Source organism: Diceros bicornis, chromosome 35 (assembly GCF_020826845.1).
Source record: "Diceros bicornis minor isolate mBicDic1 chromosome 35, mDicBic1.mat.cur, whole genome shotgun sequence".
Taxonomy (NCBI): Eukaryota; Metazoa; Chordata; class Mammalia; order Perissodactyla; family Rhinocerotidae; genus Diceros; species Diceros bicornis.
Window position 1 is genome coordinate 31,586,559 of NC_080774.1, and position 63,238 is coordinate 31,649,796.

Consider the following 63,238-nt stretch of genomic DNA (forward strand, 5'->3'; position numbering starts at 1 on the left):
GCAGGGGACCAGCAGAGGCACAGACAATTTGTGGGACCACGAGGGAGGGAGGGAGGGAATGAGTAAATGAAGGAGGGAATAAGGGAGGGAGGGAGTGAAAGAGAGAGGGAATGAATGAGAGAATGACTGAGAGAAGGGATGAAGCGGGAGGGAATGAATGAGGGAGGGAGGGAGGGAAGTAGAGAGGGAATGAATGTGTGACGGAGAGTGAGCGAAGGAGGGAATGAGGAAGGGACTGAGGGAAGGAAGAAGGAAACAGATTTACAGGGCGCGACCCTCGCCAAAAGGCATTCCTTCACTTAGTCACTCATTCATTCGTTCAGCCCCGGCAGGTGCCAGGAGCTGTGCCAGGTGCGGAAACGCACCACCACCCGGACAACGACGGCCTTTCTCCGCTGAACCAAGGCGGGAGCCACCCCCGCGGAAGGCGGTAACGTGCGGCGTCCCTCCTCCCCAGTCGGGCTCAGCGCCCCCCGCCCGGTGCCCCCCGGCCTCCGTCCACGCCCACCTGGCGCCTGCGCGGCGCGGCCACGTGATGCGCCGAGGCCCCGCCCCACGCCCGCGCGCCCCGCCCCCGCCTCCCGCGAGTGCGGCCTCGGCTTGCTGCGGCTCCAGGTGAGCTGCGAGGCGCGGGCTGGGCGGGGCGGCAGGGAGCTCGAGCGGCGGGCGGGGGCGGCCGCGGCGCCCCGGCGAGCAGCGCGGGGGTCGCGGGGGCGGGCGCAGGCCGGAGGCGCGGGGGCGGCGGCCGGAGGCGAGCCCGGGGCCTGACGTGGCGGGCGGGACCCCCGGGCGCGGCCAGGCTGGCATCTGGCGCTCGCCAAGGTCCCCAGCCTCCCCGCCGCTGCGGGCCCCGCCGGTCTCCTGGCCCCCGAGCCGGCCCTGTCGCCCGCGGTGTGTCCGAGCGCGGCCTTCCTGCCGCGACCACCGGCGCTGCGCGGCGGGTCCTGCAACAGGCTGGCGGGGCGGGGCTGCTGCCACCTGGCGTGACCTTGGACCTCGGCCTGCGAGCCTCAGTTTCCTCAGCCGCGCGCCCGGGCCGAGGGAGCGCAGCCTCGGCAGCTCGCGCGGTTTCCTGAGAGAAGACGGAGGTCGCGCCGTGAGCGCAAAATCTCTGGGTCCCCAAGCGTCGGCCGCCACTTATGACTGTTTCCAGTCCTGGGCAGGCGGGAGCCGCGGGGCCGCCACCACCTCTGCCCCCGGCCCCTCCCGGCGCCCCTCTCGGGCCGGGCCCCTGTCGGGCCGGGCCTGGGCCGCAGGTTCGCCGCGCCAAGATGCTCCGACTCTGCTTTCTGGGAGACTCATTCCAGAGTGCCTCCGAGTGGGCACCCGTGTGAAGGCTCCCCTCTTTGGAAGTTAGGACCCACTCCCGCCCCTCCTCTTCCCGAGCTGCCCCCTGTTCCTTTGTTGCAGACCTTGCTTCATGCTGCCAAGGATTGGGGTTCGTTGAGAGTAGACACTGTTTGTTTTGGGGCCTTAGAGTGGACCAAGGGTGCCTATTCAGTAAATGGTGTTGAGTTGAAAATGTTCAAAAATGCTTTTGACTCCATGAGTTCATAAAAATTAATATTATCTCCTCAGTTTGTACCTACTTGAGACATAAAACTTCCTTCCTGCTCCCCTCAAGCTTTGAACAGCATGGTGTGGAGGGGCCTTGTTTGTGATGACAAGAACCGGGAATGTTATGGGTCCATAGGGAATTAAATCGAGGGAAGGGCTTCATGATAGAGTAACCCCTGTAAAATGAGTAAGAGGGTGAAGGTGTCACGGAGTGAGCTCCTAAGAACATTTTTTGTTTCAGAAAAACAGGCATGGGAAAGGAATCACCGACTTAGTGTTTTATTTTTTGAAATTTGTCAATGACTGAAATGTAGTTACACTGTGAAATGCTGCTTTTCGTCTAAGTCAGCAAAGATTAAAAAGAAACACTATTGGTGAGCTAGACAGTGGTTGGAATCAGGTTCTCATATTTTGCTGGTGAGAGAATAAATTGATAAAAACTCTGTTGAGGGCGATTTGGCAATATCTGTTAAAATGACAAATATACATTAAAATTAAAATGATCCAGCAGTTCTGTATCTAGGAAATTTTCCTCAGATAACTGCTGCTTTTATGACACATCTAGATGATTTTCAGTGCAAAACTATTGGCGATAGCAAACAATTGGAGGAAACCCAGATGTCTCTCTGAAAAGGATTGGTTAAATAAAATAGGGTTTCCATACAATGGACTGTGGGAGGGATATGAAATTATCATATGCAAAAGCTAATAAAAGAGGGGAAATGTAGATTTACAGATTTGCCTGTGAATCCATAGCTGCCACCCTGAAGGACATATGCGCAAGTAGAATACTAGTAGTTTCCTCTGGGAGAGGATCTGGTTGGGGCATAAGTGGGAAGGAAATTTAAGTTTCTTAATATACCTTTCTGTGCCTTTTGAATTTGAATCACGTGAATGTATTACATATTCAGAAATAAGTTTAGAATTTTATTATTAAATATTTCACATTGACAAAAAAGTACAGAAAATAACATACCACCTTCTCTTATCAGATCCTAATGTTTTGTCTTACTTGATTTGTGTGTGTGTGTGTGTGTGTGTGTGTGTGTGTGTGTGTGAGAGAAAGATTAGCCCTGAGCTAACATCCGTTGCCAATGCTCCTCTTTTTGCTGAGGAAAATTGGCCCTGGGCTAACATCTGTGCCCATCTTCCTCTACTTTATATGAGGGGTCGCCACAGCATGGCTTGACAAGTGGTGCGTTGGACAAGTTGTGCCAAAGCAGAGCGTGTGAACTTAACTGCTATGCCACGGGGCCAGCCCCTTGATTTTTTTTTTTTTAAAGAAATAAAACATTCCATTTTTCCTTCCTGGAGATAATCATGACCCTGAATTCCTATAATGTGTCTATACTATTTTATACATAACACCTGTCTATAAGCAATATTGGACAGTATTGTGTATTTTCAAGCTTTTTGTAAACAAAATTGTACCATATAGTTGGCCTTTGGTATCTTCGGGTTCTGCATCTGCAGATTCAGCCAACCTCAGATCAGAAGGCCTATGGTGGTTGTGTCTGTACTGAACATCTACAGACTTTTTTCTTGTCATTATTCCCTAAGCAATACAGTATAACAACTATTTACGTAGCATTTTATTCTGTTAGGTATTATAAGTAATCTAGAGATGATTTAAAGTGTACGGGATGGTGTGCATAGGTTATATGCAAATACTATGCCATTTTATATAAGAGACTTGAGCGTCCACAGATTTTGGTGTCTGCAGGAGGTCCTGGAACCAATACCTCATGGATGCTGAGGGACGTCTATATATTCTGCAATGTGCTTTTCTTTCTCTGCATGGCTTTGAGATTTCTCCACGTTGATGACCGTGGGTTGAGTTCTAGTTTGCTCATTTCAGCGGTTGTCTAGTGTTGTGTCTAACCACTGTGCTGCAACACCCATTCCCTTGAGGATGGACATTCTGGTCACAGCCAGTGCTTGCTTTATGAACAAGGCTGTGATGTGTGGTCTTGAATGTGTTGCACTCGGAGCTGTGCTCCTTCAGAGTAGAGAATTGGTTCATTTTTCTTCACACCCCCCTCAGGACCTAGCTTAGTTCCTTAAATTGTGCTTGATGAATGTGCTTTGTCTGCCCAAGGAAGTGGTCTTCTCATTGCATTGTACTCTGTACTCACAGTAGGTGTAGCTGCTGTCCATCCCTTCCCAAGAGGACAGAGAGGCTGCTTTCCTCACAGCCGGTGGGGACCCACCAGGGGCCCTGATGTCTGTTGGGGCACCCCCAGAGAAGGAGGCCCTCTTGACTCCATGATTGTCCTGGTGGCTAGGAGGAAGCTCAGGCTTGGAGATGTGAGCTAAGTACCCAGAGTCGGGTGGTTGGCAAGTGGTGCAACCAGCCATGGGGTGTTGAGGTGTGAGTGAGATAAAGCCCCAGCCCTCAAGGAGACAAAATCTCCTTGAGGTAGGTAGATAGGATAGCTTTAGTGGTGGACCACACCTGTCGTGTTCTTGACACAGTGATAGAAGTGATTGAGCTAGACCTTGACCGATACAGGGTTATAAGAGACAGGAAGGCCTGGATGGGAGTCTGAAGGTGTTCAGAGGATGACAGGTGGCTCTTTTGGTGTAAGGGCTACTGACAGGCTACAGGGGAAGGAGCATTTTGTGCCTGATCACGAGGAACCCCAAGCAGGAGGCAGTATGGAGCCAGCACTTGACAGGTGGCACACTCTGGGGCATTTGGGGAGGATGGGGCAGGAGGTAGGAAACCAGTTGGGGTGCCATTGCTGCGGTCTCACCCAGAGTGGTGGCCGTGGAGGAATAATGGGATGACTGTCTTGAGATGGGAGAGGAAAAGGAATCTGAACTAGATGGTCTGATAGGACACGAGGGATAGAAAGGAAAAGAGATCATTGAGACCATGAGGTTTCTGATCTGGAAATGGTAGCTGTACCAGTAGCAGAACTGGACCAGTTGGGAGGGTTGCTGGCTGTATTAGGCATCGAGCTGGAGGAATGCAGGGTAGGCTCTTGGGAAAGAGGGGTGGGCTGGGGCGGGGTGTGTTGGTGAGGGGAAGAGGTCAGAAAATGGGGCTTTGTCGTAGGGCAGAGTTTCCAGACGTGAGAGGTGATCAGCAGGGGGATACGCCTTGGCTCTGGCCGTTTCTGCACAAGCCAGTCCAGGGTGGAGAGGAAAGAGAGCGTGGGTGGGCAGAGGCCAACTGAGGGGGCCAGCACAGAGGAGAGTTGAGCATGTTGGATGGGAAGCAGTGGAGGGTCAAGAGGAAGCAGGTCCTGGTGAAGGAGGAGGAGGTAGTTGGGGGTTGTGCTCCTGAGCCCCAGCAGTGAGGAAAGAGGCCTCTTGGTTTTGGCAAGTTTTAAAGATTTTATTTATGTATTTATTTTTTCCCCCCAAAGCCCCAGTAGATAGTTGTATGTCATAGCTGCACATCCTTCTAGTTGCTGTATGTGGGATGCGGCCTCAGCATGGCCGGAGAAGCGGTGCGTCGGTGCACGCCTGGGATCCAAACCCGGGCCGCCAGCAGCGGAGTGCATGCACTTGACCGCTAAGCCACGGGGCCGGCCCCTGGCAAGTTTTATAGTAGAATATATTTTTCATTTTCTCTTTTAAAGATACAGTAGGGAATTGGAGAAGAAGTAAATTTGGGAAGGGGATAGTGGAGTAACCAGAGGTGGAGAAGGCAAATGTTCATGGTTGTGTGGCAGGTGGCCCCCGGAACCCCACCTGCTAGCTGGCTGTGCTGTGGCCTGGAGAGTGCGAAGCCTGGCCACACTGTGTGGTGCAGGACTGGCCATCCCCTGACTTGGAGCAGCTGACTGTGCTTGGTCAATTCTGGCTGGTTCGGAGTGCGCAGCCAAAGTGTTTGCAGTAGGTTTGTTTTACTGATTGGGTTTCTTAAGCTCCTATTCAAATCAGGTTTTTTTTTTTTTGTAGTATACTGACTCGATTATTAGAAGGTAACCTTGAATTTAAAACACGATGCAGATGATCTCGAATCTGCACTAGGTCTAGTCCAAGTTACTGTGCTTGACTCTCAGAATCTTGGTAAAAGAAGGTAGGCTCTGGGCCCTCCCCTGGGTCTCCTGACCATCACTCAGGCCTGTTGTCGTTTCTGTGCACCCATTCCTCTGTGGGGGAATGCAGTTTTGTTCCTTTTTTTTTTTTTTTGTGAGGAAGATCAGCCCTGAGCTAACATCTGTTGCCAATCCTCCTCTTCTTGCTGAGGAAGATTGGCCCTGAGCCAACATCCGTTCCCATCTTCCTCTACTTTATATGTGGGATGCCTGCCACAGTGTGGCTTGACAAGCGGTGTGTTGGTGTGCACCTGGGATCCGAACCTGTGAACCCCTGCAGCGGGAGCGTGTGCACTTAACCGCTGCGCCACCAGGCCAGCCCTGGGGGAACCCAGTTTTGTTCTTAGTGGGTGAGAGGAGGAGCCCTTGAGCACCTGGTCGGTGCTGGTGCTTTATGTTCATCGTGTCCTAATTTTAGCTTTCCCTGACAAGCTGGGGACATCTGTTTTCCTTTTTTCAGTTGAGAAACCTGAGACTCAAGTTGGTCTGCAGTGAGTCCATGGTGGGGCAGGGGCTCCAACCCAGGTCGATCTGTCTCCAGAACCTTTTTGTTTCACAGTGATGCTGAAGGACATACAATGGGGTGAAGACTCTTGGTGATGAAGGGACATAGGTCATCAGGGAGAAGGCCCCAAGTTTGGACGAGTGGTGGGAGGGGAGAGGGAATTAAGGGGTTTGAGATTACAGAGAAAGCACAGGGAAGCTGGAGCGCAGTGAGCAGAGGTGCCACTGGGAGCAGAGCTGGCCGGTCATGCACAGTGTGGTGTTGCCTGCCTGATGTGGTGTTGCTTCCCTGGCTCATTCCCGTCCCCTCTGTGTTGCCAGCTGACGGCCGCAGTGGTGAGGTCTGGTGTGGTCAGAATGGCAGAGGAGCAGGAGTTCACCCAGCCGTGCAAGTTGCCTGCGCAGCCCTCACACCCACACTGTGCCAACAACACCTACCGGAGCGCGCAGCACTCCCAGGCCCTGCTCCGGGGGCTGCTGGCTCTCCGGGACAGCGGCATCCTCTTTGACGTCGTCCTGGTGGTGGAGGGGAGACACATCGAGGCCCATCGCATCTTGCTGGCCGCGTCCTGCGATTACTTCAGGTGAGTTACGTACACCTGTTCTCGTAAGTAAAATAACACAAGTAATCCTGGCTCCACTAGGGAAACATGCTAGCCAGCCAGAAGCTGCCAGGTCTCCTCCTTGAGCTTCTCCCACCGCTCGTTTGGCAATTTGTTCAACAGGAAGAGAGACAGACGAGGTCTTAGGGTTTGTTTTGTTTGTTTTTCTTTCAGCCTTCCCATCTCTAGGGCACATTATCTTTTTTCTTTTCTTTTTAAGATGATATACTTGGCTTTACTTGTAATATTGCACTTTATAAAATGAATTTTCTGCTATAAGTACAACATCTTGGTATAAAACATTTCATTTTGAAAAATTTCAAATTTGTGGAAAAGTTGAAAGAATAGTATTATGAACACCTGCATACCGATTGTTAACATTTTGCTACATTTGCTGTCTCTCTCTTTATACACACATATCTTTTCTGTGTGTGTGAGGAAGAGTGTCCCTGAGCTAACATCTGTGCCAGTCTTCCTCTATTTTGTATGTGTGATGCCGCCACAGCATGGCTTGATGAGCAGTGTGTAGGTCCAGGTCTGGGATCCGACCCCGGGAACCCTGGACTGCTGAAGTGGAGCGTGCAAACTTAACTACTGTGCTACCGGGCTGGCCCCACACCTTATCTTTTTTTAATACATAATAACACTTTATGCCTTAGTCTTTTACATACACACACACCCCCACCCCCACCCCCCAGTGTTCTTGTAATGCAACCTGGAGGCCCACACGAGCCCTGGTCACTTCTCAGGACCTCTGGTCCCTGTGGGTCTGAAGCTGAGGTCAGGTGATTATGCTATACACATCATCCATGCAGCTATGCTGTGTGCAGTCACCCCTTTTGTGCCCCTTCCCTGGCCATCCACCTTCTGCTGACACCTTCTCATCCCTTGGGTCTCTGCCTCTGACCCTCCCTGTGGGTTCTGTGGTCCCTCTGGGGTTTATCATGGCCTCCTACATGACCCTACCCCAGCACTTGGCACATTGGGAGGAATTGGTGCCACTGCCCCCATTTCACACAGGCGAGATGAGGCTCAGAGTGGGGGCCCCACCGGCAGCCATCAGCCAGGGTGGCACGAGACTCGCAGCCTGAGTTGTTCCATTCCATTTCTGATTCTATTCAATTTTTTTGTCAAGTCTCAGTTGTAGTTCTCATTTTTTGGTTTTAGGAACTAGCGAGCAAAATATTAGTATATTATTTAAGTGCCTCCTGTTCTCCAGAAGGAGTTTATGGAAAGCATGACCCACTGATGCCTTGGAGCAGACATGTCCAGGGACAGCAGCGTCCCTTCAGTTCATGGGTGGTGGGGGTCTAGCCGAGGTCTTTACTAAGCTTCAAGGTAACTTACAGGATGGTGGGTAGGATGGGGTTGCTGAGAACCGCCTGCAGGGAGGACTTGGGGCCTTCCTGGCAGAGGGACAGCCAGCTTAGGGCCCATGTGGGAGGGGCCAACAGGGAGCTCTGGAATCAGTGGGGCCTCTTTGATGCACCCTCGAGCCCCTTCAGGCCAGAGCTCCTCTCTCCATGCAGCCCATCCTGACCGTCAGTGTCATACCGCGCTTCCGAAAGGACAGTTATGGATGCTGCCTTCCCCTAAGTGATGGAAACCTGTGGCTTTCCACACCCTCCAGGAGCGATTCCTATCCCTTTCCACAGCCATCCTCAGGTGGACCTCTCATGGGAGTAGCTCCCCTCTCAGGTGTGGTCACTGTGCATGTTGATACCCCCTTCCATTGGGAGTAGGGGTGGGTGGGGAGTGACAACAACATTAGGACAACCCAGACTCATCTCAGATGGAGGCACACACATACACAGACGCATGAAATGGGTCATTCCCAGACTTTCCCATGTTTATTTTATTATTATTCCTTTCAGTTATTTGATTTAGGTTAAAATGGTAAAGGATCACTTTTTCCCCAATAAGACTGGTGAACATGAGAAAAGTTTATACTGTCTGATGTGAACAAGGATAGAGAGAAGGGCTTTGGAGGGTGGGTTGGCCTGTAGCCTGGGCCCTGCAGTGGATGTTTGGATGTCTGTCCTTTGGGATGTCATGGCAGACACTGAGTGACGTGGTGCAGGGGGTGCTGACGATGACCCTTCTGTTCTTCGAGGGTGCCCAGTGCAACAGGTTATAAGCTGGTGGATTGGTTCCTGATGAGGGAGAGGGTGAGCACCAGGCATTAGGGAGTGGGAAGGTGCAGGACAGTGTGTAACATGAGCCCACTTTGAAGGTCTGGAAGGATGTACGCTGACCTCTCGGAGTTGAGCAAGGGAGATGGGAACCGAAGGCTGACTTTCACCCGTTACTGCAGTGTTTGAGTTATTTTATGAAGAACAGGAAGCACTTTTGCGATGTTAAGTTTTAAGCCACGCATGATACTCTTCACCGCTGGCAGACCTGCCCCAGTGTGTGGTGACTCAGGGTTGAGAATTGCTGCCCCTAAGCTGGGTGTGTTCACTGGTCCCCTGGCACCACGGACTCTGGGAGGTTCCCCTGTCCCAGTCTCCTCTCCCACTGTTTGTCCACCTGTCCTCCTTTGGGGAGCCCTGAGCCAGGTCGACTGTTGTCCTGTTGTGCTCCACGTCTTTCTTGCCTCTGTGCTTTTGCTGTTACTCTCAGCAGTGCTGCCCTTCTCTGCCTTTCCTGCCCTGCAGAGCGTTGTCTTCCTTCCAGGCCCAGCTGAGGTGCTTCCTCCTCTGGGGATCCTTCCCTAGTTGTCTCTCACCTTTTCCCAGCCTCTGGCTCTCAGGCCCAGACCCACCCCACAGAAGGCTGCTGACCCCTTGCACACACACACCCCCCGCCGCAGGAAACCTTCTTTGGTATGCACTCTATGCATGGTTTAGGAATTGACTGGTTACACTGCATCTTAGGTCTTCTTTTTTGGCTTGTGTTAATAACTCCCCACTGCACATCTCTTTTGGCTCCTGTGACCCTGTGCTCCCTTGCTTGCCCTGTATACTTCTCTTGGGCTGGTTCCTGGGCTTCTCCCCGACAGCTGCGTGTCAGAGAGACCCAAGGGCTCTGTCCTGTATATGGCCTCCCTGAGTCATCACATCCCTTCCTTAGTTTTATTTATTTATTTATTTATTTGTGAGGAAGATAGCCCTGAGCTAACATCCATGCCAATCCTCCTCCTTTTTTTTTTCTCCCATTTTTCTCCCCAAAGCCCTAGTAGATAGTTGTATGTCGTAGTTGCACATCCTTCTAGTTACTGTATGTGGGATGCCGCCTCAGCATGGCCGGACAAGCGGTGCATTGGTGTGCGGCCGGGATCCAAACCCGGGCCGCCAGTAGTGGAGCATGTGCACTTAACCACTAAGCCACGGGGCCGGCCCCCTAATTATATTTTTATCCTACTTAGTGTGCATCTTTATACATTTTGCTTTGGAAACATTAAGGTGTTTGGATATGAGGTACTGAGCTAGACCCCATGGGGGATGTGACATCTTATATGGCATGGGTTCAGGTTTCTGCAGTTGAAACCGTCTGAATTCTGAAACACACTTGACCTCAAGGGTTTGGAAGAGGGATTGGTGGCCTAAACAAGCCCACACAGGAAATGTTCCCCCACCTTACATCAGAGACAGCTCATTAGCACCTTGTGACGTCCGGTTGTGACATCCTGGCAGTATAGGTGGTCCTTGTTCTGTGCAGTGTTCTGTGGTGTGCGTGCCCTCCACTTATTTGGTTGGTCTCCTACTGCTGGGTACTTGGTGCACATTTTTGTTTTTTTGAGGAAGATTGGCCCTGTGCTAACATCTGTTGCCAATCTTCTTGTTTTTTTTTCTTTTTTCTCCCCAAACCCCCAGGACATAGTTGTGTATCATAGTTGTAGAGTTGTAGCTCTTCTATGTGGGACGCTGCCTCAGCATGGCTTGATGAGCAGTGAGTAGGTCCATGCCCAGGATCCGAACCAGTGAACCCTGGGCTGCTGAAGTGGAACGTGTGAATTTAACTGCTACGCCTCCAGGCCGGCCCCTCTTTTTTTTTTTAATTGTGATTTTAAAAAACACATAGCATAGGGGCCGGCCCAGTGGTGCAGGCTTTGGTGGCCCCGGGGTTCGCCAGTTCGGATCCCGGATGCACACCGACGCGCCGCTTGTCAAGCCACACTGTGGTGGCGTCCCATATAAAGTAGAGGAAGATGGGCGCGGATGTTAGCCCAGGGCCAATCTTCCTCAGCAAAAAAAGGAGGATTGGCATCAGATGTTGGCTCAGGGCTGGTCTTCCTCACAGGAAAAAGAAAAAAAACAGACACATAGCATAAAATTTGCCATCTTAATCATTTTTAAGTGTTTAGCTCAGTAGTGTTCATCCAATTTCCAGAACATTCTTATCTTGCAAAACTGAAACTCTGTACCCGTTAAACAACAGCTCTCCATTCCCTTCTCCCCCTAGCCCCTGGTAACCACCATTCTACTTTCTGTTTCTGTGATTTGACTACTCTAGGGACCTTTTATAAGTGGAATCATATATTTGTTGTTTTGTGACTGGCTTCTTTCACTTAGCATAATGTATATCTTCAAGGTTCATCCATGTTGTAGCAGGTTTCAGAATTTCTTTTCTTTTTAAGGCTGAACAATATTCTGTTGTATGGATATACCGCATTTTATTTATCCATTCGTCTGTCGCCGGACAGTCGGGTTGTTTCTGCCTCTTGGCTATTGTGAATAGTGCTGCTACGAGCATGGATGTATGAATATCTCTTCGAGACCCTGCTTTCAGTTCTTTTGGATATATACCCAGAAGTGGAATTGCTGGATCATATGGTGATTCTGTATTTAATTTTTGAGAAACCACCATACTGTTTTCCACAGCAGCTGCACCATTTTACATTCCCACTGACAGTGCACAAGGGTTCCCATTTCTCCATATCCTCGCCAACACTTGTTATTTTGTTTTTTTGGTGGTGGCCATCCTAATGGGTATGAGGTGTGAACATCTTTTAAAATTTTTTTCTCCTTTTAAGTTTTTATTTTGACATAATTTCAGAGTTACAGAAACAGTAAGACTATGGTAAAGAATTAAACACCCATTTTTGGTTAAAAACAGCAAAAACAAAAAAGGAGTAGATATATATATATTTTTGGCCTTTTTTTCCCACTCCCTCTAATTTTGAAAGACATCAATCATATGGAAAAGTTGAAGGATAGACATAGTGAGCACCTGTGCCCTTTGCCTGGGTTCATCAGGGATTGACACTTTGCCATATGCACTTCAGAGTAAGTTGCAGATATGACAGTTTTTCTCACAATACTTCAGTGTGCTTCTAAGAATAAGGACCTTCTCTAACACATCTATGATATCATTATAAATCTGAGAAAATTTACAGTCGTTCTATAATTTCATCTGGTATTGAGTCCATATTTACATTTTCATAATTATCTCCAAAACGCCTTACATCTCCTCCCTCCCCGCTCCATTCAGGATCCAGTCAAGGTCCACGCATTGCATGGATCCTTTCTTAAGATGGTAAAGTCTGTCTGAGTCAATCCAAGTGCCCACACCCTGCTCGAGGGGTCAGTGCTCCAGTGTTGCCATCCCCACTGTGGCTGATGTGGTCCTGGAGGTCTTGGGCATGCAATAGCACAGTTCTGGAAAGTCCCAGAGAGCTGGCCAGACCACTCCAAAGAGTGAGTCAAAGTACTGAGGAACATGGGACAGCATGCCGAGGTGCTGCGTGTGGAGTAATATGTCTAGGAGTAAACATAACATATATGTGCCAGGTCTGTGGGGAGGTGACCTGCAAGACCTCCAAAGAGATCCCGAGGCTGGCTTGGCCGACAAGCACACCATGTCCATTACAGAGATGCTGGCTCTCTCTACATCAATCTAGATGTTTAACATGTTCCCAATGAAAATACCAAGAGGGTTTCCTGGGGGGAGTTGCACACACTGATTCTAAAGTCCAGATTTAAAAAAGCAAGCAATGGCCAGGGAAGTGTTGAAAACAAAGGTAATGAAAGGAGACTGGCCTTACCCTATATTAATACATATTACGAAGCTGCAGTAATTGAAACTGTGCTTCTGGTGCATGGAGATGGATAGATGATTGGAAAAGGATATAGGGAGTTTGGACACAGACACCACCCCATCAGGAACTTTCTGTGTGATGAAGATGACATCACAAGTGGGGGAAGGTGATAGCAGGGTTACCATCTGGAAAAACAGAAAGTGGGACCCTTGCTTCACACCTTGTACCAAAATAAATTTCAGGTGGAGCAACAATTTTAACAGTTTAGCAGTTTCTTTTTTTTTTTTTAATTTTTATTTATTTATTTATTTTCCCCAAAGCCCCAGTAGATAGTTGTATGTCATAGCTGCACATCCTTCTAGTTGCTGTATGTGGGACGTGGCCTCAGCATGGCCGGAGAAGCGGTGTGTCAGTGCGCGCCCGGGGTTCCGAACCCCGGGCCGCCAGCAGCAGAGCGCGCGCACTTAACCACTAAGCCATGGGGCCGGCCCTGGAGCAACAATTTTAAATGTGAAAGATTAAACCAAAAAACTAGAGGAAAACATGGGGGAGTGTTTTTCAATGTAATTTCAGAAGGAGAAAGCCTTTCTGTTTGATGCAAAGCTCACAGGCAAAAAAGAAAATGATAAATTTGCATTCAAAACAGAGAAACTTCTGCATGGCAAAAAGCATCATAAAATCAAAAGATTTGAGGTAGAAAAAAGAAATTCAGCTCATCCAAAAAGGGCAGAGTTCTTCAAATTGACAAGACAGAGAGTCTAATAGAAATTAGGCAAAGTGTGTGAACTAGTCAGGAAAGAAAATAGAAGTGACTGTTAAACATTTGACAAGATTATCTGTCCCATTTGTTACAGGGTTTCTCCCTTACAAGGTTGATAGCATGGGGCAATACTATTGAAGTGTAAATCTATATAAACTTTTTGTCCCAGCAGTTCCTTTCATAGGAATTAATCCTGGCAGCACATAAACAAAATGTCGTAGGGGTAAGGCCATCCATTCATTGGGTGAAATGATGGGGGATTAGAAGTAACCCAAGTGTACCCCAGCAGGAGCAGGTAAATCAGTTATGATAGCCTTTCAGGGAGAGCGTCAGCCCTGTGTGTACCAATCAGGAGCTATTTCCAAGGTGTATTGTTAAGTCAAAGCATGATGTGGAATATAAGGTTCATGAACTGCCCCTGGGGATAGCGCTGCCCTGGGGAGGGGGACTGGTAGCTGGGAGCAGAGAAGCGAGGGAAACAGACTTTAACCCTTTTACGTATTTTGTCTTCTACCCAGTATATGTGTCACCTAGTCAAAAAATAAACAAAATGTGGGGGCCGGTGCCGTGGCTTAGCGGTTAAGTGCACACGCTCCGCTACTGGTGGCCCGGGTTCGGATCCTGGGCGCGCACCAACGCACCGCTCCTCCAGCCATGCTGAGGTGGCATCCCACATACAGCAACTAGCAGGATGTGCAACTATGACATGCAACTATCTACTGGGGCTTTGGGGAAAAAAAAAAAGGAGGACTGGCAATAGATGTTAGCTCAGAGCCGGTCTACCTCAGCAAAAGGAGGATGATTAGCATGGATGTTAGCTCAGGGCTGATCTTCCTCACACACACAGAAAAAAATGTAAAGATGGTTATTCTATCATCTCCATGTTGCTGACTGTCATATTTTAGCCCTGATGCCTCTCTTGACCACTGCCTCTCCACTCTGCACACCTAATTCATGTCTCCACTGGGATGCCTCAGGGGTGCCTCACACTGATGGTGCCACAGTGGGACTCTGCTGCCCTCTTTGACCCTGTTTATCCCAAGTCCCCGTCCACCCTGCTGCTGCACCATGACCACAGCCGAGGGCCCTGACTCCTCCCCTGCTTTCCTAGATCCAGTCCATCAGCATGTTTTCTCCACTTGGCCCCAGGGTAGTCTCAACTATAGCTCTCCAGCCACATGGCACTCCCCAGGCCTGCAGAAACCTTCCTGCCTCTTCTCTAGCCTCTCTGCTCTGGCCAGTAAGCACTGAGTCTGAAAAGTCAGTCAGCTCACACCACTCTCCTGAATAAAATTCCCCAACAGCGCCTCGTTATGCTTGGATTTCAATCTGGACTCTACCCTGCCCTGGGGGTAGAAGGACCTGGCCCTGTCTCACCTCCCCGTTCACTTCCTCCTCGCCCTGGCTGCCCTGCGGGCACAAGTTCATGCTTGCCCTGGGACTTGGGTTCCTGTTTCCTCCACCTGGAACACCGTCCGCTAGCTGGTGAGGTGCTGCTCAGCCTCCTCTCAGTTCCTCACAGTGGGTCCTCTCTGCCCCTCATCGCTCTCTACCTGCTCTGCTTTTCCAGCTGGCACTCCTAGATCAGATGCCCTATTGCACTCCTTCCTGGCATTTCCACAATCTGAAATACCTCACTTTTTAATTTTTTGTCATCGTCCTTAGCATTAAACTCTGCGTACGTGGGAATCTTGCTGCTTTACTTCACTGTTGCTCCTTCCGCTCTTTGAATGGTATCTGGCCTTTAGTAGGTGCTCAGTAAATATATGTTGAATGGAATGATTTCTTTCTTGTTTCCATTCATTCATTCATACCATGCTCTGGGCTGCTGCTGTGATCCAGGAAGCCTGCTAGTGGATGCAACAGCAATCAAGCCAGACATGACTCCTGCCTTCAGGGGGCTAATGTGCAACTCCCTGGGGCACATGAAATGGAGACAGGGCAGTTCCTAGGATGGCTGCCCAAACGTGATTGGGAGCTTGTGGGCGCCTTCTGTGAGATGACTCAGTGCTCAGAGCAAGCCAGCATCCCATCCCACAGCGCTGCCGGGTCAGCCCGCTCCCCGCTCCCCGCTCCCGATGCTCTTGCTCTTTGCGGCCTGGGCTGGCCTCCTGACTGGTGTAACTTCACTCTCTCATGTTTTCACTTTGCAGAGGAATGTTTGCTGGGGGATTGAAGGAGATGGAGCAGGAAGAGGTCCTGATCCATGGTGTGTCCTACAATGCCATGTGCCAAATCCTGCATTTCATATACACCTCCGAGCTGGAGCTCAGCCTGAGCAATGTCCAGGAGACGCTGGTCGCTGCCTGCCAGCTTCAGGTGAGGCTCTCCTCATTTGAGCAGGGCAGATTCATACCCGAGTGGAGTTTCCCCAGGTGCCTACCGGGCAGTGGCACGAGGATGGGTCAGGCAGGTGAGGACACCAGGCAGTGAAGGAGAGCACGGGCGGAGCGGAGGCTCTCGGGTGGTGTGTGGCTTAGCCAGCCCTGGCGGCTGAAGCAGAGCTGCTCTAAAGGCCTCCTGGCCCAGGCTCCTGCTCTGCCTTTGCCCTCTGCTCTTTTGCTGGTTCTTTCCCCTCTGCCTGGGTCTCCCTGCTGCTGAAAAGATTCTGCATGTAAATGAGTGGCTGACCCTAGGCCGAGTGTGTCATGTCCTGTGTGTGGGGGCATCTGGCAAAGCTGAACTTCCCCCAGCATCGCCTAGACCTTTTCTGCCCTCCTCTCCACTTGGCCTTGTCGATGTCTTTGAAACTGCTTTCCTTTTTGTCACTGAACTTTGAATACTTGTTTTTCTACGGAATTCAAAAAGTTTCCTGAGGCTTAGATAGTGTAACTTACTTTTTAGAAGACTGTTAACTCTCGGCGGTGTTGGTACAGTCGACACGGGGCTGGGACTGCGCATGGCCTTTGCTCTCAGGAGCTGTCCATTAGGCGGCCAGATCTGGGTCAAGAGACATCTCTTCCCACATTTCCTGAAAGTGAAATGAAATGCCATGCTGAAGCTGAGTTTGTTATCCTGACCTATTTTCCAAGTCAGAGCACGTTTGGGGCAATCAGGAAAAACTCAAGTCATAGGAAAACCAATACTTTCAGAGGGTCTGGAGGCCCCACCCTGTGTGGCAGGGCCTTGGCAGCTCCCTGTGCCCTGTGACTCAGAGTGGCAGGTGGGAGGCCTCGATCCCTGCTTGTTGGGTTGGTTTGAGTGAGGCTCACCTCGCCATACCTGATTGGTAGGTGGAGTTGAGCTAAGGCGGCCTATAGGACTAAGGAATTTCCCCTCCTTTTATTCAGGGATCTCTTCTGTCCCCGCTCTCCTTGTCGTTCTTGCTTTGGGATCCCCTCATCTAGTTCTTGCAACAGTTAACTCCTGTATTCAGCTGCCTCCAGAACCTTTCCACCCAGAGGGCTCACCAGCAGCGTCCGTCTCCTGCGCACCACACACTCCCTCCCCGTTCCCCTGGTTGTGTTTCCTACAACCATTCTGCCAGCGCCCTGGGTGCAGAGCCTCTGTGTCTCCTTGAGCCCTTCCATCTTTGTTCCCTGTGTCCAAGTTTGGACAAGTCGTCCTTGTAAATATTACCCGTAGCTATCTCTGTTCTCTGTTTCCGGGTCTTCACCTTTACCTGGCTTCTGTCTCTCCGTTTTTCCCTCCCAGCTAGTCCCTGCCTTATTCTCTTCCTGGCATCCATCACGCACATCGACACCAAACCATCTTCTCAAACACCACTTTCCCTCTCCCATCTGTCAGCCCAGAGACCTGCTGTAGTCCGCCATCGCTCACGGCAGAGGTTTGGCCAGTGCTCCGAAGCCATTGCCGGGGGCAGCACAGGAGGGGGAGGCTGCACTTCACCTCGAGCAACCCAGCTTTGTTTTGTTTTATTTTTACAAATGAGCTTCTATGCAACGTTGTTTTTTTTTTTTGTGAGGAGATCAGCCCTGAGCTAACATCCGCCAATCCTCCTCTTTTTTTTTTTTTTTTTTGCTGAGGAAGACGGCCCTGGGCTAACATCGGTGCCCATCTTCCTCCACTTTATATGGGACGCCGCCACAGCATGGCCTACCAAGCAGTGCGTCGGTGTGCGCCCGGGATCCGAACCAGCGAACCCCGGGCCGCCGCAGCGGAGCGCGCGCACTTAACCGCTTGCGCCACCGGGCCGGCCCGCAGCGTTGTTTTTAAAGCAAGTTTTACTTGGCATAACAGTTTCAAGTCCATAGGCCCACCAGTGGCCTATGTTCATGTAGCCAGTGACTGTTGGTGGCTTGCCCCCATGTGCTATGCCCTGTATGAGCTCAGGTTCAGACTCTTTGTGGTGTCCTCAGGGACCAGGGTCTGAATCCCAGCAAGACCGTTCCCACTGGGTCACCCCCAGCAAACGAGTTCCCATCCCTGAGCCTCTTGTGGGGCTCCTGCACGGGGTGGGCCTGGTGGGATTCCTCTGTGGGAGTCCGCCTAGCAGAGGACCCGCTGCTCTGATGAGGATGGGAAGGGGAGGGTAACACAGTCCTTGTGCCAGGAGGCTTGGGTTCTTCAGGAGCTGCTTCTCAGGCCCACTGAGGGCTGTTTGCTCTCCCCTTGTACCCAGACCCTGGTCTGCAGTGTCCTGGCCCACGACAAGTTAGAAGTAGTATTTTAGGGAGATGAAGCAAAGCAGAAGTGCCTGCTGAAGAGAAAACAGGTGATCAGTGAAGACTGTCAGGACCTCACAGAGCCCTGTGGGGGCATCTGTCGGGGGCAGACAGGCACGTGGCACTTAGCAGGTTTCCATTCAGCCCTTAGCATATCACCTGGCAAGCACTAAATGTCTTTTGAATCAGAAAAAATAAAAAGGTTTTAAACATATTTAATAAGCTTCAAATGCCAGCAGAATTACTCTGTGTGCACTAGTTAATTTGTTGATGATCCTGGATAAGTGAGGTATTCCCATTTTTAGAGAAATTTGAAATCCTGTTTACCTGAAGAATTGAGCAGTACCTGGGCAGCTTTCCCTAGAGCCCCTCCCTCTGTGTCCTTTCATTCTGCCTTGCTTTGGTTACCTGATCACGGGGTGCTCTTTAACCTTGTGGCCCAACTCTCAGTTCCCACCTAAGCGCCTTCTCTCTCTTGCCTGCCTTCCAACCCACCGGTCTTCTGTGCGGCTGGGAAAGGGAAGGTGCAGGCCACCTGGAAGCCTCCTCACTAACTGGAGTCCCGTAGGCCTCCGCCCAAGCAGGATGGTGTCCAGCTTTTCAAGAACTCTGAATCAGGTTCCCAGGACGGGTGCTGGGGGAGTGTCTGGGAACGCGCTACTGGCGGCTCACAGTGTGTGGGCAGTTCCGGGCCCTGCTCCTGGGGCAGAGGGTGTCTTCCCTGGACCTGCAGCTTTGGCTGGGCCTCCAGTTGTGGGGGTTGTGGCAAGAGAACAGAGCTGGGTGTCTTCTAGAGGGCCCACGGAGGGGCCTCCGAACCAGGGATAGCTGACATTTGTGCTGCTTCCTGCTCCTCTGGATATCCAGTACTTTGATCTGAAAGGCAACTGACATATATCAGGGGTCCATGCTGTGCCAGGTAGTTCCTGTGCACTATCTCATTGTCATTTGTTCCTCCCCACTTTAACTATCCCTGTTTTACGGATGAGGAAACTGAGGCTCAGAGAGGTAAAGAACATGCCACAGACCACTTCCGAGCCAGGATTTAAACCCAGTCAGTCTGCAGTGAGGCCCAGTTGTCTCTAGTTTGTTGTGGGAGAGCAGCCACGCCAGCCTCCAAATCAGGAAAGGGTGGGGTCTCTTGGGGGGCTGAGGGGAAACTACAGCTGACAGCTGCATAAGCCCTGTTGTCTGCCATCATGCTGTCTCCCATGCCCAGACACCGTCCCCAGGCTTGAATGGGTTTTGTTCTCTTCACAGATCCCAGAAATCATCCATTTCTGCTGTGATTTCCTTATGTCCTGGGTGGATGAGGAGAACATCCTTGACGTCTACCGGCTGGCGGAGCTATTTGACTTGAGCCATCTGACTGAGCAGCTGGACACCTACATCCTCAAAAACTTTGTGGCCTTCTCACGGACTGACAAGTACCGCCAGCTTCCCCTGGAGAAGGTCTACTCCCTCCTCAGCAGCAACCGCTTGGAGGTCTCCTGCGAGACGGAGGTGTACGAGGGCGCCCTGCTCTACCATTACACGCTGGAGCAGGTGCAGGCCGACCAGATCTCACTGCACGAGCCCCCCAAGCTCCTGGAGACGGTGCGGTTTCCCCTGATGGAAGCCGAGGTCCTCCAGCGGCTGCATGACAAGCTGGACCCCAGCCCACTGAGAGACATGGTGGCCAGCGCCCTCATGTACCACCGGAACGAGAGCCTGCAACCCAGCCTGCAGAGCCCGCAGACGGAGCTGCGGTCGGACTTCCAGTGCGTTGTGGGCTTCGGGGGCATTCACTCCACACCGTCCACTGTCCTCAGCGACCAGGCCAAGTACCTGAACCCCCTGCTGGGAGAGTGGAAGCACTTCACTGCCTCCCTGGCCCCCCGCATGTCCAACCAGGGCATCGCGGTGCTCAACAACTTCGTATATCTGATTGGAGGGGACAATAACGTCCAAGGGTTCCGTGCCGAGTCCCGATGCTGGAGGTAGGAAAGGGCCCTTGGTTGTACCTTGGTCTTGCGCGTGACACTGTGGCGCAGGAGTCTTGGGCTCGGAGGGCTGATTAGGGAGTGGGTTCTGCAAGAGTACGTCACTACGTGCCACAGCAGTCAGCCTTTCAAATCCATCTTGCTGCTTATTGGGGTACACATGTTTTGTAGAATAAAGTCCAGGTTAATTTGGCCAATATGGATGGCAGTAAGATAAGGAAAAGGGGGACCTGGAATGCTTTCTTTCATTTTTGTCCCCTTCTCCTCGTCAGAAACCCACTCACCCTGGGTCACACCTGCTGTCTTGTGAATGAGGGGTTGGGTTGTGACTGCATTTGGCTGAGCACAGGAGAGGGGAGCCCCTGGCGGGAAGGGCTGTCGGGCCTTGGAAGGGACCTAGGAGCTGGGAGCACTGTACAGGATGCTCCTTCCATCCTGCCCTCTTGAGCTTTGACACGTCTCATCCGAACTTCCCTTCACCTATCTGTTTTGCTCTTCTCCTAACCACAAGCCCATGGTGGAGGATGGCTTCCTGTTGCTGCCACTCCTCTGAGTGCACAGTCCTCAGCCCAGGGGAGCAGGAAGGGCTGACAGGCATTGCTGAGCCCCATGCCAAATTTTCTCCTGGCCCTGTCATCAGCCGTGTGCTGGGCACAAGGTTCCTGAAGGAGGCAGTTTTTCCAGAGGGGGTTTTGTGGACTGCCATGGTCTGTAGGACTCAGGCTGTGATCCCTCAAATCCATGGCTTTTGGCAGAGCAGGGCAAGTAGGGCAGATCCCCACGGCCTCAGCTACCATCAGGTTTCCAGGGCCCCCTCCACTGTACTTTGGTTTGATTTCTTGGGATTAGGTGCCTGTGGGAAGTTTTGGCCCCCTGCAAAAGCTGAAAGATGGCACTGCAAAGAGAGAGATTGCTAACTGCTTCCGGTAGCTGTGAGCTAGCTGCTGACTGAGTTCATGTTCATGTTTCCGTTGTCGGGGATGGGGGTGGGGTCTGGTCTGGCCATGCCCCTCAGAAGCAAGCATGGTGACCTGAGCATGGTGACTGTGACCAAGGAGGAGACGGCCATTCCTCAGCCACCTCTGCTCTCCTGGCCCCAGGAAGTGATCACCTTTGTTAAACTGATAAGATCCAAAGCTTGGCAGCGAACTGTGGTTAAACAGGAGGACGGGCTGCGTTCAGAAAGGAGGAAACAGTATCTTCATTTTCTCCCTAACCAAATGCCATCCCTAGTGGATGTGGTAGCACCAGCTTCAAGCCTTCCTCCAGGTAAGTCTTGAAGCTTTTATTTTAGGGGGCTCAGCTTCCCAGTTGGAGGGCCAAGGCCAGACTTCCTGGCTGAGAGCAACCCACAGACTTGCAAAGCAGACCTCTCCAGAGTGTTGTGGTCTCAGGCGGTAAGCACAAGGTGGGTGGGGCTGCTGCGTGCCCTCAGGGAGGCCTCAGGGCTTTCCTGCAGAGCTGTCCCTGGGGGGTTGGGGGGGTGGGCAGAGGGGTTGCTGCTGCCTGCCCCTGTAGTGTGTCCGGTTACACCGTCATGGATGTCAGTTTGTCAGTTTCACTCGAGAGTGGTCTAAAAGTCCTTTTCGTGAACATATGCTGTAAGACCCATGCTGAACTCTGGAAAATGCTATTATCAGCCCCTGTGATTGGTAACCACAGCCTCAAACTCCAGTCAAGACGTTGGATCACTGGCACGTGGGGTTGGTGAGACGTCCCTGGTGGGAGCAGGCATCACTGAGGGGCTAAGGTGCAGAATGTCTGTCCCAGGGGGCAAGGAGGGCCCCGGGTCTGTCATCTCTACAGAGTGAAAGTTTCGTTAATCTCCCCTGGGGAATGGCCTGAATTTGGTTCTCTCCCTTTTCCCCCCTCGTAGTTCGCCAGCCTGAGAACCTACAGGCTCTCAGAATGTAAGAAAGCTAGATTTTGCAGTAAATTAGGGTTTACATTTTGAGGTGTTAGGGACTTTACCAGGTTATATCTTAAAGAATTGGTACAGAAACTGCGTATAAAAGGTTACCTCTCTCGGAGCAAATTGTATTTACCTCCAAGATACCACTGTTTCTTTTTTCTTTCTTTGATTGCATCTATATTATCCACATTGCTTTTGCACCTTCTCCACAGCTACAGCCCTGTGAGCTACTGAATACCGACCGCACCCTTACCTGGTAGCAGCTGCTTCCATGTTGCCCCTGGTCCTGACCCTACTTAGAGTAATCACTGTTTTTTTTCCTTAGGCATTTCCATGACTATTAATATTTTAAACTATATTTCAAAAAATTTTTTTAATTGTAGTGGACTTTTTTAATAGTCATGGAATGCTTAAGTCATGAAAATATAGACAATGAATAGTCTACTAAATTTAACAAGGACTCTAGAAAACATTTGTACCAATTCTAGATTTCGCTTTTGAGTTTGCGGTGGGATGATCCAAAATTGGCATTAGGGCCAGCCCCAGTGTCCTGGTGGTTAAGTTTGGCATGCTCCACTTCAGTGGCCCAGGTTCGGTTTCCAGCGTGGACCCACACCACTCATCTGTCAGTCGCCATGCTGTGGTGGCGGCTTACATACAAAAAAAAAAAAAAAAAAAATTAAAAAATCGGCATTAGGGCTGGCCCCGTGGCTTGGCGGTTAAGTGTGCACACTCCGCAGCTGGCGTCCCGGGTTCAGATCCCGGGCGTGCACCAACGCACCGCTTCTTCGGCCATGCTGAGGCCACGTCCCACATACAGCAACTAGAAGGATGTGCAACTATGACATACAACTATCTACTGGGGCTTTGGGGGAGAAAAAGGAGGAGGATTGACAATGGATGTTAGCTCGGAGCCGGTCTTCCTCAGCAAAAAGAGGAGGATTAGCATGGATGTTAGCTCAGGGCTGATCTTCCTCATACACGCACACACAAAAAAATCAGTGTTAAAGTGACTAAAACTGTATATATGCAGTTATAAAGCTTGTTTTTATTTGAAACAAATATTACTTGATTTATTCTGACCGAGTGGAAGATTAATCCAATAAAGAGGAAAATGTGAGATACAGGACACAGTGAGGACATAAGAAATCAGTGAAACTGTGGTTATGTCTAAATTATGATGTACTGTGTCTGTATATGTGTGTGCGCGCGCGTGTGTGTGTGTTTCCTTAAATCTGAAACCACAAATCCAAATGAACTCAGGCTGGGAACCTGTGAGGGCAGGACACCAGAAGGAAGTAAGTGGAAGCATCTGGAGAGTTTTGTCTCATTCTGGTGGAAGATGCTGAATTGGGCTTGATTGAAAATAGGGGAGAAGAGACATACATGAATGAGTGTCGTGCACAGGAAGGGCGGTGGAAGGCACCATCTCAGCCAGTTGACGGGGCTTCTGTGAATACTGCGCCCTGGACTGGCCTGCCTGCCTGTCCCCAGCCAGACCTTCACCTGGCTCAGCTCCCCCGTCATTCAGGGCTCAAACACCACCTTCTAAAGAGGCCCTTCCTGGTCTCCGTAGAGAGCTGTGCCCTCCCCAGCCCCTGCTGCCTAGTAGATCACGCTCTCCTTACTCCCTTTTTTTATGGAGCACTTGTGTACTTTGTTCTCTGTGGCGTGTTTGCCATGCTACAGTGGAAAGCAGGGCCCTCGTCTCTGGTTTCCCTCTGGATTCCCAGCACTGAGCACCATGCCTGATCCACGTTGGGTGACCAGTGAATATTTGTAGAGTGAATGAATGATTTCGCTGTTGGTAATCTGACTCCTTTGTTCAGTGGAGCAGACAGTGCATGCTCTGCCCTGAGCCAGCTGCTGAGCTGAGGTCTAGGAACACAGACATGAGCCTCGGTCCTTCACGAACTCCTCGCAGGTTAACAAGGACCTTTTAATGTGTGTCATCCTTTATGATCCTTCATGATAGCTTTTCTAGGCAGGCAATGTCACCCACTGGACACGTGCAAAAACTGAGTGAGTGATGCCCAGATACACCCAGCTAGACGGGTAGAGCCAGCATTCAGACCTGGATCTGTGTGACCCAGGTACATGTTCTTTCTCTCCTCTTTGCCTGACTCTTGAGGCATCCTGTTTCCTATGATTCCTAGCTGGCAGGGTCAGGCTGGCCAAATGGTGCAGCAGAAAGGAGAGGCTACAGAGCACGTCTAACTTGTGCTTTGGGGCAAAGGATGAAACCGATCTCTTCACTGACCAGCATACAGCACAGGCCAAAGAACACTTTATTCACTCTCTTCTGAGCCAGTGGAAGTTCAGCTTATCCTCTTTGGAGTTGGTCTTACTATGGAGAAGTAAAAACACTTATTTGAAAAAGCCTGCGACTATGCATGGGCTGTTGAGCAAGGAGGCTCCAGAAGCAGGCGCTCAGATGCTGGTTCCTGGGTGGATGCCCAGGGGAAAGAGCCAGATGCAGGTCAGGGAAAGAGTGAGCTTTGGGCCTCTGGCTCATGGGGTCCTGGCCCCCTCGAGGTTCTGTGGGTATCTGTATTCATCCAAACAGCATACCTGCTTGGGTGCCCAGCAGAGTGCCAGGCCTGGGGCATGGAGAGAGGGAAGAGGCAGTGGGAGGCCCCCAGGAAGTGGGGCAAGCCTGGGGCAGGGCTGATGCTGGAAAAGTGGGCGTGGACTTGGGCTGCTAAGGGCCTCAGCTGCCTAGCTAAGGCGGAAGGATTTTGGTGTGTGAGCAGAGGCTTTGCTGGTGAGGATGGGATCAGATAGACAGAGGGAGCGTAGGGTTCCATTTAGGACAGGTGAGCAGCCAGCTGGAGATGGCTAGGAGGTGTTTGCAGTGTGAGTTTGAAGTCCAGGAGAAAGCAGTGGGTGATAGTTGGGTGTTCTGGGGCAGCTGAGATCACCTGAGTTGAGAATGCAAAGCCCTCTGAGGGCAGAAGAGGGGCAGGGGGCCTCAGAGGGGTTGTGGAAGGGGGCAGCTCCACGCGGGAGTGCAGAATGAAGCTGCTGCTTGGGGACTAGACCTTTTTACCAAGGGTGATGGGTAAAGAAGGAGAAGGCAAGGCTGTGCCTTGGGCACAGCTGCATCTCCTGTGAAAGAGCCATGAAGGGGGCCTAGTGTCAGGAGAGCAAGCTTCTGAGCTTCCATAACAGTGCTGGTATGGCTCTGGGGCTCAGCAGAGGTCCCCTTCCCTCCCTTCCCTGCGCCTGCTCTCCCGGGCAGCCCCTCAGCCCAGCGGCCCTCCTCCAGCCTCGTGGATGCCAGCCCAGCATCTTTCCTCCTGTGAGAGTACCTGGAAGCCCACAGGACCCCTCCCTCACGGTGCCCACAGTCCAGTGTGGGAGATAGCGCTCCCAATCCTCCAGCTGGGGAGGTTGGGGAAGCTGTAGGAATGGCAACAGGACAGTTAAGAGAGGCACATGAAGTGATGAAGGGGTGGGCTGTGTCTGGCAGACCATGCGAGGGAGTGTTGGAGTTGGTTGGAGGCCCGGAGGCTGTTGTGCCAGTCCAGTTGAGAGGCCATAATTGGGGGCATTCCTGGATGAGGGTGGGGCCGTGGGGACCAGGAGGTGAGACAAGTGAGGTGGAGGTGGCTGTAGGAACAGCCATTGGGCAGCCTGGTGTGGACAGTCAGGTGGACTAGAAACCACCCAAGAGGTTCCACCTGGAAGGGACTGGCATCAGAGCAGAAATCCAGGAGGCTCCTGGCCACGCTTTCTGGGCTGTGTGCTGGGGACACACCTTGCTCAGGTGTGTATCAGCTTGCTGATGTGGCTGTGGGTGGGCATGTACCGGTGTGTGGGCAGCCAGGAGAGGGTTCAGGGTACACGGGCAGAGCAAGAGGTGCAGGCCTGCTGCGCAGGCTCTGTCGCCGTCAGTGATGTGTTGTCTTCGTGTCCCCTCAAAAGGTACGACCCGAGGCACAACCGCTGGTTCCAGATCCAGTCCCTGCAGCAGGAGCATGCCGACCTGTGTGTGTGTGTTGTGGGCGGGTACATCTACGCGGTGGCTGGCCGTGACTACCACAATGACCTGAATGCTGTGGAGCGCTACGACCCCACCACCAACTCCTGGGCCTACGTGGCCCCCCTTAAGAGGGAGGTAAGGAAGTCCTCCAAGAGGGGCCTTCTCCTGCCTGCTTTCCTTCCCCCGGGTGTGCAAAGTGAGAGGGAAGCCAGGCCAGGGAACCAGGCCCAGCACGTGGAGTCTGCATCCCTCCAAAGACTCCGCACGGAGATTGGGGTGGGGGACCCCTGAGGTTCACCAGCCACCTAGGGAGAGCCTCCTCAAGCATCCAGACCAGACCCCATTCCCCAGAATTTCACCCCTGTCTTGGTCTTACCACCTTGGACCCAGGAAGCTGCTTTAACCCTGCAGTTCAAATGTAGACAGAATCCTCCTCCTTGTTTGCCCTTCAGCACGGCTGAGATGAGCTGGGATATGTCCAAAGATGTTGTTAAACAGGAGGGACACTGAGAGAGATGAAGCCTCAGACTTCTCCCCCACAGGCCTCCTGGAGGGTGGGGTCTTGGAGAAGTCAAAAACACTTTAGAAGTTGTATTTTTCATGCTTTTTAAAAAAATCCTGTGTATCCTGGCACAATACTTTTCTTTGTTACAGTGTTTAAAATGTGGGAAAAGGTGATGCTTTAGGGAGGTGCCTCTCTTTTATCTTATAGACTTGGGGTCTTGGGACCCTGGCCCCTGAATCAGACATGAAATCCCAGGGCGAGGAAGAGGCCTTGCTGATCCCTCACATCCCGGGTCCCACCCTCTGAGAGCAGGGTCTGCGCCCTTCTAGCACCAGCATTGCCATTTGTGGAGCACATGCTACAGGCCAGGACACCTTTGGGGATCCCTGAGCACCCCAGAGGCAGAGATTGGTGTGAGGGACGTGCATAGGGCTCTGCCGCACTAGTTCTGGGACACTGGCAAGAGCTCCTGCCTTTGTGAACCTCTTTCCACACCTCCCCCCTTTATCTCCCACCTTTCCCCCAAGTTCCCCAGGGCCTTAGACTTTGACCTCTGGGGGCTGGGGTTCTTCCTGATGGGTCTACAGCCCACACAGCCTCCAAGGTCAGGGATTCCCACCATGGTTCCTCCCAGGCAGGGAAAGCTGGCTTGCTCCTTCCTCCTCAGCTTCTTTGGGGAAGGGAGCCCCTCTGGAGGGTTACTCCCTACCCCTGTCCTCGAGAGAGGAGCAGATTTTGCATGGGAAAGATCAGGGAGTCCTTGAGACCTGATAGACGAGGACAGTCTCCTGAATTCCCTTCCAGTTCCAGGAGGCACAGAAGGGAGTGAGTGGGAGTGAGTGGGTGGCCTCCTGGGTGGGTGGGGGTGGGCTGGAGGGGTCCTTTGTCTGAAGCCAGCCTGGGAAGCCGCAGTTCTCCAGTATGGCCACAGAGGGGCAGCCTTGGCCTTCAACCAGCTTCTCTCTGACTTCAGTGTCCTTCCTTCATACGTTCATTCATTCAGCAACTGTTTATTAAGCGCCTACCATATACCAAGTACTGGGGATCCAGTGGTGATAAAAAATGACAACAGTCCCCCCCATGATGTTTACAGCCTAGGGGAAGAGACCATTCTAACCACTAAACAAATCAGTGAAGTAGTTCCCAGTTGTGATAAGTGTGGTGGAAGAAATTGAGAGGGTTGAGCTTAACAGTGCTCAGGGAAGGGGGAGGACAGCACGTCTCTTGGTCTGACAGGACGAATCTAGATAGACGACTTGGGAAGGCCCATCTGGGGAGATGTCAGTTAGACCAAGGTCTAAAGGAAGATGGGCAGCCATTTGGAGAGGGAGGAAGGGCCTTCCGGGCCAAGAGGGGGGCTTCACAGTTTATTCTGAGAAAGAGGGCAAGCATGGTGAGTTCTTGTGAAGAGAGGGGGGTTTGGAGGGGCAGGACCAAGGAGAGCAGTTCTGGGGCTGTTGGGTGGTCCAGGCAGAAGCAGGGGTGGCTTGTGTGAGGGTGGAGGCTGTGAAGAAGGAGGGAGATCGGCAGATTGGAGACGTAGTTTAGAGGTAAACTGACCAGACTTGCTGATGGACCACGTGTTAGGGAATGAAAGGGGATGGATCGTGGAAGACCCCCAGGCTCCAGATGTGAGCACCTGGGTGGATGGCTAGGCCACTCATCAAGAGGACAGATGGGTTCCGAAATGAAAAAGGAGGAAAAGTTCCATCTAGAATGTGATAAACGTGAGATGCCTGGGGACATCCAATTGGAAATGTCAGTTTGATATTAAAAGTCAAGCTCAGAGGAGGGGTCAGCCTAGAAGTAGAAATGTGGAGAATTCATCAGCACACAGTGGTGTGCTGGCTCCGGGAGTGGCTGTGATCAGCGCAGAGGAGCAGGGACAATGAGAGGGTAGTGGAGGAGCAGCCGGGGAGGTAGATGGAAAACCTGCCAGAGTGCGGGAGGTTTTCTCCCGTGAGCAGAGGGGGCCCACAGGTTCTGGAGAAGGTCGGTATGCAGCCATTGTAGGAAGTCTTTTGGGTATCTGCAGGGACTGTGGAGGGAGCAGGCCTATTGCCAGCTCAGAACCCACGCTCAGACATAGTGAATGACCAGGAGTAAAGACTGTCATGTGGCCTCATCCATTTGTTACGTTCTGCCACCTGTTTCTCAGGGACCTCCATAATGGAGAGTCCCACCAGTGTGGTATCATTAAGAACTGGTTACTGACATGTCCCCAGTGAGCTGTGCGCTCCCTGCCCCAGCAGTAGGCGAAGTCCTCTGGTCATAGGCTCTTCTCCACGTGGCCCAAAGCTGAGCATTGCCTTCCTGTGCTTCCAGAGAAGAGGAAAGAAATCCCTGCAGGGAACCCTTTCTCTGCTCACTTAAAAACCTCCCCAGAGAACTTGTACATCCCGGAAGATAGAATAGTTGTATTCTTTCCAATTCCACCCAAAACTCTGGACATTATATGTAAAACAAACTTAAGAAGACTCAGAAAGGTTAAGAGAAGAAGGCAGACCAGCTAGGGATCTCAGGCCTGAGGAACAACACCATACGGAAATGTGTTCCCTGGGTTTTGTTTTTACCTCATGTGTCTCACTCTTGGGACTAAAGAGGCTGAGAGCTGGAAGCACCAAAGGGAAACAAACTTCCACAGATGTTTAAAAGTTGAAATCATACATTGTGTTCTTTGACCAAATTGGACTCAAACTAGAAATCACCAGCAGAAACTTAACAGGGAAATCTCCAAACTGTTGGAAACTAAACACATTTCTAAATAATCCATGGATCAAAGGAGAATAATAAAAATACCTTGAGTGAAAATGAAAAGACAGCATGTCAAAATTTGTGGCACCCAGCTAAAGTACTGCTGAGGGGGAAACCTCTTGCACTAAAAGCCTACATTAGAGAAGAAAAAAATCTCAAATCAGTAATCTGAACTTCTACCTCAAGAACTTAGAAAAAGAAAAAGACGAAATAAACCCAAAGTAAGCAGAAGAAAAGAAATAATAAATATAAGAATAGAAATGAAGTTAAAAGCAGAAAAACAATAGAGAAAATCATTGAAACAAAGAACTAGTTCTTGCACAAGATCAGTAAAATTGACAAACCTCTAGCAAGACTGACGAAGAAAGAGAAGACACAATTTAGGATATAAAGAATGAAACAGGCCATTACTGTAAACCCTGCAGACGTGGAAAGGATGATAAGGGAATACTATGAACAACTCTACATTTGATATCTTAGATGAAATGGATCAATTCCTCAAAAAAACACAGCCTACCACAACTCACTCAGAACTAAATAGATTGGGGCCAGCCTGGTGGTGTAGTGGTTAAGTTCGTGCGTTCTGCTTCTGCGGCCCAGGGTTCACTGGTTCAGATCCTGGATGCGGACCTACTCACCGCTCAGCAAGCCTTGCTGAGGCAGCTTCCCGTATAGAAGAGCTACAACTCTACAACTATGATACACGACTATGTACTGGAGCTTTGGGGAGAAAAAAGGAAAAAAAAAGAGGAAGAATGGCAACAGATGTTAGTGCAGGGCCAATCTTCCTTAAAAAAAAAAAACTAAATAGATAATTTGAATAGTCCTGTATCTGTTAAGGAAATTGAACTTCCCAAAAAGAAATGTCCAGGCCTAGATAGTTACACTGGAGAATTCTACCAGACAAAGAAAAGTTAACACCAATTCTGCCTGATTTTTTCCTCAGAAAATGGAAGAAGGAATACCTCTCAGTTCTACCTATGAAGTTAATATTACCCTGATACCAAAACCAAAGACAGTATCCAAAAAAAAGATTCTTCCTAAATATGCATTGAATATTCTTAACTAAATATTAGCAAATAGAATTAACCCTTCTTCCCCGGCGAAATTCATGATCAAATGGGGTTGAATACAGAGACGGGAGGCTGGTTTTGTATTTGAAGTTCAATCAGTGTAATTTACCATATTAAAAATCACATGAGGGGCCACCCCAGTGGCATAGTGGTTAAGTTTGGCGCTCCACTTTGGCAGCCCGGGGTTTGCAGGTTTGGATCCTGGGCGCGGACCTATGTACTGCTTATCAATCCATGCTGTGGCAGGCTTCCACATATAAAATAGAGGAAGATGGGCACAGATGTTAGCCCAGGGCCAGTCTTCCTCAGCAAAAAGAGGAGGATTGGCATCAGATGTTAGCTCAGGCTAATCTTCCTCTCACAAAAAAAACAAACCAAAATCACATGATCATATCAGTCAGTGCAGAAAAATGATTTGACAATATTTTGCATTCATTCACAATCAAACTCTCAAAAAATAAGAATAGAGATAAATTTCCTCAGCTCGGTAAAGAACACCTACAAAAATCCTACAGCTATCGTTATACTTAATGATGAAAGACTGAATTGAATGCTTACTCCCAAGATGGGGAGCAGTGCACGGATGTCTGCTCTCGCCACTCTTGTTCATCATAGTCCTCCAGGGTCAGGCCAGTAAATAAGGCAAGAAAAGAAAATAAAGGCATGTAAATTGAAAAAGAAGAAATAAAACTGACCCTATAGATGACAAAATTGTCAAAAATCTAAAGGAATCTACCAAAAATAAAAATATCCTAGCACTAATAAGTGAGTTCAGCAAGATTGCAGGATATAAGATAAACATACAAAAATCGATTGTATTTTGTGTGCTAGCAATGAGCACAACACATGGACACTGAAATTAAAAATACAATACTGTTTACAATTGCTCAAAAAAATGTAATGCTTAGGTATAAATCTAACAAAACATTTATAGGATTTATATCCTGAAAATTATAAGATGCTGATGAAAGAAATAAAAATATATAAATAAATAGAGAAACATACCATATTTATGGATTGGAAGACTCAAATAATAAAGATATCAATTCTTCCCAAATTGATATACAGTAGTTAATTCAATTCCTATCAAAATCTCAGTAAGAGTTTTTGTAGATATAGATGAGATTATTCTGAAATTTATGTGGAAAAGCAAAGGATCTAGAATACCTCAAACAATTTTGAAAAAGAATAAAATGGGAGGAATTCGTCTACCCAATTTCAAGACAAGTAGCTACAGTAATCACGACTAGTATTGGTGGAGGGATAGACACATAGATCATTGGACCAGAGTGGAGAACTCAGAAGGAGACCCACACAAATACACCCAACTGATTTTTGACAAAGGTGCAAAAGCAATTGAATGGAGAAAAGATAACCTTCCGACAAATGATACTGGAGCAATTGGACATGCATAGGCAAAAAAAATGAACATCAACCCAAGTCTCCCACCTTATACAAAAATTAACTCAAAATTGTTTATGGACATAAATGTAAAACTATAGAGCAGTTAGGGAAAAAAGGTAGAAGAAAATCTTGGGATCTAGGGCTAGGCAGCGAATACTTAGACTTGACCCCCAAAGCACGAGCCATAAAAAGAAAAATTAATGAATTGGACTTCATCAAAATGACAAATTTTTGCTCTGCAAAAGACCATGTTGAAAGGATGAAAAGACAAGCTGCAGAGTAGGAGGAAATAGTTGCAAACATATCTGACAAAGGACTAATACCTAACATATATAAAGAACTCTCAAAACTCATCAGTAAAACACACACACAAATAGACCCTTTAGAAGGTAAAAGACTTGAGACATTTCACTGAGGATGATGTCCAGGTGGTAGACAAGCACATGAGGTGTTCAACATCATTAGCCATTAGGGAAATGCATATTAAAGCCACAGTGAGAAAGCCACAGTGAGAAAACCACCTATCAGAATGGCTAAAATAAAAAATAGTTACAACACCAAATGCTGATGAGGATGCAGAGAAATGATGGCTCATACATTGCTGGAGGGAATGTAAATGGTACAGCCATGCCGGGAAAGTGTTTGGCAGTGTCTTTAAAAAGTTCTCTTCCAACTATCATGCCACCCAGCAGTTGCCATCCTGGGCATTTATCCCAGAGAAACGAAAACTCTGTACACAAATATTTATAGCAGCTTTATTGGTAAGAGCCGGAAACTGGAAACAAATCAGTTGTCCTTCAGTGGGTGAATGGGGAAACAAACTGTGGCAGATACACAGTGTGGAATACTACTTAGCAATAAAAAGGAATGAGCAATGGATACATCCAAGGACCTGGATGAACCTGGATTAGCGTAGAAGGCTAGTCTCAAAAGATTACATTCTGCATGATTCCATTTATATAACACTCTTGAAATGACAAAATTATAGAAAAGGAGAACATGTTAATGGTTGCCGGGGATTAAGGAGGGGTTCGGGGCAGGAGAGAAGTGGCTGTGACGATAAATGGGCAACATGAGGAATTCTCATGGAAATAGACATCTCCTGTGTCTTGACTGTGTCAGCGTCAGCATCCTGGTTGTGATGTTGTACTACAGTTATACAAGCTCTTAACCACTGCGGACTCGGGGTGAAGGGTACCTGGGGTCTGTATTACTTCTTACAACTACCTGTGAATCTTCACTTACCTCAAGATGAAAACTTTAATTAAAAAAAAAAAAGCCTCCCCAGATCCCCACCGCTAATGGGAAAAGACCCAAACCCTGGGTGTGTGTCCTGCCCACTGCTCTATCCCCTGCCCTCCACCCTGTCCACCTCTCCAGCACTTGCTGTGCCACCACACGGCCCAGTAACACAAGCCCTGGAGCCTCCACACCCCTTGGGGCTCCTCTCCCCCAAAACCCACAGTGCCCTGCCTTGGAGCTCATGGGCACAGCGTGGAGGGCCTTCCACGGGGCGAGTTTGAGTGAGTGGCTATGAGAAAGGAGGTCCTGGAGGCAGTAGGACCCTGCATGAGGGGTGCATGTGGTGGGGCTGGCTGGGCAGTGAGGAGATTCTTGTGGCGGGGTAGGAGAGGGTGCAGTAGAAAGCACGCGTAAGGTTGAGGACCAAAATCAAAAGCAGGGTGGTGTGTTTTCTTCCCCAACACGTAACCATCGCTGAGGTGGCATTGTTCTTTGTGTTTGATCTTGCATCTCACTTTTTTCCTCACCATATCGTTAGATACCATTTGTAAACAAACAGATTTTGAAAGTAGGATCAGCAGGCCTGGAAGATTGACTGGCCAGTGGGAGTGGGGGAGAAGTGGAGGCAACTGAGAGTGGGTCCGTGGTTCCCAGGAATGCTGACCCTTCTTCCGTGACTCTGAAAATGATGCTTTGGTTTTGAGTTCCCTCATTCAGATGTCTCCTTTAGGGGCAAGGGAAAGACAAAGATTCCATTCTTCTTCTTGTAGAAGGTCAGAGTCATGTCTGGGTGGGCAAACTCATCCGCCACTGGGAAGAGGTCAGGGGTGGTTGACCAGGACAGTATGTCCAGCGAGAATCCAGGGAGCGTTCTTGTCAGAATGTGAGGAGGAAGTCACCAAAGCCATGAGGTGTGGGGCAGCTGTGGGGTCCGAGCGGCTTCATGATGGCTCCTGGCTGCCCTCCCTCACTGCCCTCTTGTCCCTTCCCCACCCCCGGTTCTTTTGGCGGCCCGCACAGGTGTATGCTCACGCAGGCGCCACGCTGGAGGGGAAGATGTACATTACCTGCGGCCGCAGAGGGGACGACTACCTGAAGGAGACGCACTGCTATGACCCGGGCAGCAACACGTGGCACACTCTGGCCGATGGGCCCGTGCAGCGGGCCTGGCATGGCATGGCCACCCTCCTGGACAAGCTGTACGTGATCGGAGGCAGCAACAATGATGCTGGCTACAGGAGGGATGTGCACCAGGTGAGCGGGCAAGGGCTGCTCCACACACACTCGTTGGTATTCCCATCCCTCTCAGTTGTTACTGATGAAAAAGTAATTGCAGTGTGTTTTTTTTGTTGTTGTTGTTGAGGAAGATTCGCCCTGAGCTAACATCTGTGCCAATCTTCCTCTTTTTGCTTGAGGAAGATTGTCCCTGAGCTAACATCTGTGTCAGTCTTCCTCTACTTTGTATGTGGGTTGCCGCCACAACATGGCTGACGAGTGGTATACATCCTCACCCGGCGTCTGAACCCGCTAACCCAGGCCACCGAAGCGGAGCATGCTAAACTTAACCACTACACCACGGGGCCGGCCCCTTTTTTTTCTTTTAATAGACTTTATTTTTTTAATTTTATTTTTTTTTAAAGAGTTCTTTATTTTTTTTTGTGAGGAAGATCAGCCCTGAGCTGACATCCATGCTAATCCTCCTCTTTTTGCTGAGGAAGACCAGCTCTGAGCTAACATTTATTGCCAATCCTCCTGCTTTTTTTTTTCTTTTTTCTTTCCCCAAAGCCCCAGTAGATGGTTGTATGTCATAGTTGCACATCCTTCTAGTTGCTGTATGTGGGACGGGGCCTCAACATGGCCGGACAAGTGGTGCGTCGGTGTGCGCCTAGGATCCGAACCCGGGCCACCAGTAGCAGAGCGCGTGCGCTTAACTGCTAAGCCACGGGGCTGGCCCTAATAGACTTTATTTTTTAGAGCAATTTTAGGTTCACAGCAAAATTGAGCAGAAAGTACAGAGTTCTCAGATCTCCCCTGCCCTCACACCCGCACAGCCTTGCCCATTATCAGCGTCCCCACCGGAGTGGAATAGTTGTTACCTTGATGAGCCTACACTGACACACCACCATCACCCAGAGGCCATAGTTTACAGTAGGGTCACTCTTGGTGTACATTTTATGGTTTGAACAAATGACATGTGTCCACTATTATACTTTCATACTATTATACTTTCATACAGAATGGTGTTACTTGTTTTTATTATCATTAAAAACTTTAATCATGGGGGCTGGCCCAGTGGCGTAGCGGTTGGGTGCGTGCAGGTTCGCAGGTTTGGATCCCTGGTGCGCACCAACGCACCACTTGTCAAGCCATGCTGTGGCAGCATCCCATGTAAAACAGAGGAAGATGGGCACGGATATTAGCCCAGGGCCAATCTTCCTCAGCAAAAAGAGGAGGATTGGCATCGGATGTTAGCTCAGGGCTGATCTTCCTCACACACAAAAAAAACAAAACTTTAATTATGAAGTTAATATAACCACATTGCAGAACTTTCAAAAAATGGAGAAGGGTGAGGGAAAAGACTCGTAATCCAGCCCTGTGCCACTAGTTTTTAGTCCTTCTACCTGTGCATTGTTTCCACCTAATTGTAGCGAAAGAGCGTCCCATTCTGCTTCTGGCTGAAGTTTGTCGTGGGTATTTTCCAATTTAATACTCAATCTTCATAGCCACCCCTACCCCACCTGTGGCTGTGTAGAAGTCTGTCAAACTGGTGCATCATTTGGGTTGGTCTAACTATTCCAAATAACATTACAAGTAATACTTGCTTTATAGAGCTTTTCAGGTATTTTGCATTATTTCCTTTGGTTAGAGCAGTGGTTCTCAAAGTGGTTCTCTCTCCACACACTAGCAGCATCCACATCACATTAGAACTCATTAGAAATGCAGATTCTCAAGCCCCACCCCAGACCCACAGAATTGGAAGCTCTGGGGTTGGGGCTCAGTCTGTGTTTTAATAGGTGAGAATCACTGGGCTCTTGTGTATTAGTTTCCTATTGCTGTCTTGACAAATCATCACAAATTGAGCAACCTAAAACGACCTAAGTGTATTCTTATAGTGTATTCTGTAGGTCGTATGTCCAACATGGGTCTCGCTAGGCTAAAATCCAGATGTCATAAGGGCATCTTTCCTTTATAGAAGCCCTAGGGGAGAATCCGTGTCCTTGCTCACTCAGGTTGGTGGAATTCAGTTCCTTGTGGTTGTAGGACTCAGGTCCCCAGTTCCTTGCTGGTTGTCAGCTACAGGCCCTTCTCGGCTTCTAGAGGCCTCCACGTTCTCTGGCAGGAGGCTGCTTCATCTTCAAAGCCTGCAACAGGAGGTTGTCCTTCTCACTTCATATCTCTCTGTCAAACCTTCCCTTCTGCTTTCAAGGCTTGTCCAATTAGATGGGTCCACCTGGAAAATCCAAGATAACCTCCTCATCTTGATGTCTGTACCCTAATCACGTCTGCAAAGTCTCTCTCTCTTTTTTTATTTTTTTTTGAGGTAACGTTGGTTTATAACATTGTATAGGTTTCAGGTGTACAACATTATAATTCAACATCTGTATGCACTACCATGTGCTCACCATCAAAAGTGTAGTTTCCATCCATCACCATATAATTGACCCTTTTTACCCTTTTTGCCCTCCCCCCATGCAAAGTCCCTTTTGCCATGTAAAGTAACACAAGTTCCAGAGATTAGGGCATGGACTTCTTTGGAGGGCTGTTATTCTGCCTACCACTGCTGGAGAACCAATGGCGATTATTAAGTCAAAAAGATAAAATTCGTATGGCTCTTAATACATATTGCCAAATTGCTTTCCTGCTGTGTCAGACAAATGCACAGCAGTACAGCTTCATGACATCTTCACTCCCACTGGGTTTTGTTTTTCTTCCCCCAATGGCTGCTAGTTAACAGTTGACAATTCTTCCCTGACATTTTATTTTGCACTTCTTGGATTACTAGTAGATTGAACATTTTTCCATATATTTGTTTACTATTTGGGGTAATTTTGAAGACAAGAGAACACTGGCGGTCGTCATTGGTCAGGAAGCAACTATTTCCAGTTTTGTCTGCGCCTTTCCCTGGTGTTGGATGTTGTGGGGGAGATAAAGATGGTTCTCTGGGGTCTGTGTCCTCAGTCAGCTTCAGTCTTGTGGCCTAGCCAAGAGTGCTGCCCTGCCCAGCTGGCTTGGGGTGGGCTCGCAGCCCTGTCCCAGCAGGTGTCTGGCTTTACTCTGGCCTTGGCTTTGCAGGTGGCCTGCTACAGGTGCACGTCCGGGCAGTGGTCATCTGTCTGCCCGCTCCCAGCGGGGCACGGCGAGCCCGGCATCGCTGTACTGGACAACAGGATCTACGTGCTGGGCGGCCGCTCGCACAACCGTGGCAGCCGCACGGGCTACGTGCATATCTACGACATGGAGAAGGACTGCTGGGAGGAGGGGCCCCAGCTGGACAACTCCATCTCGGGCCTGGCGGCCTGCGTGCTCACCCTGCCCCGCTCCCTGCTCCTCGAGCCGCCCCGTGGGTCCCCTGACCGCAGCCAGGCCGACCCGGACTTCGCCTCAGAGGTGATGAGTGTGTCTGACTGGGAGGAGTTCGACAATTCCAGCGAGGACTAGGGCTCCAGGAGCCTGGTGTCAGAGGGGAAGGGTGGCGGGAGCTCTGAGGGCAGCAGGGCCCCTAGGCGGCCCAGGCCAGAGCACTTTACCCCAGGGCGTCGGACACCCTTCCTCCTGGCGTTGCCGACTTGCTGGCTCCTGCCACCTTTCCTTCACGCTGGCCCGCCGGCTGGTATTTGCGGGCTCTGCAGATCTGTGGCTGTGGGTTACCCAGCAGTGGGAAATGCTGGTGAAGAGCCCTGGTCCTCTGAAGTTGACCAGGCCCTCTCCTCTGCTCGGACGGGGTTGCCGTCACCAGCTGTCTTGGCCTCCCTGGTTCTGGTCCCTGCTGGGCTAAGAAGGCACCCTTTTCCACAGGGACCTGGGGACTGGTGCCTGGGTGAGGGGGCTGTGGCACATTGCGTCCCCTTCTGTGGGTAGGGAGGAGGCAAGGTGAGTCCCTCAGCCGGCCCAGCAGCCAGGGGCTTCAGTGCTGGAGCGTTTCCAAGAGCTGGTGAGGAAGCAGAGATACATCAAGTTGCCTGAGACTGGTTCTAGCGATAAACAGATCCCCTACAGCCAGGCTTTTCTGACCCTGTGTTGTTAATAAATGAAATAAATCATCTTACAAAAGGTGTGAATTGTTTTCCTGTGGCCACAGCCTTACTTCCTCACAGGGCCTGTCCCGGGCTGCAGCACCAGGAAGCAGGGGTTTCTGGGGTCACAGCTGCTGGGGGCCCGGGCTCTGGGGCGGTAGTTGAGGCCAGAGCTGCTGAATGGCTGTGGGAGGCCGAGAGTCTGCCTCGGCAGGAAGAGCACCGTACCTCCCAGCTGGAAAGGTGTCACTGGGAAACCTGGAAACCTGCCCCTTTCTGGTGACAGGTGGTCCCGGGCTTGCTTGAGCACCTTCTCCAGTGAGGAGCTCTTCTCTGAACTTGGGTCCAGTTCCAGTTAGCAGTTTCCCCGCCCCAAGTAAAGCCCCAGACTGTGGTTCAGGAGACCAACTCCCAGCATGTGAGGAGGGAGGCCGATCAACACAGAGGACCCCTACCTCCCCACCTCTTGGATCTGGGGGCGGAGGCTGCATTTCCTGCAGGTTTGCCAAGTGAGTTCTTAGCACATGGTCTCAAGGGCCACACTGGTACAGCGGATGGGACCCTTGGGGCGCCCAACGGATGGGCTGGGGCTCCTGCAGCTGAGCTTCCACTGGAACGCCTGCCTCCTGCTGCCACAGGTTCTGCACCTGCCAACTCTGCTACAGGCCTCCCGGCCCGACATCACCCCACAGCGACCTGTGACTTCGTAAGGCTCTGTCCTTTCTCGGACAGCTGGGCAGAGCAGGGGACAACTGGGTCTTGTCTGTGTCTCCCAGTGCCTTACCCAGAGCCTGCAGAGGCCGGCACCCTGTCATGGAAGGGAGGGGAGCAGAGAGGCAGTGTGTGCTACTTGATGAGAGGAAGGGGGTGGGGAGAGAGGCAGGCAATTGGTTGCTCTGGGCTTTCCTTTCTGGATACCCTAAGGATTTTGGGGTGTGGGGGTGAGGCCAGTGGGAGTCACTGTCTGCTCCTCAGGGCTGTGTGACCTTCCTCCCTGTCTCTTGGGGCTTGGGTACCCCTGAGGAAACATGCTCTCACTCCCTAACCCCAATGTGACATCATGCACTTACACTTCAGGGTGGCAAGCCCAGTGTTGACCCTGGTGGGTAACTTCTAATGGGACAGGATGGCCACTTTCTCCAGTGTCATCTCCCCTGCTCCCAAGGGTGAGGTGTTAGAACATGGGCTCGGTGTAGGGACCTAGCACTTCCTGTTTCTGCCACCACCTTACGGGCCAGGACAACAGTTCCTGCAAACCCTAGAGGTTTCTGGGAAGGAGAAGTGCCAGAAATGCGCTCCCCCCCTTTCCAATGTGCTGTCTCCCCACCCAGAGCTACCAAGGTGCAGCCACAGCTACGCAAGAGACCTACTCAAGAGTCTGTGCGGGAGGCGGGAAGGGTCTGTGAGGCCCCCCCAGAGCATGGGGTTGGAGTAGACATGAGCCCTGGAAGGGGTTCTGAGAGCTGGGCGGCAGCCTGGCCCTGCCACTGTCCATCCTCCAGGCCCAGCCTAGTGTTTACCCACCACCAGCAGCCTACCACCTGCCCCTGGGCCTAGGCAGCCCGGGCTTGCCAGCTTGGCAGGCTCTCAGGCCCTGCATTCATGCCTCCACTTGGCTCATTGCTCATCCTTTTTGGTGTGCAGAATCCTCACTCTTCAAGTCAGCCTCCTCTGGGAAGCCATCCTGGCTAGGACTAGTTGGCCCGGGCTCCGGGCTCCCATGGTTTGCCTGCATGGTTGTCAGTCGTCTGTGGGCGCCCGTGAACCCACAGCTTCCTCATCCTGGTACTCACCTGGCACCAGGCCAGGCACGGGAGAATTCATTCCCTCCAGCTGCACTTCCCCATAGGGGTGTGGTGGTGGCTGAGACCACGGGCCCTGCCCGTGACACCTGAATTCGCTATCACCTGTGAGGTGGCTGCAGTGGGACACATGCAGGGGGCTGTGGATCTGCGTAAGATGAGGCTGGGGACGGTCCTTGTGCTGAGGGCAGTGGGGGGCAGCCAGATGTGAGATTAGAAAGACCACTCTGGGTGGTACACAGGTGGGGGTGGGTAGAGTCTTGAGCCATTTAGGAGGTCCTGGTGATCGGTGCAGGGGCAGGTATTCTCCAGGTGGTGCCCTTCACAGAGGTGGGAATTGGGAGGGTCAGCTCTAGGGGAAGGGGAAAGAAGGTGATGGGGTTTGAGGTGCCTGTTCTTGAACTTAGTCCAGCTGGGGTGAGTGTCCCCTCCATCCCTGGGGTCTATGCTTCTAAAGCCGGGGAGCTGGGCTGCCACAAGCTGCAGGGCAGATACTGCAGCCACATAGACTTTTGCTGGCCTTTGTTGGTGACAGCCAGTGGGAGCAGCACTGGGAGGGCACTGCTGAGGTCAGGGCTGTGCCCAGGTGGAGCTGCCCAGAAGTGGTTGGCCTTTTTACTTGTCCCTGAGAAGTGTTTGCACTTGTGACCACACGGATGTGACCTCCCCTTCCAGCTCACTCAACTGTTGGCCCGCCCCTCCCCTGCCTGCGCTAGCATGGCTGAGCGGGGTGCCCTAACCTCCAAAGCCCCCCGCCCTCCTCTTCCCCACCCTCCACCAGCCTGCCCTGGACAGGTCTCTGGCCCAGCGAGCCTGGTGATGCCCACAGCCTTGGGCCTTTCAGTGGCCCTTGTTCCAAGCCCACTCCTCCAGCCGCACCCTCATATAACTGAGTAAATATGGCCTCTCCCTCCTTCTCAGGGAGCGTCCATGCAGCCTGTTCCCCTAGGAGAAGGCAGGTGCCCTCTCCCTGCTCAGGCCCTCTGGCCAACTCTCCAATCCCCAGAAGACAAGCTTATCTTTTCTGGGACTTGGCTGCCCCCCTTTTTGTTCCATTCCCAGGCCTGCGACCTTCCTATTCCCTCGGCCCTGGGTTGGGTCTGCCACCTGCCCCAGCTTCGGGCACCCCTCTGCTCCGCAGGCGCAGAGTTTTCTCTTCCTCCCTGTCCCCCTAGGCCCTGTCCCTCTCAATCTCCTTCCCCACAGGCCCTGCTTCCCCTGCTCTCCTCTGTGCTGTACTCCACCCCTCCTGATGCAGGAGCTCCCTTATCTCCAGCCCTGATTGTACCTTCTGGACCTTTCTCTCCGGTGATCCAACAGCCTTCTCAAGCAGAATTCCTCTCCCAGGCTCCCCAGCGCCTTTTCATCCCTTGACAAACAAGATTATTGCAGGGTCTCCCGTCCTGAAGCTTTCTGGCCGCTTCCCTCTGCCTTTACCTCCACATTCTTCCGGAGCCCATGGCTGGGCCGTTCTACCTCCCCGGCGTCTCTCCAGTCCGTCCCTATGGAGACCCCCTTCGCCCAGGCCTCCGGTCCTGACCGAGTCTACCCACAAGCCTCAAGCATCCCGCTCCGGCCGTCCCCTGCAGGCTTTGATTGCGCCGAGTGCGTGGGAGGAGCTGACTGCACAACCGTGCACTACAAGCGCTTCGCAGCGTTGAGCAGGAGTGCGGCCTCGACCTGGGCCGTCTGCGGGCCGCCCTCCCCCGGCCGGTTCCGAGGCGCTGGGGGTGAGGGGGTCCTTGGTGCGTCACGCCGTTGTCCCCCATCCGCCTTCCCGACCCGGGCCCGTCCGCGCAGTGAGCGCGCAGAGGCAGCTTCTCCGGTGGGTGTCTGGGGAAGGGAGGAAAAGGCGCGGGGACCGGGGATTCCTCGGGCGGGCCCCGTAGCCCGTCCCTCCTCCAACTCTCGGCTGTTCTCCAAGTTCGCTCCCAAGTTTGCGAGCGGCCGCGTGGGGGCGGGGGCTGCGCGGAGGGGTGGCGGCGCGGCCGGAGGGTGGGGTCTGGCGCGCGGGGCGGGCGCTGCCGCCTGGCCGGCCGCGGCTGGCCCGGGATCAGGGAGCCGATGTGGAATTTCCTGCCCGGCCCGGCGCCCCTCCTGCCGCCCCCCGCCCGGCCGCGCACTCCGCTTCCGGCCGCTCTCGCTGCGGCCGCACTCGCGCCCGCGCCCGCCCCGCGCCCGCCCCGCGCCTGCCCCGCTCCGCATGGAGGGCGCAGGGCCCTGGGGGGCCGGGCCGGCGCGCCGCCGGGGAGCCGAGGGGCCGCCGCCGCCGCCGCCGCTGCTGCTGCTGCTGCTCTGGCTGCTGCCCGGCCCCGCGGCGCCCCAGGAGCTGAACCCGCGCGGCCGCAACGTGTGCCGCGCGCCCGGGTAGGAGCCCGGCCTGGCTTGGGGAGGGGGCCGCGGGGGGACGCTCGGGGCCGGGGGGGGGGTGCGTCTAGCGTCGGTGAGGTGCGCCCGAGACCTCCCTACGCCAAACGCGCGGGCCCCTTCGGCCGCCCTCGCAGACGCCGGCTCCGCTCCAGGCCGAGCCTGGGCGCCGGGCCACGACGGTGCATCCAAAGATACCTCGGACGAGAAGTCTGCTGAGGAGAGAACGGTGTGCAGTGGGCGCCCCGAGGGCTGACACGCGGTGTCCGAGATTTCAGACCTAGTAAAGGGGACCCTTGGGCCGGGTTGTGAAGGCCATAAGGAGAAGTCCGAGAGGGAATTCCAAGCAGATGGAATGGCATGTGCAAACGCCCCGGCAGGAGTGTGGCTGGAGTCAGGATAGAGGGAGGGTGAGGGTCGAGGGAAGATGGAGCGGCGCTGCTGAGAGGAGGGAGCCGGGGAGGTCTTGAGGAAGGTGAGACTCGGAAGGACAGATTTGAGTCTTAGAAAGAGTGGGCGCGGGTGGGAGGAAGATGGTGATGGAGGTGGGCACCAAGGAGCCTGTGCTCAGAGTGGACCAGAAGCGGGAATCGAAAGGACAATGACGTGCACCGGGATCAGAAGGATGTGGAATTCGCGGGTGGGGATACTGGGTGCGCGGAGGGGCCGCACAGAGGTGGGGCGCCACGAGGAGAGGGCTGGGGAACCTGGTGGGGGACAAGCAGGGGACAGGCCCTGCCGTAGGGCAGCGGGCCCAGGACCTTGCGCGGAGGGTGAAGAGCAGAGGACAGGACGCCCGGAGTGGGCGCAGGGGTGGGAGGACCTGATCTGCTCGTCGGAGGTGACGGCGAAATCAAGGGCATCTCCGTGCAGGGGCAAGGAGCCGGCTGTGGGCGTGCCTTGGGGCTGTGGAGGGGCGCCGCGCGGGCAGGAAGCTGAAGAGGCGGCCGCGGGGCTCTGGGCTGGGTCCCGTCGGGGCGCCCTGGGCCGCAGGGCCGGGGGAGGCCGCGTCCGGGGGCACGGCGGTCGTTGCATGCAAGGGGCTGTGAGGGGGCCGCGCGGGGTTTCCGAGCTCGGATCCCGAGGCGCGCAGACCCCTCCCCGCTTCAAGCCCCGCCTCCGGGGCGGGGGCCGGCCTGGCCCGCCATCTGCTTCTCATCGACGCCGCCACCGCCGCCTCCCGGGCCTCCCCGGCCCCAAGAATGCAGCGGCGGTGGCGGGCGGGGCGTGCCTGGAGAGGGGGAGGGCGCACTCGCTGCCCAGCCCTGTCTGTCCGCCTCAGCCCTCTTTCCCCATGGGGGTCCGTGCTGGGGGATCCGGTGGCAGGCTGGTGCTGTCGGGAGCCTGCTCCCATTTCCCTCGCCCGGAGATCTCCCCATGAGGCGGTCTATTACACTAGCCAAGAGCCCGGGTTTGGGTTACAGATCCTGGAACCACCTCTCTCCACCTATGTGGACCCAAGCAAACTGCTTAACCTCTCTGGACCTGTCTCCCCCTGTCAAACAGGGTTGGTGGTGCTCCCGACCTCATGGAGTGGAGGGGGATGACTGCAATCATGTATGGAGCTGGTTAACAGGAAGGTCAGCTACTGTGGGCACTACTCACTCCAGGTCTGGGCCATCTCTTTTATCTCCCCAAGGCCAGGCCTGGCAAGGCTCCCTCAGGTGGCTCCCTTCCCCGGGAGGCAGGAGGACTAGACTGCTGTGTGCCCGGCCTGCGGCTGGTGCAGTGATACAGCAGCAGACACAAACGCCCCTGCCCCCAAGGTGGAGGGAACTTAGAGCAAGTCCTCTGACGTCCAGCAAGTGCTGGGGAGGAGGTGTTGAGTTGGGGAGTGCTGTTTCCCTTCAGGTGATCCGGGGAGCAGAGGCCCGCAGGAGAGGAGGTGGAGCCCTGGGGTGTCCCAGCCAAGGCCCTGAGTGCAAAAGGCCTTGATGGACATGGGGGCTGGGCAGAGCCAGGGGGCGGGGGAGGAGGGTAGAGGCCAGAGAGTGAGGGTGGACAGGCCACAGGGGGTCTGTCCACACTTGTGAGGACTTGAGCTTTTTGCCTGAGGGCCGTGGGAACCCCTGGTGGCTTTGCACAGAGGACAGGTGGGATCTGACCAGGGTTGGCTGCCAGGTGGCAGATGAACTGGCAGATGAACTGAACTGGCAGATGAATTGGGGGTAGGAGGGCAGAAAACAGGGTCAGTTAGGAGAAGCCAGAGAGAGCGAGGGTGGCTCTCACAAGGCTGGGACAGGGCAGGGAACGCGTGGCCCATCCCATCCTTGATCCAGTTTGGAATGTGGAGCCGGCGTGTTTCTTTTTTTCTTTTTGTGAGGAAGCTCGGTCCTGAGCTAACATCTGCCAACCTTCCTCTTTTTTGCTGAGGAAGACTGGCCCTGGGCTAACATCCATGCCCATCTTCCTCTACTTTATATGGGACGCTGCCACAGCATGGCTTGACAAGTGGTGTGTCCCTGCACTCCCGGGATCCGAACCGGCGAACCCCCACAGCAGAGTGCACGCACTTAACCGCTTGCGCCACCAGGCTGGCCCCAGAGCCAGCATGTTTCTGATGGATCTGGTATGCGCTGTGAGAGCAGAATACAGGCTGCCTCCAGGGTTTCAGCCTCCCAGCCTGGAAGGACAAGGCTTACCTGAGGTGGGGAAGACTCAAGGTCGAGGGAGGCTAGGAGTTCAGTTTTGAGCGGGGAGGGCCCCGCTGGAGAGCTCCACAGCATTGTCCGTGTCTTGATGGGACCCAGAGAGCTTCCTGAAGGAGCTAGTGTGGACAGAGGAGAGGAAAAGAGAGACCCAAGGAGAGGATCAGAAACCAGTGGAGGGATGTCCAGGGGGGCAGGAGGGGAGCCAGGCAGGTATGGGGTCCCAGGTAGTATGGGGGCAGAGTAGCCTCCTGGCAGGAGTGGGGAGAGAATGGGGCCGGACATTGGCACAGTAAACAAGCAGTGTTCTCCGGGAGCTTTGCTGCAGTGGCGTGGGCAGGTTCAAGATCACGGTTTAAATCATGGCAGCTTTGTTTGCAATAACAGTGAACCATAGAGGGGAGCCTGCAGGATGGCCTGCTTGCTGAGGGGCCTGGGCCCAGCCCGTGGCCTGGCTCCCCAGGGTCTTGCCAACTTAGAGCTGGAGTGCAGGGAGTGGCCTCCGCACCAGGCCGTCTTTCTCCTCATCTCACTTTTGTATGATCTCAGGAGAAGGGGCTTGCCACCTCAGCCCGGCCTTGTCTGCCAGCCCTTTCCAGAAGGAAAGGTGGCTGTCCCACAGGGTCGTCCTCCTATTCTTGGTGATCCCTCATGTGTTCCGTCCTGCTGAGAGATGTTAGTTCTGCTAGGGTGGGGCCAGGGTGCCGGCCATGCTGGAGGAACCAGGTGAACTCAGAGGCTTCCTGGAGCCTGCTCAGCATGGGCTGGTGAGCAGACTACAGCCTTGGCTGAGCTCTTAGTTCATGCTATACGCTTCACACGACTTGATTCTCTTAATCCTTCTGCCAAACCCATGGGCCCCATTCAACAGATAAGGAGACTGAAGCCCAGAGAGGTTAAGTTCCATGCCCAGCTCACATAGCAAGTGGCAGACCCAGGCATCAAATCTAGCTTAGTGTGGCCCTAAAACCAGGCTCTTAACCACAGAACCATTGGCCAGGGCGGAATGTGGTCAGTGCTTCCAAGGCCATCCCAGCAGGCCATCTGGCAAAGCTGCCTGCAGGAGGGACACCTGCAGAGGCTCTCTACCCACGGACCTGGGTTCAGAAAAGGCAGGAGGGTGATGGGCCAGCAGACCTGGGTCTACCTGCAGACCGGCATCTAGGAGCCCTGGGCAGGGCTGGGTGGGTGGAGACAGTGGGGGGCGGGCAGGAAAAGCTAGGCCTGCTTTGTGTTGCTGTGTCTGCTTTCCAGTTTTATTTGTGGAAAATAAGCTGGGCCCGTTGCCTGCAGTTTGGGATTTTATGGGTCGTGTTCCACAGGTCCCACATCTTTGGCCTGAGGGAGAATCAAGCCCTTTCGGTGGGGTGGGGCACTGGGGAATGGTTGGGGGGCATCTTCTGAGGGGCATGAAGTGAGGCAGCTGCAGCCTTTCCCTTCCCAGCCATTCCCACTCCACCAAGGTCCTCAGGCCCCCTCCCAGCCTCCTCCCACCGCCACATCCAGGTTCTAGGTTCAGATCCTTCTAAAGAAGCACACTCTTTTTCTCTAAAGTGTGAATGGCTGCTATGTGCCTTTAGGATTTGGGTGAAGTTCTCTTAGGTCTGATGGGATCCCAGGAAACTGCAGCTTGAGTGTCTGTTCCTTCTCAGCCTCCTCTGTCCCACAATGTGGGCACACCCCAGCTCAGCCCTCATGTACCCTCTCCAGTGGTTATGGCTTCACATGGGCAGGGCCTCCAAACCTTTGTGCCCACACATCCCATGAGCGCAGGGTTTTGGAGGCTGCACCACCCCGATATGCGACAGTTATAAATTATTTACCTCCTACTGAGGTAACATTGTTCACCTTTTAAAGCTAAATAAAGTTAAGTAAGATTTTATAAAAGTATAAATAGATGCTCTACTATCTCCTTCCTCCACCCCCTGTCTTGCCCCGGTGCTCTGGAGCCCTCACAGTCTTTCCTTACTCTCATGGAGGACTCCCCAGATGTGCCCTGCCCCTCCAGGAGACCCCTCCACCCAGTCGACACCTCACTGTGGCCTCACCCACCTCACTGAGAGGCTGCCCATCTGCCTTGGTGCTTACCCACAACTGGGCATCCAGGTGTGTCCGTCTGGCCCAGCCAGTCCTGGAGCTGTCCAGGTCATGTCACATCTAGATCACTGACACCCATCTGGCCCGGCCCCTACCCCCAGGGATGCCCTAGACCTCCATGCTTGAGCAGGTCCTGGAGGCCCAGGGACCTCTCCCCAGCCCCCCACCTCACTGCTGCCCATCCTGGGACGTATGGGGTCTCTTCTCAGGTCTAGTGGATGGGGAAGGAGGGCACAGAGGAGTTAGCGGGATGGGAAGGGGTGGCTAGACCCCTTGTAGAGGGGACTGAGAAATTCTTGGAGGTTAGATGTGTTGGTGGTCTGCCCTCTGTCGCTTCCCAGTGTCCGCTCCCCAAGGGCTGGCATTTGTGTCTTTCTCATTCACTGGGTATCTCCCGAACCTACCACAGTACCCAGTACAGAGTGGGCCCTCGGTAACCACCTCCTGAGGGCAGGGCGGAGGTTGCTGGGGAGCCCCAGTGAGGGCGGGGATTGGGGCTCAGGCGCCCTCTCTCTGCCTGCAGCTCCCAGGAGCCCACGTGCTGCACCGGCTGGAGGCAGCAGGGGGACGAGTGTGGGATCGGTGAGTGAGGCATCCTGGGGGCCTGGGCGGGGCCACGGAGGGGAAGGATTGGGGGGGCTGGACGCGTAGTAGCTCGAGCTCCTCTCGTCCGCAGCGGTGTGCGAAGGCAACTCCACGTGCTCGGAGAACGAGGTGTGCGTGCGGCCGGGCGAGTGCCGCTGCCGCCATGGCTACTTCGGTGCCAACTGCGACACCAGTGAGCGCGGATTCAGGCGGGCGCTGGGCAGTGGAGTGGGAGCCTAGAGAGATGGGCGGGGCCTGTGAGTGGGGCGGGGTTTGACCCGGGAACAGGATCCAGCTTGGGGCGAGTCCCCAGAGGCGGGGGGTGAGACGCGGGCAGGTTCAGAGTGGGTCTGTGCTCCCTCGCGAGCGCCCGGGCTTCCCACTCTCTCCGCTCGCTCCTGCAGAGTGCCCGCGCCAGTTCTGGGGCCCCGACTGCAAGGAGCTGTGTATCTGCCACCCACACGGGCAGTGTGAGGATGTGACGGGCCAGTGTACGTGTCACGCGCGGCGCTGGGGCGCACGCTGCGAGCATGCGTGCCAGTGCCAGCACGGCGTGTGCCACCCGCGGAGCGGCGCGTGTCGCTGCGAACCTGGCTGGTGGGGCGCGCAGTGCGCCAGCGCGTGCTACTGCAGCGCCACGTCGCGCTGCGACCCACAGACGGGCGCATGCCTGTGCCACGCAGGCTGGTGGGGCCGCAGCTGCAATAATCAGTGCGCCTGCAACACGTCGCCGTGTGAGCAACAGAGCGGCCGCTGTCAGTGCCGTGAGCGCACGTTCGGCGCGCGCTGCGAGCGCTACTGTCAGTGCTTCCGCGGCCGCTGCCACCCTGTGGACGGCACGTGCGCCTGCGAGCCGGGCTACCGCGGCAAGTACTGCCGGGAGCCGTGCCCTGCCGGCTTCTACGGCCTGGGCTGCCGCCGCAGGTAAGCGCGGGCCCCCAGCCGGCGAGGAGGGAGGAAGAGGGGCGGGCCCCCGAAGGGGGCGGGGGTGAGGCGGCGCCGGGCCCCGCCTAGCTTCCCGCCCCTTCCCCAGATGCGGCCAGTGCAAGGGCCAGCAGCCCTGCACGGTGGCCGAGGGCCGCTGCCTGACGTGCGAGCCAGGCTGGAACGGCACCAAGTGCGACCAGCCGTGCGCCACCGGCTTCTACGGCGAGGGCTGCGGTCACAGCTGCCCGCCATGCCGCGACGGGCATGCCTGTAACCACGTCACCGGCAAGTGCACGCGCTGCAACGCGGGCTGGATTGGCGACCGGTGAGCAGCCCAGGCCCGAGTGAGCCCCAGACACGCAGCCCCCCAGCCCTGCCTCCGCCCACATGCCTCCCGCGGAGGGCACTATGGGCTTTGGGTTCGTTTGCCCCCATTTCCGCGGATGCCCCTTCCCCGCGTTCCTAGGTGCGAGACCAAGTGCAGCAATGGCACTTACGGCGAGGACTGCGCATTCGTGTGCGCCGACTGCGGTAGCGGCCACTGCGACTTCCAGTCGGGGCGTTGCCTGTGCAGCCCCGGCGTCCACGGGCCCCAGTGAGTGCCCGGGGACCCAAAGGGGTTGGGGGTACGTACCCGACACAGGGCTTCCGCTAGACCCCAGGTGCTGCTGGCTAGGGCGTGACAACAGGCTCTTTGGGGCAGTTTCCTGCCCTGATGTGGAGCCGGGGCTCGGAGCGGGACCTGGCGACCCGTTCAGCCTGTGGTCAGTGGGCTCCTGAGGACTGCAAGGCTGAGGAGACCCCGAGCTGGTGTAGAGCGACCAGGGACCTCCACTTAGAGCCAAGGGCCTGGTCTCGTAACTAACCCCTCTTCCCACTCACACGGAACTCAGCCCCAGAAATGGCACTGCCACCGAGTGGCCATGGATCCTGTCCCCTAGACCCCTTCCCGTGCACACATTCATTTCCAAGACATTGATCGCCCAGCCTGTGCCAGAAAGAGTGTGTGTGTGGGTGGGTTGGGGGGGGGGTTGGTTGCATCAGTCCTTAGAGAAGGGAGCTAGAGAAGCGGCTCCAGGACCGCCGCTGGCTGGCCACGGGGGCGAGGGTGGGAGGCGTCACCGAGGGCCACTGTGGCCCTCCCTGACTCCGCGACCCCGTAGCTGTAACCTGACGTGCCCGCCCGGGCTCCATGGCGTGGACTGTGCCCAGGCCTGCAGCTGCCACGAGGACTCGTGCGACCCTGTCACTGGTGCCTGCCGCCTGGGTGAGTGGGTGGGGGAGGCGTCCCTTTGGAGGCGGGGGTGGGGGTGCCTGCACCCGCGCTGACCCGGTGTCCCCCACAGAGACCAACCAGCGCAAGGGCGTGATGGGCGCGGGCGCGCTGCTTGCCCTGCTCCTCGGCCTGCTGCTCTCGCTGCTCGGCTGCTGCTGCGCTTGCCGCGGCAAGGACCCCGCGCGCCGGTGAGCCCCGACGCCGTCCCGCTCCCTACCGGGTTCAGACAGCAGCTTGCGTAGGGCGCCGCCCGCCCTGCCCCTGGCTCAGGCCCAGGCCCCGCCGCTGGGGCGCGGCCCTGCCTATCTTTAGCTCAGGCCTTGCCCTCCAGTGTTTGGCTCTCGCCATGATCGGAACGCCCTCTCCAGGCCCCGCCCCGTCCCCGCCCCCTCATTCAGGCCCCGCCCCCTCAGGAAGCTCAAGTTTGGGAGGAAGAAGGCGCCCCAGCGGCTATGCGGGCGCTTCAGCCGCATCAGCATGAAGCTGCCTCGGATCCCGCTCCGCAGGCAGAAGCTGCCCAAGGTCGTAGGTAAGGATGCCAGCACGGGATCTCTGGTGGAACACCTCCCTACGCAGGAGGCTCCTGGGGAATTGGTGGGAAGGGATCGGTGTAGGAAATGCGGGGCCTCGAATGTTGATATGGGTGGGCGTGGGGAGGTGCGACCAGAGGGAAGGAAAGGGGGGCTGCGGACTCGGGCGAGCCCGGGGAGGAAGGCAGGAGTTCTGGGTGTGCGGGCAGGTGTGGGGCGTGTATGGGAGGCGTGGGGTCCTGTCTCGGTGAATGTGAGTGATGGTATCTGGCGTGTGGTGGGGGTGTGTGGACATCCAGGTCGGGCAGGCCCCCCACAGTCTGTTGGAGTACACTCTAAGTCCTGGTGGGGGCTGCAGGTGAACGCAGGGCATTTGTGCGTGGGAATACTCTGCCACAAGAAGACCCGCCCCCTGCCGGGATCCCCGGCAGTGCCCTGAAGGTGGTCCGTCAGCCTCCCCACCCTACCGCAGGACTCCGGGTGGGGGGGAGGTGCTGCTTCTCTCTGTCTACGCTGACCACTTGTTTCAGAAGATGAGGGGGAGGGGAAGACTCAGTCTCCTGGGAGATAAACATTGAGACAGTTGAGAAAGGGCCTTGGCCCACTCAGCAGAGTGGAATCTGGACACAGGTGTAGGGGCTGGACCCTACATCTCATCTGTGAAAGGGCAACAGACCAGCCAGCCTCTGGGATTCCCCCCATTGTGGGGTCTCCAGCCGTGCAGGCCAGGCCTGGGGGTGCAGCCTGCTGCAATGGGCTGAGCCAAAGTGCAACCTTGCCACTGCACATATGGGCTGAAAAAATGCTCCAAGGCTCCCCGGGTCCCATGAGGCAGGGTCTGAAGCATGGCTTGGAGGCCCTGATGGCAGGTCCCAGCTAGATATTCTCTGGCCCTGTCTCTTTTCCAATACTTCAGCCCAACCTTTTTCAGTTCCCTGGCTTGCACGAGGTAGCCTTGCATCTTTGAGTATGCTATTCCCTCTTCTCTCTCTTTTCTCGGGTCACTGCTACCCGTCCTCTGGTCCTGGCCTAGTGTCACTCAGCCTGTTGAATTGCCTGTCCCATCCACAGTCTTAGGGTAGGGTTGGTGTTGGACACTCCATTTGTGGCAGGAGGGCTAGGGATGACACAGGTTGGGGCAGGGCGTGGCCCCTGGCAGCTGTGCCTCCCTTCTTCCCCAGTGGCCCATCACGACCTGGATAACACACTCAACTGCAGCTTCCTGGAGCCACCCTCGGGGCTGGAGCAGCCCTCGCCATCATGGTCCTCCCGGGCCTCGTTCTCCTCCTTTGACACCACTGATGAAGGCCCCGTGTACTGTGTACCCCATGAGGGTGAGTACCGCTCTGCTTGCACCTGGCTCCAGCCCAGTGAAATGTTCCAGCTTATAAGACCTGTGTACTCTGGGGGACAGGCAGTATAGAGAGGAAGGGCATGGTGATGCTGTTAACAGGTTGGACATACAGCTGAGGCTGCAGAGTGGGGTTCTGTGCTGCCTGGCACCCAGCTGCGGTGGGATCTGGGGAGGTCGGTGGCTCTCCTGTCTCTCGCCACAGCCCAGGTTCACTTCTGGGAGAGACCAGGCAGAGAGAAGGTTCTGGGCCTGAGTAAGAGGTGGCAGAGGGGATAGGAGTGGGGGAGGGGGTCTGTAAAATATGAGGGCATACCTTCCCTTAAAGCCTTGGCCCACACACATCAGGAAGGAGCCTGATGAGCTGGGATTCTGGCCTCTCTCCTCCTCTGACCATCCCCCTAGGTGACCTTGGGCAGGTAACTAACCTCTGAGCCTTAGAAGCCTTATCTCCTAAAGAAGGATAATAATCTCCTTGGAGGTGTTCTGGGGTCAGATTTGATGATGGTGGCCCCCGAGGCTGGGGATGTGGTGGGGGAGGGGTGCGAGATGAGGCCGAGGTCGGGACTCAGCTATGGAACTGCCCCTCAGCCCCTAGCACTCAGCCGCACGCTCTGGGGCTCTGAACTGTTTGTGGTTAGCGCTGTGTGGTTAATGCGCCGGGTATATCTGGATGCCAGGGCGACTGAGCACCAGCCTGGCCGGGAGGAGAGGGAAGAGAAGGAGGGGGGAAGGGAAGGCAAAGGTTTGCCCCTGGATGCTGGACGGCCAGAGCTCTTTCCAGAGTTGGTGACCGCCCCGCTCTTCCCTTGTCAGAGGCGGCAACCGAGAGCCGGGACTCGGAGGCCCCTGCCTCCCCTGCTGAGGCACTGGCGCCCTCGCCCGCGCCGGCGTCGGCTGAGGAGCTGACGCCCCTCCCTGCGTCCTCCGACAGCGAGCGGTCGGCGTCGAGCGTGGAGGGGCCTGGCGGGGCGCTGTATGCGCGTGTGGCCCGGCCGGCCCGGGCCCGGGGCGAGGCTGGAGGCCTGTCGCTTTCGCCATCGCCTGAGCGCAGGAAGCCGCCACCACCCGACCCCGCCACCAAGCCCAAGGTGTCTTGGATCCACGGAAAGCACGGCGCCGCCGCCGCTGCCCGTGCGCCCTCGCCGCCACCTCCAGGTCTCGAGGCCGCGCCCAGCCCCAGCAAGAGGAAACGGACGCCCAGCGACACGTCGGCGCGGCCGGAGGAGCCCGGCAGCCCCCGGGTCCGAGACCTAATGCCACGGCCCCCGGGGCTTGCCGAGGGGCCAGCCGTCGCCGTACCCTCGCCGCCCCGGGCTCGGGCGCGAGGCCGCGGCCCTGGCCTCCCAGAGCCCACGGACGCTGGCGGTGCCCCGCGCAGCGCCCCCGAAGCCGCCTCCCTGCTGGCCGCGGAGCTGCGGGACAAGACTCGCAGCCTGGGCCGCGCCGAGGGGCCCCCGGGCGCGCAGAGTCCCCGAGAGAAGCCGGCGCCGCCGCAGAAGGCCAAGCGCTCGGTGCTGCTCGCGTCACCAGCCCGCGCGCCCCTCGCGTCCGAGGCCCCGGGGCCCGAGAAGGCGGCGGCTGGCGCGCCCGTGCCGGACACCCCCCGGAAGAAGACCCCCATCCAGAAGCCCCCGCGCAAGAAGAGCCGGGAAGCGGCGGGCGAGCTGGGCAGGGCGGGCGCGCCCACCCTGTAGCAGGCGGCGACCCCGCGGTGCCCGCAGCTTCCCCCGGCTTAGCAGCGCTGCTTGCCACCCCGCGTCCCGCGCCCGCCCGGCGTCTCCCGCGGCGGCCTCCCGGGGCCCGAGGCCAGGAGCGGCCGGGCGGAGGCTGCGTCTCCGTGGCTCAGGCTCCAGCGGCGGCTCCTTGATTGGAGCTCGGCGCTTCGGCGGGAAGGCGCCATCCCGTTGGTCGAGGCCTGACAGGCGCTTAGCTGGCGACTCCCTTCCCACTGGCCGAGTTACGGAGGGCTCCGACCAGCCCAGCTCTCAAAGGCCGAGGACGGGAGGGTTCTGCCACGTGACCATCTCTTACCCGCCAAGAGTGCACTTGGCTGGGGCTGCCTTCTCTTTGGCTGAGACCAGAGGCACTTCTGCCCCGGCTGCCTCTCATTGGCCAGGGCCTGGCGCCTCTGGCTGGAGGCTCTTTTCCTTGGTAGCCCGAGGCTACTTCTACTGGCCTTGCTCCGGGGCATCCGGTTGACCGGAGCCTGGGGAGGAGGGCTGGTCTCTGCTCCTCAGGGGGCTCAGGGCTCCCGGGTTCCGCCCATCCCCTCCCTTCCCCTCCCTGCGCCCCCAGTCCCAGCCTTCCCAGCCCTGGCCCCTCAGCTGTCGAGCTGGTTTTGATGGCCTCCCACCGCCTCACACGCCGTGAGAATCCGAGGGGCGACTCCAGTGGCCTGAGGAGACATATTTATAGCCCCCGGCAGGGCTGCTCCCACCCCATCTGGGTGCCCCAGGGTCGGCTCCTCCCGGCAGGGGCTTGGCCAAAGCTTTCTTAATAAAGTGCCTTCTTTCGTCCTGTGCTCTGACTGCTTCTTATCTGCTGGGCCTCAAACAAGGATGTCCCTCCCAAGAAATTGCATGTGACCTCTTCCAGCCTGCACTCACGCCCCAGGACCCTCGGCCTGAGTGGAGCCTGGGAGCCCAGGTGTGGGTCTCCGGGGACCCTGGAAGTGGGTTGTGTCCATCTGCCCATCATTCATTTGTTTATCAAGTTTATTGGGCACCCACCTTGGCCCACCCCTTCCTGGATGTCCACCAGTGGCCGCCTGGATGAAGAATGGGCTGGAACAAGGGTGGAGTGCCTTGGCTACAAGGAGCCAGTGCGTGGGGCTGCTTCTGACCTGTGCTTTCCCCAGTAGCCACTGCTCTTACACTTGGGGGCTCTGAGCTGTTTAGTGTGGCTGGGGCGGGTCAGAAGCTGGGGCCAGGGGGCAGTGGGCCACAGGCACAGCCTCCAGCTGGGCCTCATCTGGCACAAACAAGGCGGTCTGGCAGTGCACAGAGCCCCGCTATCCGCCTCAATGGGTTCCTTGTCCTATGCCGGAAACTCACCCGCCCACCCCGCCTGTCCACGGGAGGGAGAGGAAGGGGAGCGTGCCTGGCCCACAGTCCTGGCTGGCCTTGCAGGCAGCACCCTGCTGCCTGGCCTCAGCCAGCGCCCCTTCTGGCCTCGTCTTCCATCCGTGACCATTTGTCCCCCCGGGGTCTTCACTGCTTCATGCCCTTGGGCAGGCCTCTCACACGACCTTCCTGAGCTACAGAGCCTTATCTTTCTATGGTGCCCACTGTCCTCCATCCTCCCATCTCCCTGTCTCTGCCTGGAGGGCCTCTTTCCCATCTTTTGATGCCCAGCTCTTTCCATCAGAAGATTCTGCCAAGATTCTCCAATCATTTCCCCACCCCCACCCTGCAGCCCCCAACACAGCATCAGGCTGACCAATGCTGGCAGCTCAGGGATCTCAGCTGGCAAGTGTGTCACCCTCTGGCTGGATACCACATTGAGGTCAACTTCGGTGACCCGTACAGGGGCTCAGCCACCTAAGTGGAGATGGCGTCACGCCACAGGCAGCACATCTGGCGTGGGCTGCATGGGCATAGTCCCTGCATCAGGCCTGGTCAGGCAGCACGTGGAATGCAGGCTCCCTGTCTCCGGGGCACGCTGCTGCCTTCAGGCCAGCTGGGCACCGTCCCAGCTGTCGCCCTGCGGCTGGCTAGCCTCTGATCCATTCGGGCACCAGGCCCTGCTGGCTGCTGGAGTTGAGAACACAGGCTTAAAGTCAGCCAGGAGGGGCAGATGCCCAGCTGAGCCCAGCAAGCGCAGGGCAGTGACTGAGGATGGTGGCGGAGGGCAGTGCAGTGGTTCAGCCCACAGTCTTGCTGTGCCCCTCCCCACAGCACCACCACGTTCCACACTGCTGCTCCCTGACCCCCCCCAACACCTGGCTCTAGCTCTTCTCCCCCCCCAGCTTGGATCAGCATAGTGTGGGGAGACCAGAGTGGTCACATTGACTGGGCCTTTCCCGGGGCCCCTCCTCCCCCTGCCCTGGGAGCCTCACATTCGCCTAAGACTCTGACCTTCAGGATCCCCTCTGTGTGGGTGCCTCAGGGAGCAGGGGCGCTTTCCGAACTTCTGGCAGCCAGGCTGAGAAGCCTCCTAGGATGATCTGCCTGGGGAGGCAGCTGCTGGGACCCTTCCACAAGCCCCCTGCCTCATACCCGCTCCCTCCCCACCCCCTCAGGCCTGCAGCAGTGCCAGCTCCCAGTGCAGGCGCCACAAAAGGGAACCGAGGCTGCTGGAACCTCCGTTGCCATGGGGACGGGGACCACAGGACCCACATCTGGTAGCGATTGAGGAGGAAAAATTATGAGTCGTGGAAAACGCAAATATTTTCTGTAGCACAGAGCACAAAGGAGCGGGAGGAATGTGGGACTGGAGAAGGCCTGAACCCGGCCAGGTTTCAAATGAGGGACAGCACACATCACACAGAAAGACAGCTACACACACATACAACCACACACACACAGAAAAGCTGAGAGAATCACCCTACAACACACACTCCATTAGACCTACAGAAACGTGGAGAGACTCACCCACGACAACATGCACACCACCAGATGCACAGAAACACCGAGACAGACACACACGCTCAACACGGACCCACGCACACAACCAGACCCAAGAGACACTCAGCTGCCAGGACACACACAGTCTACTAGGCAGAAACAAACACTCCCTCCCCAACACAAACACACAGTCCACCACCCACAGAAACACACCTGTGACACCACATGTATGCACCAAAAGAACCATAGAAACACCGAGAGAGACACACGCATTGCAGCAAACAGACATGTTCAGTCAGCCCACAGGAACATAGGGAAGCACAATTACCCGCAAGACACACCAGATCCAGCCGACGCACAGAAACAGAAAAAAACAGACTCACTACCAGCAGACACAAGAAAACCGAGACAGACACTCGCTGCAACGCACACACCCATGCACCAGGGGCCACAAAGGACCCACAAAACAGACACAACCCTGTATGGGAACAAAAACATACACCACCAACTTACAGCTAGAGAGACACAGACCCTGCAACACACACACACACCGCTGGAACCCCAGAAGCACTGAGACGCCCTCACTGTGTGTCACATACACCCTCCACCAGAGACCCCCAGATGGACCCACACTGAGACACATACACACATGCCACCAGACAAACAGAAATTCGGTGACACACAACCTGCCACCCACACACACACTCCACCAGATCCACAGAAACGTTGAGACACATACCTTACAAACACACACACATCATCCGACACACAGAAACACAGAGACAGACACACCAAGAAACACACACATCCCACAGCAAACAAATACAGGGACTGAGAGAGCCTGCAACAGCCACACATAGCCCACCAGACCTGACTACATGCTGCAGCCGGCCCTCACTCTAAAAGACACACACACACACATCCCCCACACATACACTCCACTAGAAACACAGATACGAGTCCTGAACGCACCCTGCACGTGCAGGTACATGGAGCACCGAGGCAGACACACAGAGTGGACACTCACAAGCCACCGAACATGCAGAAGCACTGAGTCAGACAGCCAATATGGAAATTTGTGTGAGCCTGGTGCTCTGGAACAGCACGGTGGGCGAGAACGCCGATTCTGTGTGCTGAGAAACGGCTGACCTGAAAGGACCGCTCTGCCCGCACTTAGGCCGAGACCCCCTCCTTGCTCATTACCCCCTTGTTTACCAAGCCCTGCCTTTCCGTGCAGACGTTCCTCACGAGCGAACTTTCTTCTTATTGCTGTAGCCTGAATACAATCATCTCCCTAACTGCATTTCCCCCGACGGTTCAGATGCCCCGATTTGGCGTGGATTGAACATTGCCTTCAGATCCCCATTCACTCCCTCCAGGTAATGGGCCTCTTGGAGCCCTTGGGTGCCACTCCTGACTGGCAGTTGGGGGAACCACGGGGCGTCCCACTCTGGTCCTGTGCTCTGGACTCCTGTCCCTTGGTTGCATGGTAAGAACTTGATTACTTTTTTTTTTTAGTTGAAGCGTAATTGACATATAGCATTATATTAGTTTCAGGTGTACAACATAATGATTCAATATTTGTATATATAGCAAAATGATCACCACTATAAGTGTAGTTAACATCCGTCACCACACAGTTACAGAAAATTTTTTTTTCCTCGTGATGAGAACTTTTAAGATCTACTCCTTTAGCAACTTTCAAATATACAATAGAGTACTATTAACTATAGTCATCATGTTGTGCATTACCTACCTCCCCAGAACTCATCTATTTTATAACTGAAAGTTTGTACCTTTTGACCACTTCCACCCATTTTGCCACCATCCCCACCCCCTGCCCACCTCGGGCACTCACCAGTCTGTTTTCTGTATCTATAAGCTTGGTTTGTTTTTGTTTGTTTTGTTTTTTTAATTCCACATATTAGTAAGATCATACAGTGTTTGTCTTTCTCTGTCTGACTTATTTCTCTTAGCATAATGCTCTCAAGCTCTGTCCATGTTGTTGAAAATGGCAAGATTTAATTCTTTTTTATGGCTGATTAGTGTTCCATAGTATATATATAGCACAACTTATCTTTTTTTTTTTTTTTTTTTGTGAGGAACATCAGCCCTGAGCTAACATCCATGCTAATCATCCTCCTTTTGCTGAGGTAGACCGGCTCTGAGCTAACATCTATTGCCAATCCTCCTCCTTTTTTTCCCCCAAAGCCCCAGTAGATAGTTGTATGTCATAGCTGTACATCCTTCTATTTGTTGTATGTGGGACGTGGCCTCAGCATGGCCGGAGAAGCGGTGCATCGGTGTGCGCCCAGGATCCAAACCTGGGCTGTCAGTAGCGGAGCGCGCACACTTAACCACTAAGCCACAGGGCTGGCCCGATAGCACAATTTCTTTATCCAATCATCCATCAGTGGACACCTAGGTTGCTTCCATATCTCGGCTATTGTAAATAATGCTGCAATGAACATGAGGGTACATACATCTTTCAAATTAGTGTTTTTCTTTTCTTTGGATAAATACCCAGAAGTGGAATTGCTTGATCATATGGTACTTGTATTCTTAATTTTTTGAGGACCCTTCTCAAGGTTTTCCATGAGGAGGTTTTCCATAGTGGCTGCTGATTTTGTTTCTTTTTGAGGACTTAATTTCTGGTGCCTGGTTCTTTTGGTTTCCTGACTGATCTTGTCTCTGTTGGGTGAGCGACAACAGAATATGTGGTTTGTTAGTCTTTTCTATTTGTGTGTCCATTTATCTGTTTTGAGCTTAAATCAAGAGTGTGTACCTGCTGGGAAGATGGCTTGGAGATGTGACCAATAGATGGAAAGACTCGTGCTGTCTTGAAAGTTTTCTTAGGATCAGTTGGAGAGGCTATGCTATGAACAGGTAAGTGAGCAGGTGCTTGTGACATACCCAACAGTTGGTACGCTGTGGCGAGGCTCACCTCTATGCTTGGCAATGCCTCCTGAGAGGCAGGGTTACAGGGTGGGGTTAGGAGAGCAGAGGTCTGGGAGCAGACAGCAAGAGTGGAAAGACAGGTGAGGGCATCTGCAGAGGTCAGGGCCACATGGAGGAGGAGGGCTAGTGGGAGAGTAAGAGGGAGTCTGGGTGGAGGAAACATCTATGGGGGTACCGTGGGGCAGGGACCGTGGATGATTGCACCTGGGGTCGTCATCAGCAACAGTCCATCTTCAGGTGAGGGCAATGTCAGATGAGTCCAGCTGCAGGCTGAGGGCACCTGCTTTCGTCAAGAAGTTGGTCAGTTTCACAATTGCTAATATGTGGAAACAACCCAAACGTCCACTGATGGATGAGTGGATAAGCAAACTGTGGTATATTCACACAATAGAATACTATTCAGCCTTAAAAAGGAAGGAAATTCTGACAAACGCTACAACGTGGATGAACCTTGAGGACACTGTTAAGTGAAATAAGCCACTCACAAAAGGACAGATACTGTGTGATTCCACTTTTTTTTTTTTTTGGTGAGGAAGAGTCTCCCTGAGCTAACATCTGTGCCAGTCTTCCTCTATCTTGTAAGTGGGACACTGCCACAGCATGGCTTGACAAGCAGTGTGTAGGTCTACGCCTGGGATCCGAACCCATGAACCCCAGGCTGCCGAAGCAGAGCACGAGAACTTAAACACTACACCACCAGGCTGGCCCTGTGATTCCGGTTTTATGAGGGACCTAGAATCGTTAAATTTATAGAAACAGAAAGTAAAATGGTGGTTACCAGGGGCTGGGGGTAGGGGTGAATGAAGGGCTATTGTTTAATGGGGACAAAGTTTCAGTTTTACAAGATGAAAAGAGTTATGGGGATGAGTGGTGGTGACGGCTGCACAAAATGAGAATGTATTTAATACCACTGAACTGTACACTTAAAAATGGTTACAATGGTAAATTTTAAGTTGTGTGTATTTTAACACAACAACAACACGAAGAAGTTGGTTAGAGGGAGGTCAAGGGCCTCACTGAGTTTTTAATGACCTTGGGCCAAATATTGGACCTGGAGGCAGCCGTTGGCCTGCGAGTCATGGAAGTGTATTTCTGTAGTCAAGTGCACTATGAGGGGCGCAGTGGGCAGTAGAGGAGCCACTGATGAGGATACAGGCATCCCAAAGGCACCCGTTACATACACCCCCACCTGAGACAGTCCAGTGGCTTTTTTCTTTTTTGTGGGAAAGATTAGCCCTGAGCTAACATCCGATGCCAATCCTCCTCTTTTTGCTGAGGAAGATCGGCCCTGGGCTAATATCTGTGCCCATCTTGCTCTACTTTATATGGGACGCCGCCACAGCATGGCTTGATAAGTGGTGATTCAGACCTGTGAACCCCGGGCCGCCAAAGCAGAGCATGCGAACATAACCATTACACCACCGGGCTGGCCCTAAAGTCCATAGTTTACATTAGGTTCACTCTTGGTGTTGCACATTCCAGGGGTTTGGAAAAATGTATAATGACCTATATCCACCATCACAGTATCATAGAGAGGAGTTTCACTGCCCTAAAATCCTCTGTGCTCCACCTACTCATCCCCCCCCTCCTCCCTAACCCTTGGCAACCACGGACCTTGTCTCCATAGTTTTGCCTTTCTTAGGATGTCATATAGTTGGAATCATACTGTATGAAGCCTTTTCAGATTGGCTTCTTTCACGTAGTGATATGAATTTACGGTTCCTCCATGTCTTGTCATGGCTTGATAGCTCCTTTCTTTTTAGCACTGAATATCATTCCATTGTCTGAATGTCCCACAGTTTGTTCATTCACCTCCTGAAGGACATCTGGGTTGCTTCCAGTGGCTTTTTATTAATGGTCTGACATGCATTTTGAGAGGTGAGCCGTGAGCACAGGGGCATTCATTAAAGAGACCTAACGGAGGGCGTTCTGAGTACACTTCTGCCTTCTGTGTGGTGGACTCCTAGTGAATTCAGAAAAGCGGTTAGCGCTTCCAAAATGTAAAACATTGCAAAATGCAAAACATTTCACTCATGAGGTGGAAATGGAACAATGGTGCCATCTAGTGGTTGGTTGTGGCAGCAGCGTGAAGAGCCGGAATAAATACAGCCCATCAGCGGCCCCGGGTGGGGCTGGCCCAATGGGATACAGCGTCCCAGGCCCAGGTTATTCCCAGAAGTGGGCATAGCCAGGTGAGAAAAGTCAGAAGGTCAAGTAACAGCATTTTCATGATGTGCCACCTGAGGCACTGGACACACTTTGATTAAGATGGGTTAAGTGTGGACCAGTTATGTGTAAGAATTTCACTGGAGCGCAGGGCCCTGAATCTTATGTGGGACGATAGCCCATCTGCCCTCCATGCTCAGTGTAAAAGCGTCCGCTGAGTCTCCTCTCAAGGTCCTGCCGGCATAAGTGTGTGCCTCCTCGTGACAATCAAGTAACGGAGCGTCGTGTCTTTTCAAAGTGAATGTGATTGGCCATAAGAAGGAAGGAAATTCTGACACAGGCTGCAAGATGGATGAACCTGGAAGACATTATGCTAAGTGAAATAAGCCGGATACAAAAGGGGCAAATTCATAGAGACAGAAAGTAGAATAGAAGATACCAGGGGCTGGGGCAGTGGGGAGAAGGGGTTAGTGTTTAATGGGCACAGAGTTTTAGTTTTGAAAAATGAAAACATTCTGGAACCAGATAGTGGTGATGGTTGCACAACAATGTGAATGTACTTAGTGCCGCTGAATTTTACACTTAAAAGCGGTACATATGGTAAATTTTATGCCACGAGTATTTTATCACAATTTAAATATATATACATGTATGTATATATATATTTTGTTAGTGCCCTCGTGTGGATTCCGACTCCTAGTGACCCTGTGTACAGCAGAGCAGAACCCTGCCTGGTCTTCTTGTGCCATCCTCTCACCTTCCAGCACTATATCAGACGGTGCTCCACTGCTATTCACGAGGTTTTCATGACCAATTTTTTCAGAAGTGAGAGGCCACCACAGTGTGATAACTGACAGGCAGGTGATGTGGTTCCCTGATGGGGAAACGAACCCTGTTCCCACTGGTGAGAGCGCTGAATCTTAACCCCTAGACCACCAGGCTGGTACTATCTATCTATCTATCTATCTATCTATCTATCTATCTATCTATCTATCGATTCAAATAGAGGCTGAGAAGCTGTTGGGAGAGGGCTGTATAGAATATATTAGCCAAATTACCACAACAGAGTACTGGCCAGTGGAAGACTGAATGGCCAGCATCATTTCAGTTGTGTGAGGGAGAGGACCATAATGGAGACTGCGTTGAGATTGTGGCAATCTACCATGAGGTGCCGTTTGTCCTTTCCGGGTTGAGAAACAGGCCAAATTGGACTGTTAAACGTTGAAAGACTGGGGATAATCACCCCTTCTCTTAATACGTCCCTGAAGGCCCTGCTTTAATGTCTATTGGGCTGTATTAACAATTTTAATGGCTCGGTAAGTCCTCAGGGTCCAATTTTGTAAGGCCAACAGTAACGGACAAAGTTTTGATTTAATTTCAATTAGAGCATCCATTCCAATAGTGAGAAATCCCAGAGGAGAAGGAGCGAGAACTAGTGGACTGTCGGGCAAAGCCACGGTGCCTACCGTCAGGGGAAGGCGGGCTTGTTAGTCTGCGATCTTATGTGAGGTAACGCCCAGGAGAATATCAGAAATTCCGCCCTTAAATGTAATGCGGTCTCTGGGGAACCAGTATCAGTTAAGGCCATAGAAGGTTGCTTAGTGTGTGTGGACCAATGGACCACTATGTTTGTCTAGGACAATTGTTCCAGGTGGTGGCCAGGGCCGGGGGCATGCCGGGTCCCTAAAGGTCTGGAGTGGTTTCCTGAGTTCAGGGGATACAGTGGGGGTCCTGCATCTTGAGGGTCTGGGTTTGGGAGAGAGGATGCATGCCCTGTGGAATTTGTTTTTGA

General features: G+C 53.7%; 2 protein-coding genes across 10 annotated transcripts; both read left to right on the plus strand.

Moving 5' to 3' along the window:
• The first annotated feature begins 588 nt into the window (after positions 1–588).
• KLHL22 (kelch like family member 22) lies at positions 589–38,229 on the plus strand. Of its 3 annotated transcripts, none has more exons than XM_058532109.1 (7): positions 589–615; positions 6,435–6,697; positions 15,609–15,774; positions 19,341–20,059; positions 25,902–26,094; positions 33,958–34,191; positions 37,231–38,229. In XM_058532109.1, the coding sequence occupies exons 2-7, from the start codon at positions 6,471–6,473 to the stop codon at positions 37,594–37,596; spliced, it is 1,905 nt and encodes a 634-aa protein (XP_058388092.1). In that variant the 5' UTR covers positions 589–615; positions 6,435–6,470; the 3' UTR covers positions 37,597–38,229. The 3 variants fall into 3 exon arrangements, with proteins under 3 accessions (XP_058388092.1, XP_058388091.1, XP_058388090.1); XM_058532108.1 differs by lacking the exon at positions 589–615 and adding an exon at positions 4,648–5,403; XM_058532107.1 differs by lacking the exon at positions 589–615 and having other exon boundaries at positions 6,322–6,697.
• Positions 38,230–42,069: 3,840 nt separating this feature from the next.
• Positions 42,070–54,277, plus strand: SCARF2 (scavenger receptor class F member 2). Of its 7 annotated transcripts, none has more exons than XM_058532114.1 (11): positions 42,070–42,340; positions 47,609–47,667; positions 47,762–47,863; positions 48,075–48,594; positions 48,704–48,922; positions 49,064–49,192; positions 49,761–49,864; positions 49,944–50,061; positions 50,242–50,402; positions 51,585–51,737; positions 52,571–54,277. In XM_058532114.1, the coding sequence occupies exons 1-11, from the start codon at positions 42,177–42,179 to the stop codon at positions 53,449–53,451; spliced, it is 2,610 nt and encodes an 869-aa protein (XP_058388097.1). In that variant the 5' UTR covers positions 42,070–42,176; the 3' UTR covers positions 53,452–54,277. The 7 variants fall into 7 exon arrangements, with proteins under 7 accessions (XP_058388097.1, XP_058388098.1, XP_058388099.1 ...); XM_058532115.1 differs by having other exon boundaries at positions 50,272–50,402; XM_058532116.1 differs by having other exon boundaries at positions 42,071–42,340; positions 50,287–50,402.
• Positions 54,278–63,238: the final 8,961 nt, after the last annotated feature.

Coding starts and splice junctions, on each gene's coding strand:
- KLHL22 (XM_058532107.1), top strand. CDS start 6,387: ATGTGGTGTTGCTTCCCTGGCTCATTCCCGTCCCCTCTGTGTTGCCAG. Junction 15,775..19,340: donor TCGCTGCCTGCCAGCTTCAG/GTGAGGCTCTCC, acceptor TTCTCTTCACAG/ATCCCAGAAATCATCCATTT. Junction 34,192..37,230: donor ACAGGAGGGATGTGCACCAG/GTGAGCGGGCAA, acceptor TTGGCTTTGCAG/GTGGCCTGCTACAGGTGCAC.
- SCARF2 (XM_058532111.1), top strand. CDS start 46,886: ATGCTCTACTATCTCCTTCCTCCACCCCCTGTCTTGCCCCGGTGCTCT. Junction 49,193..49,760: donor CCCGGCGTCCACGGGCCCCA/GTGAGTGCCCGG, acceptor GCGACCCCGTAG/CTGTAACCTGACGTGCCCGC. Junction 49,865..49,943: donor CACTGGTGCCTGCCGCCTGG/GTGAGTGGGTGG, acceptor TGTCCCCCACAG/AGACCAACCAGCGCAAGGGC.